The 60,948-nt window shown below is 27.1% G+C and overlaps 2 protein-coding genes across 2 annotated transcripts; one reads left to right on the plus strand and one right to left on the minus strand.

Annotated features, from left to right (window-relative positions):
• Nucleotides 1–11,513: 11,513 nt before the first annotated feature.
• LOC136089808 (uncharacterized) lies at nt 11,514–12,239 on the minus strand. Its single transcript, XM_065815897.1, has 2 exons — nt 12,033–12,239; nt 11,514–11,897 (listed from the first exon to the last, which is right to left on the minus strand). Exons 1-2 carry the CDS (start codon nt 12,237–12,239, stop codon nt 11,514–11,516), a joined length of 591 nt encoding a protein of 196 aa, XP_065671969.1.
• A 38,552-nt stretch (nt 12,240–50,791) lies between these two features.
• Nucleotides 50,792–60,443, plus strand: LOC105845945 (tropomyosin-1). Its single transcript, XM_065816724.1, has 6 exons — nt 50,792–50,931; nt 55,194–55,445; nt 55,584–55,654; nt 56,079–56,217; nt 60,039–60,108; nt 60,237–60,443. The coding sequence occupies exons 1-6, from the start codon at nt 50,818–50,820 to the stop codon at nt 60,317–60,319; spliced, it is 729 nt and encodes a 242-aa protein (XP_065672796.1). The 5' UTR covers nt 50,792–50,817; the 3' UTR covers nt 60,320–60,443.
• Nucleotides 60,444–60,948: the final 505 nt, after the last annotated feature.

Genomic DNA, 60,948 nt, shown 5'->3' on the forward strand with positions numbered 1-60,948 from the left:
ACAGAAAATCAAACACAAACAAACGCAAACTTATTTCTTTTTTCTCATGAAAAGTTTTTGTAACAACTATACAAACCTTTTGATTTGATATTTTGGGGTCACAACAAAACATTGTTTAAAGTAATTAAACTAGATGAATATAAAACTTGGAGCATTCAAGTTTTATATTTATCTAGTTTTATATTTATTTTATTTTAGTTAAAGTTTCAAGTTTTATACTTTTTTATTTTATTTAGCTAACAAGAGTGGAATAAGGTGTTTAAACGGCCCAAGAACATAAGTATAAAGCAGCCCTATTTTTAATACTTATTATTCTTGCGGATTTGTAAATCCAAATGGACCAAACTTTACATAAGTGTTGATGACTGGAATAGATAGAAATGAAATTTCATTCTCAATTGAATTCAAAATAGCAAATACACTAAAAAAAAAGTTTTGAAACTGTTTGGATGAAACAAATTTTCCACCACGTGATACCTCGGCCCAATGTGTATCGCTTAGGCCTCCTGCCTAAGCGATACACAGTGGGCCGGATATTAAAGATATGGTATTTTTTTACCAAAATTTGGATATATAAATGTTTAAAAAAATTTATATATCCAAAGAATCACTTTTTATTAAGATATATTAACTTTTATTATAACTTTTAGTTAGATAGTTGCCAATACTAAAAATTATTTAACAAACTTAAAATCGTGGAACTGAATAACAAACTCTTCTGGTGAAATAAACTTAAAATAAAAATTGATGCAACAAACTTTAAAAATAAAAATGCGCACTTACTTCGGAAAAAATGAAAATTTATTTAGATTTATCACCAGATTAAACTCTATTATCGATATTATTATATAATCGATTTGAAATATATAAATAAATATATAGGAATAAATGAAAAATATAAATAAGTGAATAGATTTCAAACTCTATGATTGATATAATTACATGTTCACGACGTTTTGAATAGATTATTTATTATCTCTATATATAATTATGTATTACTTGTATTTTTAATATATTGGCCGCAGATTCGTGGTGAATTCATGGTGATATTACAACGTTTTTATTATTATAAAGTCTACTGAGTTCTAAAGGTACTATATAAATAATCAACAGGCACTCTTCATACGTCACTACTTTCATTTTAACTTACCTGTTTATAAACACTATATCCTGTAGCACCATTAAAATCAGCCTTGCATATAAACGTTAGTTTAGTTAATTCCTTTGCATTGTGGTTAGCACAGTAGTTTGAATACCACATAGCTTTTTAAGAGTGTGTTCTAAATGATCTTTTAGCGATATTTGTACTGACTAGCCATCTATTTGAATGTTCTTGGAATAGCATTTAGCTTTTGAAGATCTTATACCATTATATAAAGAATACGTGGCATGTTTTTATTTTCAGCACCAATTCTTAGAAGCTGGTATGTTGATTTTGATATACCACCATTAATAGTTAATGATAAAGTTTTATCAGTTGAATATATCTAAGCAGGTTTAATGGGATTTTTATTTCAAATTTCAGAAATTTTTGTGCCAGTTTCGTACTTAAACTCACTTCTTAATTTTAATTTTTTTGCATGAAGTAATTTATGGTTAAATAAAATATTACTAACATTCTTAGGCTTATTCTTTTTGTTCTGTTACAAGCTTCCAAAAGAGCCACATGTTTTCCCAACTTCATTAACTGATGATGAAGCATTTAATGTACCGTAGGTGTATTGAAAATCTTGAGCTAGCCAATTTTCATTACTTTTCTCAAAATGAGTATTATTCATTGTTTGCAGCTATTAACTTTTTACATTATAATTTTATAAAGTTTTTCCCTCAGAATCCTCTAGTTTAATATCTGCAGAAACTATAACAGTTAATTTCAATGAAAAGAATGGTATATCATTAGAATCTAGTTTATTTTGTTGTAAAAGTCCGTAAATGTCACCAATTTATATTTTATTACTAAACAAAAAAACAAAAAAATTATTAAGTAAACAGTGCAATTTGTATTAAATTAAATAACAAACAAAATAACATGAATTTTAGTTTACAAGAAATAAAAGTTGATTTCAAGCAAATGACATAAGTTACAAGTCATTGTTTTAAAATGTTAAAGAAACCCAAAAGGGGAAGTTAGGGGCAATGTATTTAGTTCAAATTGGTTCAAGTATTTAATATAGGTTTTCGTAAGTTCCCTAAATTGTATGACACTTTTTGTACAAAATAAAAGTAATAAATGTTTAAAGTTCACCTCGTTATTTTAAAGCCAGATTATAAAGTTTATTATAAAGACTGATCTTTACTTTAGATTTTTTTTCGAAAAGCGTTACTTTTAAATATTATAAATACATGAACTAATTCCGTAAGCTTATAAAATTTTAAAAGTTACTGTTTATTATAGCTATGTATAAAAAAAATTTCACGCTTTAAAAAAAAAAAAAGTTTTTCATTACACATGAAACCGCAACTAATTTTTGTGGTTTTAAAAGATTCTATTATACTCAAAACAATTTTCAAAACTTTAAATTAGAGTATTAAAAATATGTTTTAATATATGCTTTGGAATATAATAAATATTCATTTTTTAGGTTTTGTCCACCACCACTGTGCGTTGTCGCAAAACTTACCCTGATCAAAAATCTGCGGTGCTCTTTGATAAAAGCGTAAGAACTTCTTGGGATACCTAAATAAAGTAAAAACAAAAAAATTTAACACAATAGCATTGTCATCAATATTTGGTGAAAATCCTTTTTTAGGATTAGCAATTGTCCATTAAAAGTTAAAAATATTTAAAAGATTAGAAACATCCTTTTGATTTGGATAATAGCTTTTTGAAGTCGTACTTTTTCGGCATGTGACTTGAAATTTTAAATTAATTATATATTAAGTTGTTTCATATCATTAGAAAGGGCTTCAGCACAGTATTTTTAAGCTAAAAAAAATGATAAAAATCTAACAAACCTATTATAAGATATGACGTTCAATGTACCAATTTTTAGATATATGAATTTTTTGAAGAAACTGGTCAAAATTTAGTTTTTCTTAATTAAAATTATTATGACTTTGTCAATACTTTTCTTAAAAACTGAAACTTTTATCAAAAAATAAGCATAAATGAGGGCTACATGTTTCCATTGGTCACTAGTCAACGCTGGGAGTTTGAGGGGCACCGAACCAACACCAGATAAACATGGCACTAAAAAAAGTTTAATTTACAAACTTACCTGTAGCTTGTGTAAATGGGACGTGAAATTACAAAGAAAAGGTAATAAAAAAAGATCAGAAACTTTAATAAACCCAATACAGTTTAATGCTATTTATATATTAACCAAATACACTTGCTATTCATAATCACTTCAAAATATTTTTTATATTCATTTCAAAAAATTATAATAGATAAACTTAATATAAATTAAAAAGAACAATACATGCTACTGAACAATATATGTTAGAGGTTGTCCATAAATTAAGTCACGCTCTAGGGGCCGGGAGAGGGATAAGTTAGTGGTTTTGTGACGAATCGTTAGGGACGTGTTATTAAAGAGTTAATATGTTGTGAAGAGGGGGAAAAAAGGGGTCAAAAATGGTCGAAATTGTGTGACGTAATTTATGAACAACTCTTTATGTTAAAATAATACTTTATTATTACTTTTGACATCATTCCTGAAGACATCAACCACTATTGACAGTAGGGACTTTGAAGTATTAAGTTAATACGGATATTGCTAGATATTTATTACTACTAATAATGTGCAATAAAAGTAAAGTTGAAAACCTTTATTATTTAAAAGATGTTGTGAATAAATTTAATAATACTATTGTTGATACTATTATTATTAATAGTTAACATTATTATTATTATTGTTATTATTGTTATTATTATTATTGTTATTATTATCATCATAATTATTATTATCATAATTATTATAACTAGTATTATTATTTTTACTATTATTAAATCTAATAAAATTTTATAACTTGTTTTTATTATCAAAAAACTTTGGTTTATTGGAAGTTGAGCCAATTACAATGTCTTTAATCAAAACAAGTCAATGATTGACTAATTTAGCCAAATAGCATTTTCAATCGACTTTCAATACCCCCCCCCCCCTCACCATTACAGAGTCCGTGAAAAAGATTTTAGGTACCAAAAGTCACATTTTAAGTTATCTGCGTCAAAAAAAAATTTTTTCGAAATTTTGCAGGTGCTTATATAATATGTATAAAGAAATATTTCTATAGTTTGAAAAAAAAAATCATACATCCTTTAACATTAATTTGACAAGAGAAAACAACTAAATTTTTAACATCAATAAAGTCAAATCAAAATGTGTCAACCATACATAAATATCACATAAAAGTTAAACGTAACTTTTGCTTTTTACAAGAAATAATCTATAAAATATATTAAAAAAATAATTTAGGTTTTTATGCATTTCTAAAAAGAAAAACCACAAAAAAAGTTCGATTCCCTAAAATTACTTCCAATTGTAGTTTCATGAATAGTTCCTATGCTAGCGACACATTTTGTTTATTATTTTCAGGGTGTAATTTTTCATACGTAAGTTTAGGAGTTTTTACCTAATAACAATAATGGACTTGAAGGTAAACGAAATGCTAACATTTTAGTTCATAATTATTAAAGTAAATTTTAAATAAATCATCACAACTAATATATCTTGATGGGCAACCAATATTGATATGCGTATTATGGTATTTAAAATATGATTAAACAAATGTTTTATTTAATATAATATTTCTAAAGTTTTTGACTATATGCACACTATCATAAAACAAATACGTCTTCTTTCCACAATTTTGTTTGTGATTTATAAAATATTTTTGTAGAATATGGTGGCCTGCCTTGAGGCTGATAAAACTCTCTCTATTTTTTGTTTTGTTTTTGTTTTTTATTACATGAAAATTTTCATACAAATATATCAAGTTAAAAAGTTTACAATTGAAGATTATGTTAAAATAATGATAGAAATTAAATTTAAAAAAAAAAGGAACGTGGAAACCCAAAGAAGACTTAGAGGTCTTGTCAAGAGAACCGCTAAAGTTTGACGCGTCAATAAAAGTTGATGTAAACTCATACAATGCGACTATCACATAATTCATTGGTAATATAATATTTGAAGTTTTCTTTAAATTATCTTAAAATATGGCAGGTTTTACTAGAATCATTATTCTTTGGATTTTTTTATTTTTTTATTTTATTTTTTTTCTGCATCTTCTTTTCAGAATAGCACAATTTTCTTGACGAATTTTCATTTCTCTTCAAAATTATTTTCTTCAACCGTTGTAAAGCACCTCTGCAAATACATTATTGAATAGATTAAGTTTATCTTTTTTTTTTTAAGTATATCATGATGGTCTTTGTCGAATATTGTTTAGTATATCACGATTGTCTTGTTGAATTTTTAATTACAAGATTTTTAATATCAAATGATGAATATTTTCCACTTGGTAACTTGTAAAAGTTATTCTTTGACCCACGTGCAGCAACTTATACACATAGACATACATACGCACACACATTTATACATATATACATTTACACGTATACGCACACACAGGTGCATACACACATACATATATACACATAAATATACACACTCATACTCAATATATTTTACAAAGTATATTTTACTAAACTATATATAACATTATTCAAGAAAAAATTTACAGAATTAGTACATAATAAGAACACAGTATATGCTTACAATATATAATAACTTTAACAATAAAGTATTTTTCTACACAAAATAAGAAAACCTAAAATCAGAATTTTAAAAAAACATAGATATTTCATCAATTGAATTGAGTTTAAATCCATCTTGATCTCAGATGTGGTTGATTACTTGTAATCATTTTTTTTTTAATATTTCTAACTGATCTTCTTGAAATATTCTTTTTTTGAGAGGACTTTGAGAAGATTTTAAAATGGTAAAGAAGACTTTTTTTTTTGCAAAAGTTAACAAGAATACTAGAAAGAAACAAGTTTTAAAAGCAAATTCAGGATGCATTCATCACCTCTAATTACATATTTATCTTTAAAATCAAGTTCATACAAAAAATCAAATGCTTTATTTAAGCGATTAACAAAACGTATCCAAAGTTGATTTAAATTTTGATCTTTTGAAAAAATGAAAAAATGAAATTTGCTTGTGTTGCTTAAATATCTCGATGTACATTTTTGGTGAAGCACATTTGTTGACCATTTTTATATATAACTTCTTCAAAATTTAGTAAACTCAGAACTAAGAATTAACTTAAAAAATATTATTTTGGTGTTTAAAATGTCAAAAGCGTTCAAACTGGCCTTGAAGATATACGTCTGTGAATATAGTATATTAGGTCATGGTTGTTCCAGAGTTTTTATAATAAATTATCGGTGATGCTTTACCAAGCAATTGAATATTTGGAGAAAGTATTAGGTACAAAATTTGTTTGTGCTGTTTATATGTAAAGTCAGTTAAGTCTTTTCCAAAATAAGTTACTGTAGCCTTTAATCAAACTTAATGAGAAAACTGCTTAGATAATGATAGTTGATGATAGATGATAGACTGTGGATCAAGAGCGGAAAATTCTGTGTATAAAAAATTTACTTATAATTGAGCAATTATTAACTAAATTGCTTTTAATAGGTTTGAGAATCGTATTCATAATGTAATTATGAATATTAAATTCAGTATTTATCTATTGCATTATTTTCATTTACCAACTCGTTAACAACCCGTACATTCTTTTCTCAACAGACATAAATTATGTTTTTTACAACTTGTTATTAGCTCATCTTACAAATTTTTTGGCCAACCATCTTACTCATCTCATCGTCACAACCATTTTTCTAATAATACTTAATAATAAAATATTTTTTGTGCCTACAATCTTGTTATTGATTATCCCAAATCCGTTTCATTAAAGAATGCTCTAAAAAACACAGCAAAGGCATGAAGCAGTTAAAAAATAATAGAAAAGGTTGTGGTTTGAGTGGCATCCTTTTAGAACAAGATTCAATGAATGTGCGTAGCACCAGTTATAAGTTTGATGAAGTGCAACGTCGCTCAACTATATAATAATTATAAACCAATTATAATTATAAACCAATTATAATTACATAATGGCAGCTCTATCGTAGCGTTACGGACGCAATATTTAGTATTTATGTTACTTTCACGGAGTTTTTCTTAGGTTTTTTTTTTAATCTTTACCAGTTGTAATGTCTAGTTTGCAACTTCAGTTGAACATACCTTTTATGTGACATATCTTATGATTATTAAGCATATCTTATAATTATGGAGCATATCTTATGATTATGGAGCCTTATGATTATACCATACCATATATAAGCATACCATATATAAGCATACCTTATGATTATGGGGTATATCTTATGATTATTGTACATTGATTCTTCGCACCTACATTCTGCACTGTATCTAACAGAAAACATTTTTTTTGAATTACAAACAAATTTAACCTTTTCTCTCCCAATGTTGCCATTTGGTAACACAAACTTTAGATTCAAAAATCAAACGCTGTTTTATCTTTTTTTAATTTTAAGTAATGCTTAAGTTTTGCTACTTCCTACTAGATGGCAACATGTGCAAGTTAAAAATAAACGCGCCGGTTCGCGTAATTTTGTTTTGTTTTTTAATTTCATAAATCGGGAAAGAAAGGGTCGATTTCCTCCGAAATAGTTTTTTACATAACTTTTTTAACTGATTTAATGATATAATTTAATGTCGTCTTTTTTTATGTTCTTTTTTACATTTTAAACAACATTCCGTTTTAAAATATAAAGTTTATAAAATAAATTATAAAAATATATTAACAAATATAAGTAAAGATCGTAAAAAAGAAAGAAAAGAACCCGCGGACTGGTATAAAACGGTAATGCCCCGTCGTCGAGAACGGGTAAAATATATGTGATACAATTTCTGGTAGTAAATAAAAATTGTAAAAAATAAAAAAGATAATTACAAAACGTTAAAATGCAAAAACTTTTAAACTTTTATTTTAAGTCAAAGCTTAAGGTGACTATGGCTAAAAAAATAAATTCTGCATTTTAAAAATAAATGTTTCCAAATAACTTTAAATGAAAAGAATCGAGTAAAACTGAGTCAAACCGCACGCCATATCATTCCGTACACAGATCGAAATTGTAAAATAAAAACTAAACGGATATGGCTATGAAAAAAATAAAGATAGATTTAATTACAGAACTATCTCTTCTATATTAAAATTGATAAAATTATATGCCGATTCAACTCCATTTTTTTCTTTTTTTATACAACTTTAACGGGGAGTCAAAACTTATTATATTTTTTTTATCGTTGCCAACAAAATAGCGCTTGAGTCGAAACTGATATAAAAATAATTTTAGCATTATCTGGTTAAAAATTTAATTTTAATTCTGATAGAATAATTTTTTTGCAGCTAGGATAAAAAGTTAAATAAAAAATCAAAAAAGTAAAAAAAAACTCTTTTTTCTGATAAAACAGCACACTCAGCACCAGTGGGCACGGTACGTTTTTAAAACGTTTTTTAAACGTTTTTATAAGGTTTAAACCAAATAAAAACGTCCAAAGAACGTTTTAAAAACGTACTGTGCTCATTGGGAATTAACTTAGTGTTAATTCCGGTTTAATTATGAATGAAATATAATGTTATTTGTTAATATAATAAACTCTTACTAATTAAAAATCAATTATTATATTATTTCTCAATATAATCATCACTCACTCAATTCAATTTAACTTACTCACTTTAACATGTTAACTCAAAAAACAGAAGCCTACAAGGAAGACGATATATTAGCCGCATTAACTGATATAAAAGAAAATAAAACATCACTGAGAAAAGCTGCATTTAAACACGGCGTTTCAGTCTCAACGCTCAAAGATCGCAAAAATAACAACAACAAAGACTTCCATGGCTCAGGTACAACAACGGTACTCTCAAATGAAAAAGAAAGATTGATGGTGCATGCGTTACAATTACTTAGTGATGGGGTTATGGTTTAACCCGAAATGAAATCCTAGAATTTATATATGGCTACCTTAAACTTGGTAAAGACTGGTTATAAGCCTTTATGAAAAGATGGTCAAAAGAAAATTCAACAAGAAAAGCGGATAACTTTGCATCTAAAAGAGCTGCTTCTTTTAACGCATTCAAAATAACTGATTGTTATTTTGAATGCGTTGCCTAGCAATATTAACAGACTGGTATAACTTCTGGGTCGCACATTTGAAATTGTGATGAAACAGGTTTTTTGGGTGATCAAGGAAAAGCAACCGTAGTGTGTCGAAAAGAGACAAGATGTGCATTTAAACATACTGGCAACAATGAAAAAATTCATTATAATGTAAACTATTGGTATGCACTCAATACTTGTTGGAGGGATAATCTTCAATGCATTGAAAAAAGTTTAAAATTAATAAGTAACTACTTTTTCCAGTAGCTTCATAAACCAATATTTCATTTTAAAATGGCTTTGAATTTGTCGTTTTAATTGTGGATTTGTTTTTCGGTTACAAAATGAACTGCTTTTTTGAGTTCATTTTTAAGTGAAATTGGATTTTTGTCTACGCACTTCTTGAATAAACTCTAAGTAATCTGGATTCATTCAGAAAAGCCTGGACAACAAATACAACAGACAAACATTCTAGATTAGAAAAACATCTGTACAAGCTTACAAGATTGCTCTGGCTTTGCTCTTAAAAACGTCTTAACATTGCACTCTTCAATACAATGCAAAGAGTTAAATCTTGTTGTTTCTATCTGTTTACAGGAAACTTGAAAACTGCTTCAGCAGTAAGAAGAGTTGCATTTTGTCGGCAAAAAGCTTCTATTGCCAATTTGACATCGCTGCAAATCAAATGCGGAGATACATTTTAAAATACTTTCCTGATTGATCTTTAACTTTGAGAATTGTTGCATTATCGGCAATAGACTATTCCATCTTGTTTTTTTTTTTTTTTTTTTTTTTTTGTTTAAATTTGTTAATCGTTGTACAGCTTAAAATAAAAAATAGTAAAAATAATAATATAAACTTACAATGATAAAAAAATAACAAATATAAACAAGGTATCTGAAAGAAGATCACAAGGATCTTGTCGTCAGAACATCAAATAAGCATTTAACAAAGATAAGATAAAAAAAAAGTTAATAAACTTTTACAAAACTCCAAGGTAAATAATCTGATCTGAAGAAAGATCAAGATGATCTTGTCATCAGAATTGTATACAAGAGTAAACCAATGTGGAAGTTAAAAAGTAAAAAGTATATGAACAATATTAGTAGGAATTAGTAGGAAAATTAGTAGAAATAAAATTCTATAAACGTAAACATGTATATAAACAATAAAAAAGTAGACCAAAAAATATTTTTAACTTTTACTACTAATAATAACTTAAAATATTTTCTAATGAAAGAATGAGATTTTTCAGTTTTTTTTTAAAAAGGCAAAAAGTAATAGGTACTTCAAAATTAAAATTCGGCAAAACAAGTTTATTCCAAAGGTGTGGCGCTCGATAGGTAATACAAAATTGGTTAAAGTTTGTTTGACAAAAAGGTTCATTTAAAAAGTTATTATTTCTCAAAGTATATTTACTGATTGGTTTTAGAGAAAAAAGATCTTTGAAAACGGCTACGGATAAGTTTGTATATTATTATTGAGAATATCAGTAGTTATAATATTATCTATAAGAGTCGCTGTATTTATTGTAACTCTTGTGGGTCGATTTATTAAAGTAACTGACCCTGTTTCAAAAATTGCGTCATAAAAATTCTTAATTTTATGGTCGTCATTATAGAGAAAACAGTTCATATTTAAGTCTCCGACTATATAGTTTTCTTTTTTATCATTATTTCCTTTTTTTATGATTTGTTGTAAGAACATGCTCAGGTTTTCGCTCACGCCGTCAGGTGGCCGATAACAACAGCTTAGTAAAATGTTTTTAGTTTGATTATTTGTAATTTCAATAGTTACAACTTCTTTATCGCTGTCAGAAACGCTCAAATCATTCCTAAAACAATACTCAAAATTTTCGTGAACATAAATTAATACTCCACCGCCGCGCTTATTCGTTTTTCTCTCCATAGAAATTATATTAAAGTGAGGAATATCAAAATTACTATTTATTTCATCTACTGTGATCCAAGTTTCAGTTAAACAAATAATATTAAAAATGTGTTTAGTTTCTTCTAATAGATCTAAAAGTTTTTCATAATTGCATTTCAAACTTCTTATATTGAGGTGGAGAATTACAATTTGCTTATTACTTTTTTCGCGAGCATTCTTAAAAAGAAACCCTTCTAGTTGGTTCGGAAAATGATAAGAACAATCGGATAAATTACTGCGATCAAAATTATTTTCAGGGTCTAGGTTTTCTTCTGAAGAAAAGAGATTTGTTTCATATAAATTAAAAAAAAGGGATTCATAGTTATTAGTCATAGCCATGATAATAAATAGAAAGAAAAAAAAAAGGATTTCTTTTTAGAAGTGCTAGTTATTTGTTAAGATTGTTTTCAAAATTTTTATTAAGATAAACAATTTTGTCATATCTTACCGATACATTTTCACCATTTAAGCGCCTTTGTTTAACTTCCGCAAATAACTTTTTCCGAAAGACAACGGTCTCACGAGAAAAGTCTTCGTTAATGAAGCAATTTGTGCCTTTAAGTCGATGAGATTCTTTCAAGATTCTTATTTTGTCTTTATATTTCTGCAGGTTAAGAACTATTGTCCTCGGTCGTCCATCTTTCTTCAATCCAGTGCGGTGGGCACGCTCAATTTCGATATTTTTCAGTCCAAGATTTTGCCAGAAGAATGCGTGAACTTTTGCTTCAGAGTCCCCCCATGATTCTTGTCCATTTTCATCAATTCCATCTATCTTCCAGGTTTCGTTGCTTTTCCTTCATATATTTTTCAATATTAGTACGTTCGAATTTTTTATCAAGTTGTTTATTGTTGTTACTTTTTTTTTTTGTCAACTAGTTCTTCGTTCTTCGTTGTAGTTTAGACTAACCTTAATATCTTCCAATTCCTTTGAGAGTTCTTTAATTTTGTTTACATTCACGTTGATATTTACCTCAGCTTTGTCTAATCTGTCGTTAATGATTTTTATATTAGCGCCTATTTTCTCTTGTTTACGAAACATTTCTTCAGTTTCTTTTTTGAATTCTTTAAACATTTCTTTTAACATTGTTTTTATTTCTTTAAGTGTTACTGCCATAGTATATATGTGTGATAAAAATAGAAATAAGTTTTTCTTAAGATTAAACTTGAATATTTTTCCAAATGTAAAGTGCAAATGTAAATGTTTTTTTTTTTTTTTTTTGTTAAATTCTCCTCGTAGTAAAATTGTGTCCGTTCTTGTTGAATGCTATCGTGTATTGCAGTCAAGGATTAGCGAAATTTTTGCAGTCAAGGATTTTGCAGTCAAGGATTAGCGAAAGGATTTTGCAGTCAAGGATTAGCGAAATCTCTTTTCCGTGCTGTTTCTTGAAAAAAAAAAGTTGAAATCTTTATTATTCTGAAAAAAAAGTTGTAATCTTTTTTTTTCTTGAAAAAAAAATTGAAATCTTTTTAATTCCTTTGTAGCATTTGTTATTAATTTGTTTCTTTTGTGCGACCACTGCTATAGTTTGCAGTAACAGTTTGGATACCTATTTGAAAGGCATTCTGATTCATTTATTTGAAAGAGTCCAGCATCATGCAATTTGACAAATACCATCACTCAAAAAAAAAAAGTCAACTAATCGTCTAAAAGCTCTCAACTTGATTATCTTGACAAAAAGGAGACAAAAAAGAGATGATTTCAACTTTTTGAATTCTTTAAAGGTTTCAACGATTTGAAAACAATCAAAAAAATTAGTTTTTAACAAACTTAAACGGGAGGTCACCGCTTTAAATATGTCAAAGAAAACAATTATGCAAGCGTGTCGTGAAAACTTTTTATTGAATAGATCAATTGAATAGAAGCAATAAAGTCGGCAGTCATAGTGTGTAAATACACACACAAATACTAAAAGTTGCAAAAGTTATTCTATCTTTTCTACTTTTTCAAAAATTTTAAAGCGTTATATGTACAATAGGGTATACAATTATCTTGTTTACAATAATTTTTTATGGTTTAAAAAAAAAAAATTCCACAGAACATGCAGTCATCCAATTTGTGCACGAAATCTCAAATTGCTTTCAAATATCCCAATTTACATTAGGTGATTTTTACAGTCTACCATAAAATCCTGCTTGGAAAACTGAAATACTACGGAAATACTACGGAATTACTACGGAAATTGTATGGAAATACTATGGAAATACTACGGAATAAACTATAAAACTATAAAATGGCTTTAAAGTTACTTATCAAACCGCGAACCATGTGTTTTCAATAATTAAGATAACCAAAAGCATCTTCTAAATTTTTCCTGTGGTATTAAGGTTCTATCTTCGGGTCACTTTTATTCTTAATTTGTATAAATGACTTAAATAAAGAATCAAACTTAATGAGTTTATAGGAATAAGTTGATGCCATCGGCAAACTTAATCATGTTTGCCGATGACATCAACTTATTTCTGAATAATAATGGCATATCCAAACTCTTTTCTACAATGAATGGTAAATTTAAAAACATACTTACTTAGTTTAAATGTAACAAATTTACTCTTAACATTATAAAAACCAAATGGATTTTTTTCCATTCGTTCTCTAAAAAACGCTATTTACCCCCAAAATTTGCCCAAAAGATTTATTGATGAAATAAAAATAAAAAGAGATTTTGTGACAAATTTTTTAGGAGATTTTGTTACAAAATTTTAGGTTTATATTTGCTCAAAAATATCTAAAAGTAACGGAGCCTTTTGTAAATCCAGATTATATCTGAACAAAATAAACCTTAAACCAACTTAATCACTCATTTATAGTTGTGAAACTATATAAATTATGCAAACATAGCTTGGGGAAGCACCGAAAAAAGTAAGTTACAATGTAATTATCGCCGTCAGAATTATGAAATCCGCTTGATTTATTTTGCGAATCGTTTTACTTATTCTAAACTATTATTTATAGAGACGAAAATACTTTATATCTACGAACTCAATGCATTGTCATAAGAATGAACTTTTTTTATGACTATGCTCAATGTTTATAACGTTTTATGCTTTATTTACATGTGGAAAAACGATTTAATTTAACCATCTTTAAAAAAATTATTTCTCCAAACCTAATCAATAAATATATTCGTAGAAATAAAAAGTTTTGTAAATGAGCCAATTTGGAGAACAAAGCCTAACAAATTCCGCATCACATCTCCAGCATCACATTTTTGGAATGAAATTGTTGTACCTAATTTTTATATATCCGATACTTTTTTATAAACTTAAAGTTTATTGATTAATTTTATTAAAAATAAACTTAATAGTTGATAGATTGACTATTGATTATTTAAATACTTTTTATAATAACTACTTATTTAGACTATTGTATTTTCTCTTTTCTATTATAAAGAGATGTTATACTGTAAATACTTTGTATATATCCTTTTTATATACTGTAAATACTTAATATATATTAGGGTGGAGCGATTTTGAAAATTTTTGAAATTTGATTTGCCTGAGCAGCAAATCAATATCTTTTGGTGAAAAAAGAACCTTTCTCTTTTTTTTTTTTAGTTTAGATGAGTTCTTGAGGTTCCTCTTTGAATTCTAAATTTTTGATGGGTCCTAATATTGTTTAATTTTTTTTTTTCTAAACTATATCAACTTGATACTTAAAAGAAGCAAAATAATATGCTGATTTTGAAAATAATATTTGTTTTTATTAAAAAATTAAAATTAAAAAAGTAGAGTTGTTTTTTTCATTAAAAACCTCCGTCTTCAACAAACGTGGGTTTTAAGGTATTTTTTGCAAGTATTTTTTTCACTAAAAAATTTTTTTAAAAAAATTATTATTTATGAAACAAGCATTTTTTTTTTCTTTTTTTGAGTCCAAGGTTGATATGGTTTAGAAAAAAAAAATTCAAAAATATAAGGACCTGTCAAGAATTTAAATTCCAAAGAGGACCCTCAAGATCTCATCAAAATCAAAAAATATTTTTTTACTTTTATCTTATAATTAATAGACATTGATTCGTGTCTCAGTAATATTGGTTTTTAAACTCTTTTTTTTTTGCTATGAAAATCGCTCCACCCTAATATATATATATATATATATATATATATATATATATATATATATATATATATATATATATATATATATATATATATATATATATATATATATATATATATATATATATATATATATATATATATATATATATATATATATATATATATATATATATATATATATATATATATATATGTATTGTATTTAGGGGAAAGAGGGCACATTAGAATACTTTTCGAAAAAGACAGCTTTCATACTGTTTGACAAAAAGTTAAACAAGTCCAAGTCAATCTCCTATCACTCTCATAAAATAATAAAAAAAATTAAGATTGTGAATATAAAACAGGTATGTAATTATTATTATTATTATTATTATTATTCAGTGATCAAATACAAATACAATAATCTATTTATAATTGTTATTTATAATTACAATAATCTATTTATGTGTTTGTTAAAATTCAAAATGCTTTTGGGATTTTATCTAATCATCTCAGAAGATAGAACTGGTACAGTGGATTGTAAATTTTTAATAAAAACTTACGACAGCTCATCAGTTTTGATTTTATATAAATTAAATGACTCACTGTTCAGCATAGCAGAAATGCTTTAGCATAACAGAAAAGCACTACAGAATGATCACTAAAATTTGAAATTTTAAAATCTACGCAGCTTTGCTTACTCTTGCTGTTATTACTAGATTGTTTGTTACCTTTGAACACCCAAAATCTTCATCTTTAAATGCATTTTTTGAAAAAGGGAAAATACCATATTTTTTGAACTCTGCTGTAATATTATTTGATGTAAACTAGCTATGATATGCATGGGGTTACTATACTGGCTGAATTGTGAATGGTTATAGTTTTTCCTTGATGATTTAGCAGCCAGTCATTTTGAGATACAGAAATTTTCTGTTTAAAAGGGCCGATTACTGAAATATCAAGAGGTTGAAGCTATGTGTACAATGTGGTGGGAAAATAAGTAAAACAATTCCATTTTCTCTTCAAAAACTGATTGCATTAACCGTGCAATGGTTTTCCTGGTTATCTAGTAATGTAAAAATCTTGTTTGAAAACAAGACTTTTGTAGTAAAGGAACCTTTACTACATTTTGAATGTAACTTTAAATATTTGAGAACTCGAATAAAAAGTGCTCCTGTCATCCATCCACTTCTAGGATTGTTAGCAAATCCAACACAAACGTTAGGTTCTCCTGGAACCATATGTTTGTCAAACCTTGCTTTCATAAAAATAAAAACTGGTGGTATAGAGTTTTCAATTGCATTTATAATAACACACAGTCACAAGTTGTATTCGTTCAGCTGAGACGTTTCGACCAACTTGCTTTTGACCACGCTGAGCTAAGACATTGGGTGCCTGCAAAACAGTCATGACACTTGTTTAGTCTATATTAAATATAAATTCTAGGAGAAATTTAAACTTATAAAATACTCTCTCTAAGTTAATTTGAAATTTATCCACATTTTGACAAATGCCCAATGCTGCCTCAACCCTGATCTCAGGAAACATTCCTTAATTTTTTTACTTATGTTTTATCGTTGAATTTTTTATCTACATCGCAGAACATATCACTTTCACAGAAAGTGTAAAAAAAAATCATTTGGGAGTGTAAGTTTGATTGTAAGATTGTAAATCTCTGGGGAGTGTAAGTTTGAAATCTTTCGAAATTTTTCTAATAAAAAAAATTAGAAAAACTAGAAATAATAAAACTTTTGTAGAGAAGCTCTCTAACCGCCTTCGTGAACTTGTATATTTAACTTGGTTGACGAGTTTGTATTTTTTGAATATTACGCTTTATCTAAAACTATCCCTGTCCTAAACTGCCTCCTTCTCCCCTATATGTTTACGCTTTTATAAGTTTTGATAACAAAATGTAACTTTTTTAAATTATATTTAGAGATCTTCCTTTTATATTTCTAATTTATGATACAATTTATTGCAATTTTTTATTCTTGTTTATGTCTAGATGTAAAAAAGTTTTAAACTTGTAAAAGGTTTAAGTAAAATATTTATTTACATACTCATGTAAAAAACCGTGGCACATCGGTTAAGGGTTCTGGCTTAGAAACAACAGGTCTGAGGTTTAACACCGACTCTTGCTTGGTAGGCGATATTGGTAAGGAAGGAGGCGTGAACTTTCTATTCAAATGATCTTCCAAAAGAACTTCTGGGAGCACCTTAACAAAAAAAAAGATAAAAAAAGAAATGTAAACGTTTTTTGACGATAGGACGATTGTCTGTCACTAGACCTTGAGCATCCGTGTACTTAAATTTGATTTATTTATCACGAATATTTTTTTTTTTACCTGAATATATTATAATTATCGTCACTAAACTTGTTTACTCTTGCACTGTATTGTGGGAAATAAAAACAAAAAACTCCATCATTATTTTAATCATTACTTTGAGAAAATATTTTTGTTTAGTCAAAAAAAAAAAGTTATTTGCTTAAAAGATAATTCAATTTATTTCATTTGTCCTATAAAAATCCGGACTTTAGATTATTAAAATGACCTACAAAATTTGATGAATTTTTTTTAAGAAAACACTTTCATTTGTACTTTGTTAATTTTGGGGTGCGAAATTCAAATTTCTCATTTGATTTAACGTTTAATGTGTAAATTTCAATTACAAGCCGTTTTTCTTTCTTATGATATATTTGCAAATCATATAAATAGTCTTTTTATGATGACATTTCATATTTGAATTGAATACGTATGCGTTATGTAAAGTGCAGTATTGCTATTACATATGTAAAATAGTCATGCCTGTACAATCTCAAAAATGTTTTGAGATTGTACAAGCATGACTATTTTAAAAAAGTACTTGAAAGTTTGAGATTGTACAGGCATAACTATTTTGAAAAAGTACTTGAAAAAGATTGAGAGCAATAAAATTTTTGAAAACTTTGTTTTCAAAAATTTCATTGCTTTCAATCTTTTTCATGGTTGGTAGATAATTTTAAAATTTCATTGCTCTCAATCTTTTTCATGGGTGGTAGCTAAAGTTTCATGGATGGTAGCTAATTGCTAATATGTAACAACACAGCTTTGACACTCGTTCTTGAGGTATCAATAAAAAGAAACCATTCAGTAGAATTGTATTCCTGTTCAAAGAATTTAAATAAACAGTCAATGCCACAGCTATAACAGAGTTCGTTTTCCATTTGAAAAAATGAAATGACATTTTGTAAACATTTACGATAAAGTGGTATTCTAACACCTTTTGTAACAAATTTTTCTCTTTTAATTTTGATTCCAACAGTTCACTATGATCTTTAGTCAGCTTCAGATCTCGGATCACATTACTTAATTCAAGTTGTGAAAACAATTAAGATCAGCCATCATTTAAACTCAATGCTGATGGAAGAAACTCGTTATCTTTATTTACAACACGTAGGTTTCTTTGACGTCTATGTATGTTTCTTCAAGCATGTAATCAGGTTTCTTGGTTACTGAAATTGTAGTAAGATAAAAATTATAGCAGCAAAAATAACAATCATTAAAACTATTTTGTGGCACACGCTAGATCATAGGAATACCAAAGAACATCGGGTAGCCAGTATTTACCCGGGTACTTAGTCACGAAGAACAGTTGACTAAATAATATTGTGATATCCAAGAAGCCACATCTGCTTTTGTATCAAAGTAAGCAGCAAACAGCTTTTAAATATTTTTAGTAATTGTACGTTGCTTCTTTTTTGCAGTATATTCGTCAAATATATAGCAAAACTTGTTTCTCTCATTTTAACAGCAGCGACGAGATGATGTTGCCATTTTATTACAACAAAGAAGGTACACATTAGGCACTTACATGCAATTTTATTTAAATTTAAACTAAAATTTCGTTTAATTAATGGCTAGTTCATTGTTAGAATAATAAAATAAAATAAATTTCAAATAGAAATTACATATCAACTAGGGTGGGGGACGGGGGAAAGGTGAGATAGGGGGAGGGAGTAGGGGGTAACTGGGGATATGAACACTTGGCTCATTACATTGGCATTCATTAAAAAAGAAAAAGCAAGACAGGTGAGTAAGTAGGCAGATATAGATTGCAAATACAAAAAAAAACCTAAAAACAAACACTCAAAAATTTGCAATGTGCATAAAACCACTCGTTCAAAAGATAAAATTAACTGCATTTCCTAAAACGTCATAAATTTTTACGTTTGATACATGCATGACATTGCATTTAAAAAATACTCATGGAAAATGTGATATAAGGCAATGGTTTACACTTACACAATTAATAACAAGGTATGTTATAAGGTGCATATCAATTGTACATTTAGCGAAAAATTATACGGTCAACATTAAAACCGGTTCTTTTTTGTACTCCCAGTTATTAAAATCAAATTTTTTGCTTGTTTTGCGTTTTTATAAATTCGTAAATAGGAATTCCGAATATTCTATTCATCTAGCATTTCATTCAATAAAGTTTCTCTTTAAATTTAAAAAGTTTTGGATAAAACAAAACTCCACATTCTGTTCAATTTTGCGTAGAATTAACAGTTTAGCTTTAATTTCGATCAGCTATATAGCTGATCATGGCAATAGCTATCAACATAATTACCACAGCGCATTATCTTCCGTGCAAACATACATGAGCTAGCCCGTTTAGCTGTTGATGAGCTTACAGAGCACGTTTGTTCCATATAATTTAACTGACTAAGTAACCAACAAATTCAATTTTTGCGTCTCATGTTCTAATAACAACATAAATTTAAAAAAAAAAAATTTTTAATTAAAAAAAAAAACATTATAAAATATGCATAAACTTTTAATAAAATATAGAATATGTATATGATAAAAGAATTTCAATATATATATATATATATATATATATATATATATATATATATATATATATATATATATATATATATATATATATATATATATATATATATATATATATATATATATATATATACATACATACACACATACACATATATATATATACATATATATATATATATATATATATATATATATATATATATATATATATATATATAATATATATATAAACTTTGTTTTGAAAGTAACTGAAAAGTCATTGGTTTTATTTAATTTTTGAAAAAGGTCACCCACCATGACCCTTGATTACACACTGGCTCCCATATATCAGTGAATTTATTTTCTTTAAAAGTTTATCAACCTGGGTCTCAAAAAATCAAAATTTCAGAGAGATTTTAGAAATAATAATGGTTTCAAATAAAAATGAATTAAGTTTTATATACAAAAAACAACAATTTTTAACTAAAAATTGAAAAGGTCGTTTTTAATGACATTTTGTTTGCACTTTTTTTTTTTAATATTTCAGTAGAAAAGATTAAGAATTTTAATCTTTTTTTTTTTTAATCTTTAAAAGAACCAGGATTTGATTGTGTTTTGAACACAATAAAATCCTAGTTCTTTTAAGACCCAGGTTGATATACTTTTGAATAAAAAAAAATTCACTGATATATGGGAGCCAGTGTGTAATCAAGGGTCATTGTGGGTAACCTTTTTCAAAGTTACTTTCAAACCAAATTTCATCTGTTTTTCATATTGGAAACTGGAGGTACCAAAAGTTTATCAAAAAAGTCAACACCCTAATATATACACATACACACATACACAAGCAAATATACATAGTTTTAAAATTTTTATCTGGAACATTCTAAACTAAATAAAGTTTTTTCAAAATTTCTTTATTTCTTGAAATGTATATTATAGCGTTAATTGCCGAATTCAATTGAATCGGAATAAAAGTATAAAGATATATATATTTTACGACAGTTTTTTTTTCCACGCCTAAAGTTGCAACAATAAAATGTAATATAATGTATGGCAGATACACAACCAAAAGCGTTACTGATATTAAAGTAATTGTATTAGTTAGTCGTTTGTCAGTATCAATTTTATACAGTCTGTTACCAGACATTATTTTTGTTCTTTTTTTTGTTTTAACAAGTAAAGAGATGTTCACCATCGTGATTAAAAAAAAGCCAACTAAATCAAAACTGGTCACAAAAAAAGTCAATTTAGTTCGTAGTTCTTCATACATTATAAAATAAGCATAAATAGTACCTAAACTAATACTCGTCACAAAAACTGAAGCAATACTTATAATAGGATAACGTTCGATATAGTTTCTGTTAGTGTACAAAATTGTCATATATCTATCAAAAGCAATAAGGATTATAGTGTACGCCGATGCTTTACTGAGAAACATGAGAAAAAAACTACGAAATGAGTTTAGAATGCATCCAACATTAGCTGATTCTTTTATTACAAAAAGCTCTAAAGGTTGACCTAACAAACCGATAACTAAATCAATTGAGGAAAGCATAATAACATGTTTATCGTTTCTGGTGAAATTTTTTTTTCTTTTGCAAAGATAGATTCCAATAATTAAGTACAAATTAGAGACAGATATAAATAAACAATTAAATCCATACATAAATATCAAAACTTTTTTTATTATTTCTTCAACGTTTTTATAGATAATTGGTTGGCACATATTAAATCTGTTAATTAACTTTGTAATTGTATTAGTTAATATCTATAAAAAAAATTTAAGTACATATAAGTATATATATATATATATATTAGTTAATAAACATTTTCTTAAAATTGCGTTTATCACAACGTGTAGCGAAGAAGCTTATCACCAATAACTAGTCCGATTAACGCCATAGTCACATATGCTTTACCTCAATTTATTTCTTTTCCATGCTGCGTCAGATAAAAATTCACTTCATGTGAAGAAATATTAGGAGTTTAAATCTCGACCAGTAAAAAGAAAAGTTAGATACTAATTTTTTTTTTATTATAAGAATGTTACATAAAACAATATATTTCATCAAGACAAAAAATTCTAATTTTTAAAAAACAAAATGTTGTATATTATTAATGAGTACTTATGTTTTAAACAATGTCAATATTAACATATAAATATAATAAAATAAAGTATTATTATGTTTATAAAAAAAACATTACAAAATTTTAGATTCAGATTTCAAAAGTAGTCCAGCTTTGTCTCTATTAAAAAAACAAAAAAAATAAAAAAAAAATATAAAAAGCCATAAGATTTAAATAATATATTTTTATAAACTGTAGTTAGTTTTGCTGCTTTTAATTTTTAAGTAGTTAATTTTGTTAAATTAAATAAAAAACAAAATTCAAACTTACTTAAGGCATTTTTATCAACTTATCTTAAGCTTTTGATGCGGTTGACCATTTTATCTCTTTTAAAAAACAATTAGGGTAAATATGGCTACTATGAGCACCTTAAGCGATATTTGGAATATTTGCAAAAATAATTATGCTGGATCCAAAATTTTTGCGAACAAACAATTTTTAGAGATCCCTACGCGTGATCCACTTAGATATTTGGGCACCCGGAATTTTTTCTTAAAAACACAGAGGTTTTAAAAAAGTAGCAAAAGTGCTCATATTACCCAGACCACTTGGTAATATGAGCACTTTAAAATAGCTCAAAAATATAACATTAAGTAAAAAAACACCAATCTGAAATTTAGAACTAATTTTTGGAATGTAATTATTTGTTATTAACAAAACTTATCATTAAAACAATACTGAAACAATACTGCTATGTTTTGCGCAAAAAAAAAAAAAAATTAGTTGGTTATTTTTTCAATTTTATCAACTCAAACCTTTCAAAAATAAAAATTTAAATTTTTCAAACTTAAGTTACAGAAAAATATTTAGTATTAATAAAATATTAAAATTTTTTACTATGTTTTTTTTTTAAAAAAAAGCAATTAAAACCACTGGAATTTAACCTAGGTAATTCAATGAAAAACACAGAGTAATTTAAGCATGCTTATATTACACAAAAAATGGCATCTTTAAATAAAGTCAAAACTAAACGTTTCTATGCATTGTTTTTCAAACAAAAATGGATTGGATTTTTAGCTAACATATAATTCTTTATGAAAATTTTTTTTTTAATTTTAGCATCAAAATTTTGCGCCACAGGTTTATTCATGCGTGATGATATTATTTTAACAACGCAAAAAATTTAATAGCGTTTTAATTAGATGATAGCCGTTAATTACTGCATATGAATTTACGCTAATTGTACTAATTCCTGTTATCACCACATAAAGTTGATTCAAAAATTACAAAGCAACTTTAACTTCACTGCTTATATCTAAGTAATAAGTATGTTCATATTACCCTAATCTACCCTACTCTGAATGTTCTAGATCTAATAAAAAGTTACCGAAGCAATCTTGATTAAAAAAATAAAAAACTTTTATTTTTTTTTAGTCAAGATTATTAGATATAAGTGATTGTGGCTAGCTGCCTCTGTTTTTACTCTTTTAGCTCTGCCCTTGACCCTTTTTTTTTTAAATAATTTTAAGCAATTTTAAATTCAAATTTAAATTTTAAATGCAAAATAACTTCAAGCTGGTAGTAAATAATATTTCGTATGATTGATATGATGATAAGTCAAAATAAAAGTTATAACAGACCACTTTATTTTTAGGCAAAAAAATACACTTGAATATTTTTATTAAAGTTTTTTGTAAAAAATAAACTATATATAATATATTATATACATATATATATATATATATATATATATATATATATATATATATATATATATATATATATATATATATATATATATATATATATATATATATATATATATATATATATATATATGTATATATATATATATATATATATATATATACGTACCTATACGTGGCTATTTGGCCATAGTAAATACTATAAGCCAACTAGCTCCGTGAAAATTTTGATACCACAAAAGCCTTTTTTTCAATAAACAGCCAAACGATCTTGAAAAACGGCAATTTATAGGTTCAATATTAGCAGTTATACACATCGCTGGTTAGACCATACTTAAATTTTGCAGTTCCAGTATGGCGTCCAAGTAATAAAAAAATATCAATGACCTGGAAAAAGTTCAAAGGCGAGCAATAAAATTAGCACCTTAACCAGAGCCAACGACACAGGTTTTGAAGTGGAGCGGCACAATTATCAATTTCTGAAAAAAGTCCTTTAGATTCTAAAAATTTATTTTTCCTCCTACCCTCCGGTGTTGTCGGATCTGGAACTAAAACATATAAGTTATAATTAAAGATTGTCAAAGTTGGTACTCACAAAGTAAAAATTTTTTAATTGTCTAAAACACATAAGACATCTTGAGTACAAAAAAAGATTGGAAATTTTGGGTTTGATTACTTTGTAGGCTAGAAGGCTAAGAGGCGACTTGATCCAACAATTCAAAATATTTAAAGATATTGAAATAATTGATATTAAACAAAACCAAACAATGAACTCTATTTACTCATCAGGTCCTGCATCTAACATTAGAGGAGCAAAACATTGAATGAAACCTGAATTGGTCAGAAATTGTTTAAAAAGACAATCATTTTTCAGCAATAGGGTCGTTGATGGGTGGAATAGTCGTTCAATCTACTACAGTTAAAAGCAATAGTTAAACTTGCAATCAGCCAACTTAGGAGCAATAATAACCAAGAGAAAAACCAAGAAAGCTTATTATTAACGTTTTATTATTTAGTAACTGAATTAGTTTGTTCGTTAATTAATTTATACCGGCTGTCATAGATATTACCTGGCGTTTTATCTCAACAACATTAACTATTATATTAATATTATAATTACGCTCAAGGATGTTAGAAAAAATATACAACTACTTTTTATAACTTAAAAATAATTTTAAACCTCATAAAAATTATCATTTTAAGAAATTCTTTCAAGTTTTTTTTCAAAAAAAAATAAAAAAAATATTGCAATTATGCTGATTTGACGTATTATTTTTGCAAAACAAGCATGCAAAAATAGTAGGATAGGGCTAGGCATATCGAGACAGTGAGGCACAACGGGACAGTTGTGCCTGAAGCCTTATATCTCAGCTAAAAAAAATGTTTTTCAAAATTTTTTTTTTGATAAAATAATTTAAATTATTGTGCTTCATTATTGTGAAAAAAAAAACTTTTATTTTAGAAATACCAAAATCCATTAAAAGTACAAAAATGGATCTGCTAGTTTGCGAAAAACAAAATTTGCGTATTTTCTTAAGCGATACAACGGCAAAAGATTTATCTTGAACTATTGCTAATTTGCTTTACTTCTAAAAAATTTATACATTTTAGATAGTATTTTTTATTCTCTTTTAAAATCTGGTTTTAAAAAAACATCTAGAATTGAATATTTTGAATAGTAAAAATTCGGTAAAATGACTTTAGTGGGGCATATCGGGACAACAAGTTATTTATATAATTGACTGTATTACTACCATTTTGTGATGCTGTTTACAGCTTGATCATTTTACTTTTAACCTGAAATATTATTTTCTTTATTTACAAAAGCAATATATGTAGTAAATTTAAAGAAATTCTTATTTTTATAACTTAACTTCCACTATTAATAGTATATAACCTAAACAAAGATGATAAGAAATTATATAAGAAAGATCAATCATCCAAAGTGGGATTAAATGCAGTTTTAGCTGTGAGTAAATAGGAACTTAGAACAAGAAAAGCTGCTGATACATATGGCATATTTAAGTTTGCTTTACATTAGCATATTGCTAATAAGCCAGCTCATCAAAAATGTTGACAAATAGTTTCACGATTTTTTTTGTATGGTTCATGCAATCCATAATATTTTTTGTTTAATTTTAAATTTAGTAGTTGCCAATATATTAATATATAGGTTAAGGTAGAGCAAAGGTATTTTATAATAAAACACAAAAAGTTTTTTTTATTTTAGTTGTTGTTTCTTTTTTGTGGTGTATGGGTGTATGGGCGTGTAGTTTCTTTGGGTATGTTACTTTTTTGAGAGTTTAATGTCTGAACATGTTTATACGATAGATAGCCTTTCTTTTTTATCATTTTTTAAGTTTTACAATTAACCAATAACTGCTGCGTTTTAACTGTCTCGTTTTGCCCCACCCACTTGCAAAATGTAAAAATTTTGCTAGCATAGAGTTTCGTTACTTTGGTTGTCGTAGCTTATTTTTAGAAATATTTTTTTGTGTCTCTTTTTTTTTTATACCTATAATATATATATATATACATATATAAAACAGTATTAATTATGATTAGTTTATCCGCAACTAGTATTTGTTTCTTAAATGTCCTTATATGCCTAACCCACGTGCAAAGATGTATTTATATTTTTAGCGCCCTGGGGCACTAATCCTTTAAACGTCCTCTCTTACAAATAACTGTATACTTTGATATGGGGTGGTTATTAAAAAAACAAAAATATTTTCAATACAAACATATATATTAAACATATTTGTTAAACTCACTTAACATTAAAAATATATATATAATTTCCTACGTGAGTTTTGTTTTGCAAATGTTTTTATAATGTCATTAAAGTTCATATCTGTGGTAAGTGCAGATTCAATAGATAGAATTGCTAACCTATTAAGACAATTACCAGTCATTCCCGACCTCAAATAAAACTTAACCTTCTTTAATGCTGAAAATGATCTCTCGACTGAAAAATTAGACGTTGGGCAGCATAGGTCCATAATGCTATAACAACTAATCGTAGATATAATATTAAGGATAGATATATAGTTGAAGTTTATCAGTTCTGATCATTTTACAAATTTCTATTATAGTTTTAGGTCTTATGTTTTCAGTTAAACTTATTAAATAACTTCTGAGTTGTATACACTCGTTAGCAAATGAAGTCGAAAGATTGTTTTTTATATATAATTTGAAGCATTTCTGCATTTTTGTAAACTTCTGATGGTGATCATTTTATTTGAAACAAAAAGTAAAATTGGCTTCGTCAAAGCACAATATTTTTTCTTTCTAGTTTAGAATAAAGTTTATCAATAATAGCATAATATGTATTAATTCTTAAAGAGTCTCAAATTTCAAAATTTATGTCTCCTTCTCTTTTTTTGTCTGCAGTTAATTTTCTTTTTCTTTTGCGTATTTTTCGATATGTTTTGTATCCCGATTTATAGATTCTTTCTCTTCATAGATATCAAACATACTACTCAGATCTAATGCATATCGAACCAGCGATTTTTATAAACTTACAACTGTCTCTAAATCAGTCTTAACTGACTGCAATTGTTTACTAGTTTTGTTGAATCTTTCTCGTTTATCACCCCATAATGTGGCTATTACAACCTTGTGATTATCATTTTTGATAAAAAACCTTGTGAACTTGTGATTAACTTTTTTGGTTTATCATCTTTGACATAAAACAGTGCATTAATTATTTCATTCCAACTTTTGTTTAAACTAATATTTGCATCAGATCTTACTGACCACCTGGTACCTGATAGTTTTTTTAAGTAATGCGTTTTCTGTTTTAGTTGAATTGTTCTGAAGTATTTTCAATCTATATGTAGAAGCACTGAAATTTTTATAGATATTTTAAACAAAATAAAAAATTCGGAAGTATTTCTACAACAGTCCACTGCGCATTTACCAATAAGATTTAAAGAGTGTGCCAGGCATGGTACAAATGTACCTAAAGGATTAATTTCTTTAATACAAGCTTGAAGTCCTGTATACCTACAAGGCATGTTAGACGCATTATCGTAACCACGATCATTGTTTATTTTTAATCCATGCAATTTTAAAACTAAAAATGTAGCATCTGCTAATTATTCAAATATATGACCAGAGTTAGGTAAAACCCTAAAAATCTTTCTACCGGACTGCCATTCTTTTGAACATACCGAAAAATGAATACAGTTAATCTACATGATTAATATCAGAATTAGAATCGATACTGATGGAAAAAGATTTAGTTTTTTTTTTTTAATTTATTTTGTCATTAAAAAAAAAGAATACAATGCCGTGTTATATAAATAAAATTTACATGACCGGGGCTAAAAGAAGACAATATTTGCCTTATCACTACGCCCCGACGTGCTTTCATCAACAAGCCTGTACAACCATTAAAATGTAAATATAAAATTACTTTGTACCATTTAAAAATTATATACAAATATTTACAAGTATTTTAAGATCAGTTACTAATCTATAATCAAAAGAAAATCGTAAAAAGAACTGCCATTGAACTGCTCATATATATTAAAAGATAGGTACGATCCTCTAAAAAAGAATCAAACTGAGCAACGTGACTTCTTTTTTACCAAATCAACGTTTACGCATGAACAATTCGCGCATAGTTATGTATATTTTGCAAGTGGACTTTGATCGCCTTTTAAATGAATTTTTATAAAAATGTGAATTTTTATAAAAATGAATTTTCAATGGTAACATTTTTGTTTAAAAAAAGATGTGCGCGTGTATACTTGTAGGCAGAAAAGCAAATAATTGGAAATTTTGCCGCAAATGACTTGGAGGTATTTAGTAGGTCTATGAGTCGATCAATGATTTGGACATGATAATAATATAATAATTTTCGTGAAAATGATATAAAATAACTTTTTAACAATTTTCTAAGATTCAATCATTCTGACGGCTAGTACTCTATCAAAAATTGGCGCCTGGGGTCAAAGTCCCTTCCGCTCGTAAAAACGTCTCTGCCTATGTATAGTTTTTGTCAAAAGTGATTTATATCATTATACAGCTTTTTGCTTATTTATTAATATTATGATTGGGTAACAATATCTGATGATATAGTATGTTGGAAATATTTAAGACAAGACGCCATCCGTCCGAGTTCAAAAAAAAGCTCCAAAAAAAACCGAGAAACCGGTCACAAGCGATCAACCAACCGATTTTAATTAATGAAGCGTGACAAAAAGTATATAAATAGTGAAAAAAATGAAATAGACTCATAACGAATGGAATCGAAAAACAAACCGTTACAACAATTTCAAACTCCAACGAATGTGGCAGTAGTTCAACCTTATAAACCTGATCCTCCAATAGATAATGGTGGTACGCACGACTCGCATGCGAACCGTATTCGATATTTTGAAGTGTATTAATAAAGCAAAAATAGTGACAATATTAACACTTTCGAGTTTGTTTATTGTTATTGTAGTGGGAGGATATTTATTTGGAGCGTTATTGGGAGTTTTCATATTACTTGGAACAATGATGGGATTCTGTATTGTAATAAAATAATAAAAAACGAAGTGTAAAATTTTTAGATATTATATATTATAAATATTATTTTCCAATTCTATTAATTCCGTAAGAAATTCCACCAGAGATAGCTCCGCCCAAAACAGCTTTACCAATGGTAGGTAGAAGAGCACTAGTAAAGGAAGGTAAAACGACTTTAGCTAAAAGAGGTCCAAAAAATTTGCCACGCATTCGTCTTGTTCTATGTCTTTTATATTGTCTTTTATAATGTCTTTTTTTATGTCTTCTTTTATACATTTTTTTATCGTGGAATAAGAGATGATAATAAAGTGGGTGCTAAAACTGCAGCTAACAATGGAAGAAATTTACCACGCATGCGTTTTCTTAAATGTCTTCTTAAACGTTTTCTACCTGCGCCTTTGAACAGAGGTAAATAAACTCTTCCTCTTCCTCTTTTTCTATGCATTACGACATGTTTGAGGACGGTTAAAGTAAATTTATATTGTAAAGTCGTGTTTTTTTATTTGTTTCTTTTAAGCTACATACCAAGGGTAAACTTTAAATTTTCTTAAAGTGTTTGCTAAATTTCCTCCTCGTCTTCTTAAGCGCTTTCTACCTGCGCCTTTTAAAGGAGGTAAATAAACTCTTCCCCTCCCTCTTTTTTTACATGAACTTTTTTTTATTTTACAAGCGGTGCAACACAATTTTTTACGCATTGCGTTGCTTTTGAAGATAATCCAAAGCGTAACCTCCTACGTTTGATTTTAGTAGACGTTTAGCAAAATTTTTAACTTTGGTAAAAAATTTTCCTTTCCCTCTATGATGACGAGCTTTATGATGACGACGACGGTGACCGCTTCTTCTTGTACGCCTGCGAGCCATGAACACGAGAAATAAAAAAACAAGATTTATGATTTTTAAGATTTTTTTTAAAAATAAATAGTCGTTTGCTTATAAAATACTAAATACAAATAGGGTTCGTTTAATAAAATTAAAAATGTTTTTTATAACAAATTAAGAGGATTTAAATTTGGTAGGAATATAGTTGAGTTCAGTGTCGTCTCCTGACCCGTTTTCTACAATATGAGCTGGATATTGCAAATACATAGTAAGTATTCCCCTAAATTGATCTGTAAATTGAACATTGATTTGAAACGAATTATTTCCAGCAATGGTAGCAGGAGGTTTATCGTTGATAAAATTATGAAGAAAAATCAATATGTGACGCTCCTCCTCCCTTTAAGGTCGAAGAAGAATGGATTTTTGACGCCCCCCCCCCCCCCCCCCATTTAATTTAAACTATAAATACTATTATGAATAAATTTTGTAAATATTATTATAAATAAATTTTTTTTATTTTTTTAGCAAACTAATACCATCATTGAAAATTCAAATTGTGTGATAAAAAAAATTGTTTTGACAGTTGAAGAAGGACTATTCGTTGTAGAAATGTCTAAAATATATAACATAACCTTCATCGAAGAACTCGATATTTATAATAACTACATCACGATTGGAAAAGAAGTTTACCCAAACATGACGTTTGAGAATTTTGTGAAAGAAAACTACCCTATTTTCAGGGAACAGTTTTGGAAAAGAAGTTTACCCAAACATGACGTTTGAGAATTTTGTGAAAGAAAACTACCCTATTTTCATGGAGCAGTATTGTAATTTTAAATTGTAACAGTTTTTTATATAAAAAAAAATTTTTACACCTTATCCTTTCATTTTTTTTTGCGCATGCGCGTGACGTCGTTCTTTTTTTTTTACTCGGGACCTTTTTTTTTCTCGGATCCTTACGGTTGATCGGTTGATCGGTTGATCAGTTGATCGGTTGATCGCTCGTAACCGGTTTCTCGTTTTTTTAATTTTTTTTTGAACTCGGACGGATGGCGTCTTGTCTTAAATATTTCCAACATACTATATCATCAAATATCATCGTAATCTTTCATTTAGTTTTTGTATATATACCAATTTAACTGGTTTTCTGGATATTTTTTTTAGTTTGAACGTTACGTGAAGTTTTGATACTAATATTATATAAGAAACATAAGCTAAAACATATTTCATAATTGTCTTGTAAAAATTATTGTAGTATTATTTACATTTTTCTATGATTAATGCACAAATGCAAACACAGAGATTTATCTTCGTTGCCACCTAGATGACCAAGATAAATCATGGGCGCCGCATCTAACCTGCACTGCTTGTTTAAATGGGTTACGCGATTGGATGAATAAAAAGAAATCTTCAATGCCGTTTGCCTTACCCATGATATGAAGGGAGCCAAGAAATCGTCATGCAGATTGTTATTTTTGTAGTGTCAAAGTGATTTTCTGTAAAGAACAAACAAAATATTGCTCATCCAGTAATAGATTCAGCACGTAGGTCAGTGAAACATTGTGAAGAATTGCCCATTCTAATTCCTCAGAAAATGGTATAGATTTCCACAAAGATAAAGTGAATAAAGATGAAGATGCAACTGGTGGCGTAGATAGAAATTCAAATATAGAAATTTTGAGCCTAAGCTGTTAACTAAAGGACAATTGAATGAGCTTGTAAAAGTCCTGTCGTTGTCTAAAGGGAATGCAGAGTTTCTTGCCTCGAGGCAATTGGAGAACAGTTTACTAAACAAAAATGTTGGTAAACCAAACTATAAAAAACCGAAAACGAAATATTACTTAGCAACATACTTTACAGTAGATGGCCTTATTTGTTATTTCCATGATATGCATGATCTACTCACAAAAATATCTCAGACAAATGCGGCATCTTTTCATTGTCCTCATTGTTGAAGAAAAGCTTAAAAGCAGTATTTTTTTATAATGGAAATGTCAAGGCATCCATCCCTATTGCCCATTCTATGCATCTAAAAGAGACATGTAACAGTACGTAAATACTCCTTAAGGCAATTAAATGTAGTCATCAATGGTACATTTGTAGACAGTTGTGCCACAACAAAACCCTCCAGCAAACGTGAATGGGCACTAAAGCCTGCATATTTTCCAGACATAAGCAGTGTCAGTATCTCCCTAGTTAATTCATAAAAGATCATTCCACCGCTTCTCCACATTTAACTTGGTTTAATAAAGAATATTTTTTTTTTATATAATGTGATATTTAAGGTGCTCCAATAATTTCTGACGGTCTTATCACAGAGTACCGCGGATAAGCATTTAACTAGGAAGCTAATGCCTCTTTCCTTACCAAAGTCGTTACTGGCCAGAGCCGGTATCGAACCACGAACCTTTTGTTTCACAGCTTTCGCCACTGCACCACGACTGCTTAAATAATTTTGTTAAAGCAATGCGTAAATTTAATTTACAAGTATTCAAACACCTTTTTTTCAAAATTTCCAAAAGTTTGTGCAGCAAAATTGAGAGCAGGAATTTCTATTGGGATACAAATCCATGAGCTTTAATTGGATACTGAATTTGAAAGGAAATTAGTCCACTGAAATTGAAAGCTTAGCAGGCTTTCAAATGGACATGCGCAAACTTTCTGGGTGATAACAAGTCCCATGCATTAAAGGATGGAGTTGCGAAACCTATTGATGCTTTAAAAAAATGGATGGTCCAGTGTCTTTGAAAATGCACTTTCTGCATTCCCATCTAGACTTCTTTCCATATATCATAATATGGAAAGAAGTCTAGATGGCGTTAAGATATATATAAGCTTATATATCTTAACGCTTTTAATTGCTTGAAATGTGTATAGTTGTGTTTTAGCTCACTTTCAATTAAATTAGTTGTGTGCAGGTTATTGCGTAGCACCAAATTAGGGTATGATGTATATTAAGGTGAGCCAACAAACGTTTGATCCACACCACGTCGTTGATATTACTGTAATCAACTTGTTTCTTCGTCAAGGTTTGTGTATTGGAGTTGAGAGATGGTTGTTACAACAATAAAAATAAAAAAATAATTTATGTTTGATCATTGAAAAATAAGGAAGGTTGTTGGGGTCAACAAAAAAATATTTTTAATTGAAATTTTTTTATATCCAGTGTTATTTTATTATACAGAATGTACTTAGAGGTATCGGAAGGCAATTTTTAAATATTTGTATCTATCTGTTAATCTTTATGTTACTTTTCCCAAATAAATAGTTTGCATAAAATGAAATTTAAAAACTATTTGTGCTAGATCAAAACTGTGACTAGTTTTGGATTAAGGATTAAATATACATTTAGAAAAGCTTATTTTTGTTTGTGATGAGAAAAAAAAGTTTTTGATGCGTAATCAAGTATTGTCTCTTTTTTCAACACGTGTGCGTAGACGAGAGTGAGTATGAAAGATCCAGTTTTAAAAAGATATGAAAAAAGTCAATTTTAATTAATTTTTTTAATTTTTTTTTTTTTTAATAATTGCTTTATTGGGTAATATTATAAAATTAAAACAATTTGGATAACAATGCTAATAATCTGTCATACACCTATTTTTAAAAAAGAGAGAAAACAGTTCTTTCATTAATTTTTTTGTTTCAATGTTTTTATTTTAGGATTTATTTCTTTTCAATTTTTTTTTGGAGTATTTGTGATTATAGTGGAGGTCATTTTACGATCCTTAGATTTTAGATTTTTTTTAGGTCCTGATTTTAAAAAAGGCCTTACAATTTTAGGGCTAACCATTTGTTGCTGTGATGTTGATGGCCGTATTAAAAATTCTGACAATGTGATGTTTTTAGCGAAACTATCTGTTTTTGTGGGTTTAATATTTAAGTTTCTTTTCAGGAGCATCTGAAGTACATGGGCAGTGCATTAGTAATATTTCTCATGCTGAAAGCAGCTAAATAAGAATCTCTAGCAAACTGCGCAATCTGATAAATGCTGACTGTTTTTCTAGGATTTAAGAGCATCCATTCATTTGTAGCTACTCTGTATCTTGTTTTAAATCGGCCATACACTATAGCGTCTAAAGGCTGTAACTTTTGGCTACAATGTGGTGGAAAAGTTAAAATTTTTACAAAATTGTCTGGGAAATTCTATCACACGAAGATTAACATCGGAATATGATTATCTGATATTAATAGGTCAGGATTTTTTTCACTTGGTTTAAAATGTTCTATTTCTTTCACAAAATTGTTTTCAGTCATCCAACCTGAAACATGAGCTAAAATGCTCAATGCTCCAGAAGACCTATTGTTCAACATGTGAACCTTATAATTTACTAGAGGAAAAATTATCACAGGAAGTATAGTACCACCTCCAACATTAATGAAAAAAAAAAGTAGTCACGAGCGTACCTCGTTCTGCTGATGTAACCTGTCCTAATTGTTTTGAGCCCTTTGAAGCTATAATCTTTAGAGGAGCTTAAGCGGTATAGCATCCTGTTTCATCCATATTGAAAATAATGCGTGATGGAAATCTATACTTTTTATAAATGCGGGTTAGCTTAACAAAGAATGTGTTAACATGTGTCTTGTTGAAACTTGTTGCTCTGGACAGAGATGTGCTCTCAGGTTTTCTGACTAACAAATCTTTGTGTTTTGCCACGAAGAATTGTTAGTCAGAAAAAGCCAAAAGCCATTTAACAGATGCTATGTATCATTCCTCCATGTTTCTGGACAAGTATTATTCGCCTCTGCATACTGAAAAGCTAGTTCCCTTGTTTGTTTTTTTCATCAAACCGTGGCACATTTTAGATGCAGTTTTAACTACGAAACTTCTAAATCTTCTTGATGTTTAGAAAAAATGCGCTTTTATCTATACTTGAGCAATGCACATACTCAGCCTCAATATTCTTAAACTTTTTAATCACTTTGCTAAATAGACTCTTGGTATTACAAACAATAATGCTATTTTATTGATGGACTGGTTGCCAGCATTCAGTTCCCTTACACCTTCTTCTAGTGCTAAAGTTGTGGGTCTTTGTCACTTTTTAGTAGTTGATATACTTGTATATCAACTACTAAAGAGTGATAGAAATGTTTTTCTTTTAAAGATAAAAAATATTAAATGAGAATGAAAAATGTTAATATACTAATATATGTAGTTGGCTAGCTTAAAAATTTGATTACTTCAAAAAGTTTAACTGCATGATACAAATGATTAATAAGCAGACTGATATACCAAGAGAACAAATTGTTTTGTTTACATTCTGACAACAAATATTCTATATAAATCATAGTGAATATAAGGCATTTCACATATATTAAGTATGCTAGTGATACATGAGTGAATACAGTAATACAAAGTAAGTTTTGACAAAATATTATGAAGTTTGAAACTAATATAAATTTTCAATTAAAAAAAAGAAATGATCTAAACTTTATTTAAGATATTTTTTAAAATTTTTAAGAATTTTAAAAAATATATAGTTTTAAAAATTAAAAATTTTTAGCTTTATGATTTCAGGAAAAGTCGTTAAAACAATTAATTTCAATATGATCACGAAGCATTACGAAAGCGCTATGACCAAGAATAAGATCGTGAAACATTACCAAAATAATGTCGTTAAGCGCAAAACAATTATTTACTTTAAAAAAAGAGCTAAATAGAAAACGCTGGCATATTCATAGCATTCATATGGCTCTTTCAAAAAATTGCATGGTTAAGAAAAAATCTTTTACCTACATAGAGTAAAAAGCCTTTTACAGCTCTTTATATTTTATTTACTGATCATTTAACTTTTTAATATACAATTGTAGAGGATAGCCAGCTCGCACAACAAGTTTCATTTTCGGAATTAAAGCCTGACAAGTGTTTGTCACTATCCCGATGTAAACCAAAAACACTTTTATTTCCCGGGCAGTTTTACTCAAGTTTAACACGAGTTTTTTTAGGTTTAAAAGTCAAATTTAAATGTTGCGTGCTTTTATCACCGGTTTTACATTCCTTACGGAAATTTAGTATAATATAATACTACGTTATTGTAACGATGAAACTATTAATAGAGAGCTTACGATATGAAAACTGCAACGGCAACGGAGATGACAAAGGTCTGGATCGAGCGGTTGCGATTTGCAGTTGCGGTATTTAGATAAAACTAGTTACGAATTTCCGCTTAAGAAAAAAGAAAAGACCTTGAAATAAACAAAAAAAAAAATTAAAAATGGCTCCTTTAAGAAATGTTAGAAACAGTTTATTGCTTGCATTAGAAACTAATATCATAGACGATGAGGAATTTTTACTTCTGTACAAATTAAATTTGTCTAAGAATCCAGATTTACCGTTTTGGAGTTATAAGCAATTTTGTTTAGAAATCATGTCTGATGATGAATGCAAAAGTGAACTTAGATTTCTACGTGGTGATATATATCGCTTAGTCAATGTACTTCAACTACCTCAAGAGTTTGTATGTTATAATGGGTTAAAAGTTACTCCGGTAGAAGCACTATGTATTTTTTTAAAAAGGTTTTTCTACCCATGTAGACTACTCGATATGATACCTCGTTATGGACGACCTGTTCCGCAATTAAGCATGATTTCAAATCAAGTTATGAACTTTCTCTATGAACGTTGGATTCATTTATTTACAACACTTAATCAAAACTGGCTTTCTCCAAATAATCTATAAATATTTGCCGATATTGTGCATCACAAAGGAGCTCCACTTGCAAACTGCTGGGGATTCATAGATGGGACTGTTAGACCAATAACTAGACCAGGAAAAAACCAAAGAGTACTCTACAATGGACATAAAACAGTCTAAAATTTCAATCTGTAGTTGCTCCAAATGGCCTTATAGCTAACTTATTTGGACCAGTTGAGGGAAAGAAACACGATAGTGGAATGTTAGCTGACTCTAATTTATTAAATTTATTAGGACAGCATTCATTTGATACTGCAGGTAATCCCTTATGTATTTATGGTGATCCCGCATATCCTCTTAGAGTGCATTTACAAACAGGCTTTAAAGGTGCAATGTTATCTCCACAAAAGAAAATTTGGAACAAGAGAATGAGTGAAGTCAGAGTGTCAGTTGAATGGTTATTTGGAGATATTTTGAACTACTTTTGAACTTTAAATTTTTAGACTTTAAGAAAAACTTAAAAATTGGCCTAAATGCTGTGGGAAAAATGTATATAGTTTGTGCCTAACTGAATAATGCTCGAAGTTGTTTATATGGTTCACAGACATCTAATTATTTTGGTATTAATCCACCTACACTTGAGGAATATTTGTATAAAAATAAAAGACAATAATAAAAAACTAGATCACTTAATGTTTCAACTTTAAAATCATTTTTTTTATAAATAAGTTTTTTTTTAAAGAAAATATTAGTCACTTTCAAGTGAATTTCATTTATTTCTTGGAAAGTTGTTTTATTAATTCTAACATTGTTGCTTGCTGCTGCGATTGTTGTTGCACTATTTCCTGCATAATTGTTTGTTGTTGTTGAAAGAGTTTCAACATTTCTGATTGATTCTGCAGACTTTGTTTTTTTAATTCTAGCTCTTCCTTTTTTATAGCTCCATCTCTTTCTCCTTTCTCTCGTAGATATACAATAGTTTCAGAACCAATATTTTTTGAACGCTTGCACTTTTTTTGCCCATTTCTTTCTGTTGTTTCTGATAAAGTTTCCATACTACGTTTTCGCATTTCAGTAGCTTTACTTTGATTGTAAACTTCGAGTAATTTTGCATCACTTTGTGATGAATGTGTTTCGTCAGCCTCTTTGAATCTTTCTATTATATCAGCAACAGCTATATCCACCTCTGATTCTACTGGGTCAATACCAGTTGCTTTTTCTTCATCTCTTGTTTTCTTTTTATGGTTTTCAATTAAAACATTCAAGTGGTCTCGCACAGCTCTTGACTTAACTTTAAAAATTGGTTGACTTGCGGAATTAAGTGCATTTGCAATCTTTTCCCAACTTTTTCCTCTTTCTATGGACCCTTTTTTGAATTGGTATGGCTCATGGAGTAATATTTCACGAAGAAAAAAAATGTCATGCTCTTCTGTCCATCTCATTAAACTAAGAAATAAAAAATTAAGAACCTGAATAAATTAATAAACTTAAAATCCATTATTATATATATATATATATATATATATATATATATATATATATATATATATATATATATATATATATATATATATATATATATATATATATATATATATATATAAAGAGTCAGAGAGTTATTATTACTATTTTTATTATTGTATTTGTTATTGTATTATTCAATAATAACTATTGTGTGTGTGTGTGTGTAGATATATATATATATATATATATATATATATATATATATATATATATATATATATATATATATATATATATATATATATATATATATATATATATATATATTCAACGTTTCGACGTTGAGTAAAAAGTTTTAAAACGGCATTTCAGGGAATCCCATCCATTGCGCATGCTTAGTGTCGAATATTTGTCATAAATTGTAGAAGTTGCGGTTGCAGTTTCATATTGTAAGCTCTCTAATATTTTAACGGTTGTTTTTCGTAAGTAGTAATTTCACGGAATGGAAATCATTCTTGACAACAGAAACCAAGCGTAACTTTTTTCTGAGTTGTACCGGCTTTTTCTTTCTTGGTTTCTAATTTATTTATTTGTAATTTATTTATAGTTGACACATATGGTTGTTAAATCGATAGTTCTATTATTGGCTAATTTAAGTAAACTGACACTTATCTTTCAAAAATAAATATCGTTATAAATATCAATTGTAAGATAACCGATAAATACATTAATAACATTATTAAAAAAACCAATTAGAGTGGCAAAAACTCACAAAAAAAGAAAGATTTCATTTTACTTTAGGTTATTAATGTGTTCGACATCTTTAATAAAACCCTGCATAATTTGCATGGGCATTGCTTGGGAATCCAGTTTTTTTATTTTAAGTTTAAATTCCTTCAAAGATGAAGATGTTTTATAATCATTTGGAATTAGTTTCCAAATTTTAGGTTCTAGGTAAGATAGAGATTCCAATCCATATTTTGTTATACAAATATTGCTGGAGTTTGGCTTTTCATATCTCAGATTTGATTCCAGAAATTTAAAAACTTCATTCATATATATTGGGGCAATTTCTAATTTTACTTTGAAAATCTCAGTGACTAAAAACAATGCAGGTTTTTTTGATATATAGTTTAAGTATCGCTGTTTAGTAAGAGAGTTTCAAATGGAGATTTATAGTCTCTGTAGATAATTTTTAAAGTTCTCTCATAGATTCGATTTATGGGCTTATTAAGTATCTTACGGTGAAACATCCGTATAAGTGGGCAGTATGAGAAGTTTGAAGTTATAAATGCAGAAAGTATAAGCTTACGTTGTTTAAAAGATAAATATGATGCAATTCTTTAAAATGCTTTTACTTTTCTGCAAGCATAAAGTGTTTACATGCTCTCTCAACAAAAGTTTGTTGTTGAGTTTTATTCCGATTAATTTAACATTTTCGGATGTTTTAATTGTTTTTTTGTATTGTAATTTGTAATTAAAAATAGTAACTTCAAGGTTACTGTTTTTGCTAATGATAAGGTGATATTTTTAAGGATTTGTCTTCATTCCATTATTTTCGAACCATATTAACAATTTATTTGAGCAGCCGTTGCGTAGTGGTAGTGTACTTGCCTCAGAAACAAAGGATTCGTGGTTCAAACCCCACCTCTGGGCAAGTTTTACGTTTGAACCGTGGTTGAGCATTTAATCGTTTTTGAACTAACGATTAAATGCTCATCCACGGTGTTCTGCGATAAAACCGTAAGGACTTCTGGGGCACCTAAATAAAAGTAAAAAAAAATTTACGCCTTTTTTGAGGTTGGTAGTTACAGAAGTAACGTCTTTTCTTGTGCAGAATGGAATATTGTCATCTGCATATCCAGCAACTTCAACGTCAGGAAGAAAAATAAATAAATCGTATATAAAAACGTTAACTAACAGAGGTCCGAGAATCGAACCTTGCGGAACTCCGTATAGCATATCAGTGTAACAGCTAAATTCATCATTTATTCTTACTCTTTATTTTCTATTTATTAGGTAGGAAGACATAAACATTAAACTGTTTTGACTAAAACCATAGGGATCTAGTTTGGCGATTAGTAACGTTTGGGATATGCAATCGAAGGGTTTAGAGAGATCAGTTAGTAAGTGATAATACACTTGTTAATTCCAAATACGAATCAAATCCTAATATTGTTCTTAAAAATAATGACAATTTTAGTTCTAAAAGTACTGATAATGATTCTGAAAAATACAATTATGTTGATGAAGAAAATGACAGTGATTATTGCGACCACCTATTGAAGAAAATACGATTAATATAGAAATCGATAGAATTGCAAGTTCACATTGGTTCTGTTTTATTTGTAAATGTGTATCTAGTTCGACTCTGTTTATCAAAATAAAAATGAAGGGATATTAGATGTTTTCATAAAACAACTATATTTTTATCTATGTCTCAGTTTCATTTTACAGATAGTAAGTGGATTAAAGATGAATTTTAGATAATATATCACTGGTAAATAAATTTTTAATCTTAAATGAAAGATTGATACAAAATTTATTTAAAAGTTTTTGGTCTAGATATTCGAAAACAGCATTTATATTTGCAAAGTTTAGTGATATAACTAGCGTAACAACTGAAATTTGTATCTAAAATACAGGTTTTACCAAAGATGAATTTCTATAATTGGTAAAACTCTTTTAAACGTTTTACGTCTTTTAAACGTCTTTTAAACGTCTTTTAAACGTTTGAAAGAAAAAACTCTTGAAATTCATCTCTTTTGGTTAAAGATTGGTCTTGATCAAAATTTGGTTGTTTGTTATTTCAAAAAATAATTGCTTTATTTTTTTTTATCAGATAAGAGCCTCGCTTGATTCTAACTATGTTGGTAGGTACGATTGGCAGAGCAGATTGGCTTAGCTGATCGTTTATATGGTACAAACAGTTGAGTGGATTATAAAATCAGCTGAATTCTAATAAATAATCGGCAAAAAATCTAATGTTTAGAAACTTGTGTCTTGTGCACAAATGTTTTTTGTGTAAGGTAGCAAACGCCTTATAAATAAAAAAAATGATCTGTCGCATTCTAATGTGATCTGCATATAATTCGGCAAATCACATGTTACAATTAGATGATAAAATAAATATACCATCAGTAGTATTATATTAATTATTAATAATGTTTTTAATAAATATGTTGTACCTTTGTTGATTCTTTATATTATAAAGTTTCAATATGAAACGCATAATTTTTCATATTACATTTGGCAGATTACAATACAATAATTCTAGTATTTGTTCCATTAAATTATTTTTCAGATTACTTATAAGAATTCAGCTAATTTTATTATCCACTTTACCGCTCGTATCAAATAAATGAGCTGCTCAGCCAATCTGCTTAGCTCTGCCGATTTTACCTACCCTGATTTTTTTGGGTAAAAAACAGGGAGCAAAACCACGATCACAAAAATATTGACTATTAAATAACACAGATATGATCAAAGATTTGTTTGACTTAAAAGACGAACAGCTAGCAATTATAGCCGATGGTACCTGTTTATTTTGTGAAAAAAGTTCAAACAATTCTTTACAACGAAAACTCTACAGAGGTCAAAAAAGAAAGACATTTAGTTAAGCCTATGTTGTATCCATTGCAAATAGTTTTATTATTGATGTTTTTGGACCTTTTGCTGCAACTTTTAATGACGCAACAATATTAAGTGAAATTTTTAAAGCAAAATAGACGTAAGAGAACTAGTTTAGTCCAATGATTTATTTGTTTTAGAGGTTTTAAAGATATCACTTATGAATTGGAAACTACATATAAAGTATTTAAAAAGATGAAAAATTTAAAAAATTTTGTTTGAAAAGTCAGTTAACTAGTTTACAAACTAACCATACTAGGCTTGTTACAAAACGCAAATGGGTTGTTGAGGCTGTTAATGGTATATTTAAATAAATTTGTAAATCTTTGGAAAGTATAAGGAATACAATGGTTCCTCGTATAATGACTGATGCTAAAATAGCCACTTCTTTGATCAACTATTTTCATTTAATATATATATCCGATAAAAAAATTATATCTTAAAATTGCAATTCTAATGAAAAATAAAAAATAAAATAAAAAATGACTTGGAATCATATATTTTGAATACAAAATTAGTAAAACGTAAATTGAACCAATTGATGCATTAGATTTAAATGATTTCTTAGAGTTTTTTATAGATGATATGCAATAATACATCACATTTGGTAGCTATCAGATAAAGCAAAGTTACTGTTATCAAGCAGAACATTCAAATAAAAATGGAAAATATATTGTTTTGATTGATAAAAATATTAAACAAATTCAAAATTATAAATTGATTTTCACTGAAATTCATGGTTATTCTGAATTTCATTTTTGAGTTTCTTTGATTAAAAAACAATAACAATACAAATTTTTACCTTTAAGTAATGATTCGTTTCCGAAATATAGGCTGTTTAGCAAATTCAAAATGGTGGATTCTGAGTTACAAAATCCTATTTCGATAATTCAAAGTTCAGATATCTCAAAAATTAAAAGACATAACAAAATTAACTTTGCAGTATTTTTTCATATTGGAATACATTCTTAAAAATTTCGTGTTTTAAATTTAGTGTACAATACTGTGCAATATCAATTTTCGGTCCTTAAATGGACCTAATTTTCACGTTTTTCAGCAAGAGGGTTTTTTAGGGAGATCTAACATCTATATTTTTGAATCAAATGTTACAAAATTTGTCCGAACTAATACCTACCACTTATATTTTCATTAAGCAGCATATATGTTACATTTCCTGATGCATTCCACCTTTATGCGCTTTATTAGTATTGAAATTTTGTAGATTACTAGCATCATAATAATTTTTTTAAGTGTTTAATACAACTAGTTTTTTTACTTATATGACTTTAAAAATAAAGTGTTTTTGAAAATGACAATAAATTACCCAAATTAATTTTTTTAAAGTGTGATAACTTTAAAATGGTTTGAGATGAGTAAATGTTTTAGTTAATCTATTTTTCATTAAATCTACATGAGGTGTAAATTTCAAGAAAATCTGACATGACGACCCGCAAAGGTTTGGCTCATCTCTTATGGAATAACCCCAAACAAGTTGAAACGAAGTTATTCGTAGAAATCTGAAAATTAATTAAACTTAGTCTTAACTTGGTTAAGAATTACCATGAACTAATCACGGTTGAACTAGTGTATGCTTTTTAATACACACAACAACAAAAAGGGCAGAAAAACTGTATTTGGACAATTTTAACAATAAATCTTGAATTTTGAAAAAATTATTTTTCAAAACATAACTTCATAAACCGTTTCTTTTTTTCTTTAAATTTTGTTTGAATAGATAAGATTTAAAATGTTGGTAATACAGAAAAAAAATAAAATACGCTACCTTAACCCTAACACTTGATTCTTAAAAAGAATCAAGTGTTAGGGTTAAGGGAGCTTATTTTATTTTTTTCTGTATTGCTAACATTAAAGTCCTTGCGACACCCTAAAAATGAGTTCTGCACATAATATTGTTTGCACTTCTACTTTTTATAGCCCTCCAATTTCAATAAGTTGTTTACGCTCATGTATCAACAAAGAAACTTCAACAACTTTCAGCATAAACTGGCCTTAAAAATTTGAAAAATAAACTCACTAATAAAAAACAAGAATTAAATTGTTTTATACGTGTTCTGAATAAAAATATAATTCGGATTTACGTGATTTTGATTATAGACGACGAGCCATTTTATTTATAAAAAAGACATTATGATCAATAAATGGATCATTTTAATACTTTGTTTGTCAAGTTGATAATAGAACCTGTTTTTCAAATCTTTCATTTCCTTCTGGGAAATCCTGTTTGTCCGATGGGACAGTTTATCCGTCCCTCCGTTAAAGAAACTACCACTTACTACATCTGGAGACAAAATCCCACCCTTTTCTATCAACACAAATCTTAATTTTTCTCGTTCCATCTTTTTCTCCATTTGAATCTTTTTTTTTCTTTCTCTTTAAAAACCTTCAAGTATTTTGGACTAACTTATCTGATAAGCTATATATAAAAAAAAATTCGCTAAGGATGTCAACTCACTTTAAGTGAAAATGCAAAGAGTGTATCACTTTTTAATGACTATTAAAATTGCTAGTGCCGAACCTGAACTTGACATACGAGGAGTTGTTTAGTGGGTTAACATGTTTCGATAGGCTGGTGTTAAATTAGAACATTTTTAGTCTAATTTTGCATTTCCAGAAGTGATGTTTTTACGGAATAAATAGCTTACCAACAAAAAAGCTCTAAAAAAAGTTTTAAGTCAGAGATTGAACTAGTTGGTTAATAGAAGGTTTTCAGCAACTAATTTCCGGTCTTACTATTCCATCCAATTTTATTGTGATTTATCCTTCTTTTTAGAAAATTTTTAGAAAAGTGCTATTCTTTAATCTAAATGAAAATACTTAAAGTAAACAAAAAGTATATATCAATACTTATTATCTTAGGAGATATTTTATATCATATACATATGTTTGTATGTATATCTCTTAAATTTAAATTTTTCTTTTGTATTATCTCTCAGCGTTCAAAAATTTCGACCGTTCCCAGCCTCCAATCATCGCAAAGTGGTTTGACTTAATAAAATTGTTTTAAAAATTGCCTCGGATAAAAAGAAAAGGAGTCTAAAATAAAGAGTTAAAGGAAAGCAAACTATCCCCCTGGTTCAATTTCTTTCTGTCACGTGTAATTAAACATTTTTTTTCCTTACTCAAACTTTATTTGTACAAGTAAAAAAAAGTCAAGTTTAAAAGAAACGTTTGACTCAACGTTGGAGTGCTTAAATAAATTCTATTAACTGAGAACAAAATAAGTTGCGCCCAGAAATAGCGTGGGATTCTATCCTTTTTGTAATAAAAAAAATCTTTACATGCTCAGTGAAATTGTATGAAACCAGATTAAAAATTAAAACCATTTTAATAAAAAATTTCAAGCGTTTAGCTTTGAAATTATTTGATTATTAAAGATTTTAAATTCTAAAATGCATATGTGGTTGTTTTATATTTAATTCTTCGATTGTTAAATCATGATCTGTTTTCTGAAAGCTGTTATAGAGACATTTAATATCATTCATTTTTCTTGTTAAAGTATTTAAAAAGCAGACATTTTTGTTTATAAGTGTGTGACGATGATGTGAAATAATTTATTAAAACTTCTAATTTTCATAAATAAAAATATACAAGTTAGTACAAATAAATTAAAACGCTTTTTATAATTTAGTTTTACAATTTTTTGAAAAGTTTTGTTTTCTAAGGGTGTAAAATGTATACGTTTGTAATTGTTTGGAAATGTACGAATAGGTATTTTGTTTTAATATCTTGTTAATTGTATAGGCCTTTTTATTTTTCAAGTCATGTATGGAACTTTTTATAAGGAACGAGGACGTTTATTATGTATTAACTTGTTATAATTGGTAAATTTATAAAAGATTATATAATATATTCAAATTCACATTAAAGTATTGTTATATTGTTATGAAGTTATAAAATGTTAAAAAATGTGATTACAAATTAGCAAGAAACGAGTTTAGGCTAGGATTAATAAGTGTGTGTAAATGATTTATTGTACAGCATTAAAGTAGTGGATCATGAGAAAATAAGAAAGGTTATCTTTTATGTTTACACTGTGTGTTTGCACATGTGTGTGGGTGTGGGTGTGTGCGTTAGCAAAGAAAGTATTTTCACTTTCATTAAGGTAGTTTTTTTCTCTTAAGTTATATATTTTTATTTATACAAGTTTCTCACAAAAAATCCAAAATTGCAATATAAAAATACCTTAGGCACATGGCAATAATATTAATTAAAAGTTAATATTATTGCTACGTGCAATAATATTAACTTTTTTACTAAGAAATTAAAGATTTTTTAAGACATAGAACTTAACATCCATAAACTTGGTTTGCAATCTTTTTCTGATGATTAAATATTTTGAATAGTTTTATAAAGTTAAAAAGAACAGTTATAACCATTTTAAATTTGTGCGGCTTCTTTAAACAGTTGAATGAAGTTATCAGAAGAAATGGACATAGAAAGCAACAAAATCAAAACAGTGTTTGAAAATTTTAATCTGAAATTTTACAGGAATAAGATTCTATATTTTTCAAATTCTAGGCTTACTAAATAAAATTAAGAAATAAGTTGTAAAAGTGAGTTAAAATCACAGCTGTTAATAGTAATTTATTATTAAATAATTCATTGGGTAATTAACTAGAATTGCTTAATCTAATAAAGCCAGTCAATTGTTAACAGCTGATTATTTTTTTTATAAGCTCTTTACATTAATGACTATAAATATCAACTAATTATTGATAATTATAACTAAATGACACTTAACAGTGACCTTAATGGAACCTCTTGTTCAATGAAGCCTCTGAAACTTCAGATGTTCATATTATAAACACTTTAAAAGATTTCTTATTTGTTGTTGTTCGCATTATTTTAGTCATTTCATGTTATGTTATGTTGTGAATTTTTTTCTTCACAGTAGGTTTATTGACTGTACTTATTTTTATATGTACAAACTATGTTAATAAAAATGTTTTTTGTAATGAGCCCATAACATTCAAAATTAGTGTGTGTATAATATAAAATTATCTATCTTTTTAACAAACAAAAGTTTAATATTTTAAGGTTGTGATTAGTTTATCAGTAAATATTAATGTGGTGATAAATGAAAAGTTTGTAGTTTTGAATTTTATATTTATCATTTTTATAATTAATTTAATAAATATAATTAAATGATGTTAATGAAATGATGATGATTAAATGTTTAGAAGGCTGAATTTTTTTAACAAAGCTATAATCAGAGATAATTATTGCTTGCCAGTTTTTTTTACCTAATATAAATGTGTAAACAAAAGAAATTACATTTAGAATTAAAAAAAAAATTTACATATTTATATATTTATTTTCAATAATAAATGTATTTGAGGAGCCCATATGCAAAATGTGTAAAGTCACAAAGAAAAAAAAGTTGAGTATATTCTATTTCCACATTCTATATACTGAAATCTATCATCTCTTTAGAAAGTAGATTTAATTAAGAGTTTTTTTGTTCTAAAAATAAGCAAAGAAAATATTAAATTCTGTTGATTCGCAACTATGAGTAGTTCAGTTATTTACTTTTTTTCGAAATCAGTTTACTTGGACTTAACGTGATTTGCAAATTGGTTCCTCATTTTAGCTACTAGTTTTTTAGTCATTTTTTATCTGTAGTTAATAGAGGCTACACTGATGATATTTAAAAAAAATGCAACTTCAAATTTACTTTAAGTTTACTTCTGATGATGAAAATTTAGAGAACCTTCTTTAATTAGAAGGATCAAATATTCAAAATATGGCTGAATATTTTTTAGTTGTTTTTAGTATGTCATATCTACATATGAATTAGATTGGCAAAAGCAAAGTGTTCTTTTTTTTTTTTTATTTTTTTTTTCTGAAAATTCAGCTATACAATAAAATAAAATATTCCAAATCGGAATATTTTATTGTATAGCTAAATTAAAACTTAAAAACTAAGAAAAAAATATTGAAATAATTTTTTATTTTTTAAGTTGTTGGTGTACTGATCTCTGAAAGCTAATAAACTCCAAAACATGGATTTGCATTATTTTGTTATGGTTACAGAAGAGAAATTTAATTTACATCAAAAATATTGTATTTACTTTCATTTATTTTTTGAAATATAAGTTAATACATTTAGATATAGGCTGTTGATTAAAAAAAAAATTATATATGATTTTTATTCTTAAAATATGATCAATGCTTAAATAAGATTAGGTAGTACAAAGCGTCAATTATTTACCATCTGTGATAAGCTTAAGTGTTTAAGCATAAACAAATGTGTGTGTATAATGCCACTGTGTTAAATATCTTTGTCTTTGTTAAAATCAAACTTTAAAAAAAAAGTGTTTAATATTATACTTAAAAAGTATAATATTTAACATTACGTAGTCAAATATTATTTGATTATTAAAGATTTTAAATTCTAAAATGCATATGTGGTTATTTTATATTTAATTCTTCATTTGTTATAAGTATATGACAATGATTTCTTCGGTTTATAAGTATATGACAATGATTTGAAATAGTATATATACGTGTGTGTGTGTGTGTGTGTGTGTCTATATATATATATATATATATATATATATATATATATATATATATATATATATATATATATATATATATATATATATATATATATATATAGTTTGTTGTCTTTGGGAAGAGCGGAAGGAAAAAAGTGATTCTTACGCCAACACATACGTCACTTTTAATTACTTTTGACTTTCGTCCAACATTTGCGTGTTGGACGAAAGTAAAAACCATTAATTTAATTACAAATAAATCGTTTTTTAAAAAAACCACAAAAACGCAAATTTAATTGACCAGAATGTTTTAAAAACATTCTGAATGTTTTTAACAATATAAACAATGTTTTTATTTTCATTTTTTTTAATAAAATGTTTTTATTTTTAATTTTTTTAATAAAATGTTTTTATTTTTAATTTTTTTAATAAAATGTTTTTATTTTTTTTTACTGTAAATCATGCGCGGAGTGTTGCTACATCGACTATCTTATAGCCTGACTCGCAAGGGAGTGCTGCTACATCGACTGACAAATAGCCTGACTTGCAAGGAAGTGCTGCTACATCGACTGACAAATAGCCTGACCCGCAAGGTAGAGCTGCTACATCTACTATCTTTTAGCCTGACCCGCAAGGGAGTGTTGCTACATCGACTGAGGGTTTGGTTGGGGCAGGCAGTCAATTAATAAAAAAAAAAAATTCCGGTCTTGCATTTTAATTTTTACTTTTTGTCAACAAATTATGGAAAAAACTTTCGGACAACATCTATGGGTTGTATATATATATATATATATATATATATATATATATATATATATATATATATATATATATATATATATATATATATATATATTTGTATGTATGTATATTACAATATTTAACACTGTTGTTAAATATCTCTTTTGTCTTTGTTTAAATCAAACTTATAATACAATATTTAACATAGTGGTGTTAAACAATGTACTTTTTAAGTTTGATATAAACAAAGACAAGGAAGATGAATAAATGATGTGATCAGGAAAGGAGTTCGGGTAAAGCAATTAATGACAATGATTATGCTACCAAATGTTCATGATAATAGTTATTCATGTTCATAATTTTTTACTTTTTCAAGTTTATTTGAAAAAAATTTTATGCAGCTTCACAAAAAATCTAAGATTCTGATTTTTCATAACTATAATGAAAGTAAATGATTCAAAACGCAAAGTATTTTGCAAATGTTGCTGGTGTGGTTTATATAAAATATCTCTATTTATATTTTATATAAAAAGAGATGTTTATCATACAGTATTAATTTGCTATGGTCTACAAACTAATACTGTATGATAAATATCTTTTTTTGTTAAAGCCATTACATTTTCCTTTTTAGTTTTAATTAATTTTTATTTTGTTTATTTATTTATTTTTTTGATTAAATAATCAAATGGGTTGGTATTTAATTAAATCTGTCTTGACTTGCATAAAAAAATATTATACATAAATATACATACATATTTGATATGTATATACAGTGGTGCAGGAAGGAATGTTAAAAAGGAAAAAGTTCCTCAATTTCGTATGATACAGCAAAATAGATAAAAATGATCTATTTATTCAATTATTTATCACATGCAATATGGTTAATCATCTTTTAAATGTAATTAGTCATCTTTTGCAGCCAAACATTCAATATATATATATATATATATATATATATATATATATATATATATATATATATATATATATATATTTATATATATAAACACACACACGATTTAAATATATATAAGTTAATAATCATTGTTTTTTGAAGTCTTTTATAAATATTTTTATTGATGAAAATGATATTTGTGTTTATTTCATAAGTACTTATAGATATAGTTCTTTTTTTAAAGCATTTTATATAACAATATTAAAGTATTAATATTGTAATATTAATATATAAAATAATTTTTAAATTAAAGTATTTTTAATGAAACAAGCGTTGAAATTGATTTGTTCTTTAGCTATCAGATAGTTAACTTTTGTAAACTAATCCATTGATGTTGGACATTTTCCAGAACATTCAAGAATACAACATAATCTCAAAGATTAACTAATTAAATACCATGACAATACATAAATAAATACAACATTATTTTCAACTCATTTATGCTTATAACTTTGTGACGATTGTTTGTTATACTTATGTTGTTTGGATACTTAATTATTTATGAGTAAAAAATAAATATTATATAATTTTAGTAATATAGTGTATTATATTGTGTAATTATTGTATGTTATATAAATATTCATGTCAATTATGATGATTTATATATATATATATATATATATATATATATATATATATATATATATATATATATATATATATATATATATATGTTTTTTTTATTTATTGTTTTTTAATTTTTAAGATAAATTTCCCTATTGTTTATACAAAATAAATATATTCTTTTCTTCTCCTTAGTAAATAATTTTAAAATGGAAGCAATAAGAAAAAAGATGGCCACTCTTCGAAAGAACTTAGAGGATTCAGAAAAGGCTGCACAAGAGGCAGAAGATGAATTAAATTCTGTCAATCTAAGAGCAGATGAAGTAAGAAAAATTATGTTTGTGTTTTAATGCTGAAACAATTTTTTATGTTTCTTATTTTTTTTTTTTTTTTTTTAATTGGGTTAAGACAGAATAATTATTTAATCTAAAAAAGCTTATTTGGTTAAAATAGAGTCACCGAACTTTTTGTTTAACTTTTTTTTTTCAACAGTACTATTATGTCGTAATTAATCAATATAAATATACTTATATATACTCTTTTAAAGATTTTTTAAACATAAAATAGTCAAACCAATAAGAATCAAAAATATTAAAAGCTTAGTTGCTGAGCCATTATGTTTTTAGATCTCAATTATTTGTTTTGTTTTACACCTCTTTTACAATAAATCCTTGAAAATTTTTGATCTTTTTTTTAAATTTAATTAGTTATTATTTAAACATATATTATATTGATAAGTTGTTAAATAAAAATTAAATAGACTTAGCCAGTTTGCTATTTTTAAATTAAGTTAAAACTTTTAAATTAAGTTAAAATTCAAGTTAAAATTTTGTTGTTTTTAGCACACAAAAATGTGAAAAGTTCAATAGAATTAACTTTGTTAACAGAGTTCTTAGATAGAATCAACATAAATTTACAGTATTAAAAAGCCATTGATAAAAAACTCAATGATCCACTTTTGAATAAACTATCATTTTTGAAAATTTTCAAACTCTTATTTTATAAATGAATTTTTTTAATAAATAATATTTTATATGAAGAAAGTTTTTATATAAAGTTTCAACAAATAAAAAATGATTGGTAACTCACACTATTTAAACCATGTAAAGTATGCACAAAATTTTTTAGGAGGTTATTTCTTTCTAAAAATTTAGCTTGATTAAATTAAATAGGTGAAAAATCAATCTTAAATTCAAATATTGTCATTAGACCTCTAAATGAACATAATGCTCTCTTAAAAGAATTTGTTTGGACTTTCCTTTTAGATTTAGCATGAATGTTTATAGCAGGGATGTGGAGTCCCAAAAAGGACTCCGGATTTTAAAGTCACAAAAAGATTACTTTATCCTAGTTTTTGGTATCAAAAAAATATATATATATAAAAAAGTTTATCGACTACTAATAGGATAAAAATTAAGACTTTTAGGTTAGAGGAACAATCGTTTGATTGTTTTTGAGTCCATAGTCTTTAGGTATAATGGCGGCAAGGACTCCAGGACTCCGGGCTTAAAAACAATAAGTTTCAAGTCATTAAATCTCATAAATTTTTCTATTATAGCAGATAATAAGTCAAGAAACATGTCTAGAGCTTCTAGACCCTACAGACTTGGAAAAAGTAGAGATATAAAGCCGGAGTCCTTTTGGGACTCCGCATTCCTTGATTATAGGGTGCTTTTGCTCTAATGATTTTGACTGTTACTTATTTCTTCCTTTTTAAAAAAGATTCTAATAAAGCTGTTTTGACCTGACAAACAAAGGAAAAAAATTTACTTATAACTAACAACTAAAAAAAAAAGGTTTAACTTTTTAAAAAATAAATTTTAAACTTGGTTTAAATTAAAATAATTTTTTTTTTTAGTTTGAGTCAATTTAAAATAATTATGTAATTTATTAGCAGTGAGTGATTTAATTTAAAATAAAATTTAATTAACACATGCATGCTTATAAATCCTTAAAAAGATTACCCAATGGCTGTAGTTCATGAAGATATTAAGAAAAAAAAAATGAACATTTTAACAAATAAAAAGCATGTGAATATTTCTAAAAATCTTTCAAGCTTCATATTATTTTATTAGATTATTATTTTAATAAACAATAGAAAAAGAAACTCTAAATTCTTTCAAATTACAAAAATATTGTTTAAAATTTTTTAAATTAATGCATCAGTACAAGTATTAAATATCATGTTGATTCAACACACTTATCAGTTAAGTTGTATTTTTAAGTAATTTTTGTTTTTAAACAAAAGCTATAAGTTCCTTGTCAATTAAATAAAATGGCAAAACATGACATTGTCACAACATTACATGCCACAAATTGAGATACAAACTTAAAATAATGTGGAACATGTAAATCCCTAGCATTTTTTTTTATGGTTTGGTCTATTTATGGGTTTTTATACACATTAAATGAATCGAAATACCAGCCATTTTATTAATGTATATTTTGTGCAAACAAAACATAAAAACTTTGTTGTTGTTAATTATTTAAGAAAATACGGTCACAATGGTCACAGTGTTTTCAAAGATTTAGAGGAGTATGTCACAAAAAGTCTCTAATCTAATTCATTATGTAATTTTTCCATATTGTTTTAATTATAAAGAATGCGGGAATAATAAAAATTTTAGTCTAGCAATTAATGTGTTAAATAATATTGCTTGAAGAATCTTTGTATTTGTCAAGAATCCAAGTCTTTGAAAAAGTGCAAAAGGTCTTGGTTAATTTTGTTTCAATTTCCAAGATGTGTATTTTTTTATCAGTTTGGACTGCAAAACAATTTAACCAAGAAATTTAATTTAATCAATTTAACCTAAGTTTCCAAAGGGAATAAAAATAGTAAATACTACATTAACTTAAAAAACCTGTTTAAACTTTGTTTTATAGGCTTTTAGACCAAAGTTCACATGTTTAAATCAGTTTAAAAAAAAGTTTTAACTAATTAAAATTATTTTACAACAAATCATGTGACCTAATATGGACAACATTCAATATAAAAGAGCCAACTACTAAAACTTCTAACTGAAATAATGAAATTTTATAAAAAAATTTTACCACTGAAAGTCACTTAAAATCATCATTTTAAAGCTGTATTACAACATATAAGCAGTGAATATTGCAGTTGGTTCCTTTTTGATAAACATGAAATCTTTTGTTGTGAATTTAATGGCTATACTGTTTCGTGATATGAGAAATTGTTGGTTGATTCCTATTTTTTGAATGTTGTCCATATATAGACAAAATATATTTCTGCTAATCACTGTTTAGAAGTATTGATTTGAAATATTAAATTTTTAAGATGATAATGATGATGATGATGATGATGATGATGATGATGATGATGATGATGATGGCGATGGCGATGGCAATGACGATGATGACAATGGTGATGATGATAAGCTTGGCCAGATAGGCGTTCTATTTCACTTCATAATATGACCACGCAAATACTCTGTGATTTAAAAAATTTGACCACAGCTGTTAATATGTTTTGAAAGTTTGTATATATTTTAAAAACGTGCTAAAAAATTATCTTTACTATAAAGAAGCTTAAAATAAATTTATTGTAAAAGAAGCTAACAAATCTTCGTAAAAAAATGATAAAAAATAAAATAAAAATAAATTAACTAAAACTAAATTAAAAAAATAAAACCAAAACTTAAATAAAAAAAAAAACTACAATAAGATCATCTAAGTTATGTTTGGAATAAATAACTTTGAACCGTTTATCTTTACTAATATTTTTATACTATAATATTATGCAAAAAGCTTTTTAAGTAACAACTTAGATCTAACAATTATTTAACAAATGCGCACATTTAAAAGTTAAAAAAAAAATCTTCAAAATTCTTTGCAGTAATGTACACAAAAGAAAAAAATAGTTAAATGGTTTATTTAAAAAGTTGATATAATTTTTTTTTTAAATTAAAGACATAATAAAAAATGCATGCTTATATAAATATAAAAAAATATATATTATTATTCATTAATATTTTTGTAAAAAATCATGAGCAGTGATTTGTTAATTTATTTAAATGCGTTTCAATATAAAAACATAAGTAAAGATCCAAGTTATTTTATTCAAACGGCTTTCAAAAAAGTTTGTCTTTTTTTTTCTTCTCAACAAAATATTTCTACTTTTCGAGTTGATTAACTTTAATAATTCTTATATAAAGTTTATTAAAGAGACTGTCTCTGTTTAAAGTCGTCGCTTAGATTTTTTTAAATAATTTTTACTTTTTTCAATTTACTTATAAAAAAATCTTATATAGTTATATAAATAAAAATTTATACAACTTTCAATTATCCTTTATTAAAATCATTAGCTACTTTATTTAAAAACGTTTTGCTAATTTAAAAATGTTAATAAAGATAAACGTGTTGATGTTATATATTTTCAACGTACTTAAAAACCAATTTTTCAGCGCGTTTGTTAAAAACCGTGGTTAAATTGTCAAAACAAAATGTTATTTGCGTGGTCATATAAGGCCTTGAAATCGCATGTCTTCCTGGCCAAGCCTGTGATGATATAATTTAAATTGCTTCTTGTTTTGTTTCTTTATTGATTAATAGCTTTTATATTATTAAGGTTGAAGAAAAACTTGAAGAATTAATAAAGTTAAAAACTTCCATTGAAGATAAACTTGATGAGGCTGATGAGAGAGAAAAATCATTGAAGCTTAGTCTTGCTGAAGCAGAAAAAAACCAAGATGAGGGTTTAAGAGTCAAAAGGGAATTAGAACATCGTGGTAATGCAGGAAGCAGTCAGTTACAGCGTCTAGAGCGAGAATTAAGCGAGTTACTTGCCAAAAATGAAAAAGTTACAGCAAAATTAGAAAAAGTTAGTTATGACTTTGAATTTATTAGTTTTGCGCATTTTTTGTGAGTAAAATAATTAGGCTGATTTTGGTTCAAACTTGTTTATTTTTAAGACTGATATGGTTTCTCTTTATGGTTCCTTTTACTCGTTGATCTGTAGGTTACTAAAGAAATAGCTGACTTGGAAACAAAACAAGATATCGAAGAAGAAAGATGTGCTGATCTTGATCAGTATGATGTTTTAGAATTGTTAATTTTCTTACTGTTATTAATTATTTGTTAATTAATTTTATTATTATTTAATTTTCTGATTCAATGATTTTTTTTTTCCATTTTCATTGTTGTGGATTTTCAAAATATAGTGCAAATACCTTGTCTATGATTTTGAAGTAACCAGTATTGCAAGATAATGGAAATAAATTTGCATTTATAAAATTTTATAAAGTATTTGCATTATCTATTTTACTTTTTGAAAATTGTGCATGTATTATTATATATGTGTTTTGAAAAGTGTCTATTACCTTTAATATTCTAAAAAATTTATATTGTTTCAGTGTTTCGTAGGCATAATCTTTTTAAAAAATTTTTGAATGCGTCATCTTTGTTTGATGTTTTTGATAAATTCACTTATTAATTGTTTTGTTGTCTTTTAAAGTCGTGTCAGGGAATTAGAACCAGAGATGATTCAAATCGGCAACATGCTGAGGAGTTCAAAAATTAATGAAAGTAAAGCAACAGTTAGAATGGAATCATCAGATGAAAAGTTAGAAAAAATGCATGCAAAACTTGAAGAGGTAAGTTAATTTTATGATTGATATTTAATGGGTCCCATATTCATATTTCAAAAATGTTGTTTTTTGAACCACTTAGTGTCTAGTTATAAATAAGAAGTATGACAAAATAAGTTTAGGACAGATCTAAACTTGTAGATTTTTTTTTCTCTCAAAGGTTGTTTTATTTCTAAAGCTTACATTGATGAGGTTTTAATAAAATGTGTACAGTAAAATAAGAAATAATAGCTTTCTTGAGTAGTGACCATTAGCCATTTCATTTGTAGTCAAGAAAAAGAAATGCAACCTTTTGACAATATGTCATAATCTGGATTTGCAGTGGATTGGGTCAATGGTTTTCATGATAAGTCAGTAGTGAAAGATGTTAAGTAAAAAACTTAAAAGTTTGAGTATTGTTATTCATCAATAGGAATATTGTTTTGCGAAACCCATTACAGAATCTTGTGGTATCCCAGAAATTTCTGGAAACAAAAACAAATTATTAGCCAAGGACAATTTTAACACTGTGCAAAGAAATGTTTATAGAAAAAAAAGTTTTCAGGAGAATTTTTCAAGAAAATTAGGAAATAAAAGCTTCTATGCTTGCCTAAATATAACAGATTACATTAAATGCACATTATTTTTTATGCAGAGAAGTAAAATTTTGAATATAGGTAATACTTGGCACAAGCAATAGTTTAATAAAACTATACAGTTTCATTATTACTTTTAATAAATATAAAGTTGTAGCAAAAGGCTCATTATGTGGCCTCCACAATGTCATTGCTAAAAGCATTAACAACATGACAGTGTCATACTTAGATATTTTAAAGCTATTGATGAAGTCAGTTTTTCTAAGAACTACCAGAGTTCAGCAAATCCTTCAATTACTTGCCTCAGAGCCATTAAATTGAGGTTTAGAGCTGTACCCTACATTAGTACTGTACTAAATTACCTGCTGTACCATATATTATGAGATAACAAAAAGAGTTGCTAAGCCATTAACAAAACAAGTAGATCCAGCTTCATTCTAAGCAGGAAATAATTTAATGCCTTGTTTCCTGCCTAGGACGTATATGTAAATAAGGATAGGCTTCTTTTAGACTAGACTATTTTATCATTTATCTATTTACACTGCTAACATTTGATATTGTTTTGTGTTTATGCTATAGCTTATTACTGTAGAAAGTTCTATACCATCTGTCTTTTCTGACTCTAATGAGTCAGAAAGTACAGAAAAACAAAAGACATTAGACTTGTGTGTCAAAAACTTGACGTTACTGAAGCTGAAATTATTTGGCAGTTTAAAAATGTGGATAGTGGTTTTTCTCTATGTTCAAATAATGACTTAAGCTATGTTTTTACAGCTATGTTTCTGGACAGTGCTATAGCTTCATGATTTCAAATGGATTCAATCAAAACTTTATACAAGTTAAATCATGGCTTAGCTCCGTATTTTAAATCAGTTTTGGTAAAAATTTTAAAATTGTCAGACATCGATGTCTATTCTTTTGATGTGAGTTTAAATGAGGTCACTCAAACTTCTGAAATGGATATTTATATTAGATTCTGGGATGCTAATAGAAATCATGTAAATGTCTTTTTTAAATTTAAAATTTTAGATCAAATTTCTTAGGTCATACAACACACCAAGACTTATTAACTTATTTCATGGATATTGTTAAAATTTGGAAATAAAAAATATATCAATGGATGGTCCAAATATCAATCTAAAATTGGCAGAGAGGCTTTCACAAAATGAAATCTGAAAAAAGTTTTGAATGCCCCCTATTATATTTTACATAATAATCCTGCAAGGAGAGAAGACTATAAGTCTGTTACTGGTTCTTTTGTCTATTCTCTTAACTTCTGATCAACAAGGTAACTACTTCTACTGTACTAGCTCCATTCAAATTATAGTAAGACAGATGACATTTGTTGTGAAACATCTAACTCGCTGACTGATACAAAAGTATTGACAGGAGAACCAATATATCTAGATATGATTTAAAATGTTTCTAAATGGTATTTGATTTTTAAATTAGTTGAAAACAAAAAGGTGCTTAACCTGTTGATGGAAGTGTGGAAAAAATGAAAAATTTATTCTCTTTCTGGAATGCTTTACTAAATGTAAAAACTTTGAAACATTAAAAAAGACACTTCAAGATCACTTAATGCTTCCCAAGTTACATTTCTTTGCTTATATTGCAAATATATTTGAACTTTTTTTGAGCAAATACCAGACAGACTGTTCAATGGTTCCATATTTATATGAAGGGTGCAAGGGGAAAACCAGCAATGTCACATTTTCGGATTATTCGATTTAATCACCCTACTATATAGCAAGTATGTTGCTGCTTTGCAATGTATGTTGCTGCATTGCAATTAAATAAATCAAGTGTGTTGTACAAAACAAGTATGTTGCTGCATTGCAATTAAATAAATCATCAAAAAAAATTAACAGATAATACTGAATTTAAAACCTAAAAAGAAATTATGAAACTAAGCGTAGCTTCTTCAAACTTTCTTTTATTGTTTTCTTAAAATGAAAAAATTGTGACATCACCGGTTTTCCCCTTGCACCCTTCATATAGTTTGATGTAAAGGAAATAATAATAAAGTTGCTTGACGTTATTGCAAAACCAGATGTCCTTAAAAGCAGAAACTGAAAAAGATTAAAAGTTCTGGATCTTTCTTTGACTAATAATCTGTTACCTGATGAAAAGCTTAATGCAGGATTTTCTGTTTCTGAAGAACTACATCATCTGAAAAAGAATAATTTGATAACATTGTCTCAAAGCAAAGAGTTCTTTAAGGTGGCCAAGAAATTTGTTTTTTCAATGGTGAAAAACAAATCTCCATTAAATTATTCATTGATAAGAGCATCCAGTATCTTTGATCCTAATGTCTTGATGGAGATTACAAAACCTTAATTGGTTGATCATTTGAAAACTTTACTTAAGTACTTCATGAGTTTTAGGATTTTATCACCACAGCAATGTGACTTGGTGTTTCTCAGTTTAAAGATTTTATGTATAATGTAGTCAAAACCAAAAAGCAAGAATCTTATAAGTTCTTTCATCCAAAGAATCGTCTTGATAATTTTTATTTTCAACATGCTTAAAAAATGGTTAAGTTAGTTTTTATTAACAAATGACTGTCTTATTTTGTTTCAGTATATCTTATTGTTATTAAGTTTTTTCTCCTTTAAAGTTTTCTGATTTTGTGATTTATTGAGAAATTTTGCAATTTATTAATCTTAACTAAGATAAAAAATGCTTTAAATGGATTTCGACTTCAATAAGAGTTTTTTTGATATAATAACTAGAAAATTGGTTACAAGTATAGCTTACAAGTAGTTCTTTATTTTAAATAGTTATTTGTTAGCTGTCATGAATATTTTGTTTTGTTTTTAGCTTTTTTTAAGTAAATTGTTTAAATTTGTCCTTCAGTCATTGTTATGACTGACTCTTCAGAGTTTCATTAAGTTTAATTAGTTAGTAATTCTGAAATTAGTTAAATTTAAAAAAATGTGTAAAGTCCTTGCTTTTGTTTTATAAGTACAGTGGTTGTCTTTAAGACATCTTTTGTATCAATTCGAAAATATCATTAGTGCTGGAATTTAAGTACTTTTTTAATACTGATGCTGGAAAAGGATATGGGTTTCAGTACCAAAATTCTGGAAAAACATATCCAAATGTATCCAAGTAATAAGCGCTGGAATTTTTTTTAACTTTGAGTGGACTAACTAATAACTAAATAATAGATTTTAATACTTTTAAGTAACAATGTTTATGACCCGATTAATTGGGATTACTTTCTATTTAAAACGTTTTTCATCACAGATAGAAGAAAGGGTTCGAAGAACTGCAGCACGAGAAGAAGACCTCGAATTAAAAATGACTGAGCTAGAAGGTGATTTTGTTTTAACATTTATAATTATATTTATTTTATAATTTATAAACGTTTATGAAATTCATTTATATGTTACTGTAACTATCATTTGTTGTTGTTGTTGTTTATGTAATACCTTTCAATTTTAGGTGTCTTACAAGCTGCTAAAGATGAATACACAAGGGCGAAGGCAGAGTTAGATGCCACCATTCAGGAACTATCCGAACTATAGATACGTTAACTTTAAAACATTCTATTTATGTATGATTAGTAGATGTTAAAATGTAACATAGAATCTTTTTACTTCAATGCTATAAGCTAAGCTCCAAAACACTAGTTTTGATATTTGTGTTGATTGCATTTCAAAATATTTTTTTAGCGAAAAGCAAAAAAAACAAAAAAATATGTTGCCTATTACAAATATTTATTTTTAATATATTACAAATATTTATTTCTAATATATTACAAATATTTATTTCTAATATATTTAAAACTTCTAATTAACCTATTAGCTTAATTTTGTGTTGCTTTAAAAAAGTTTGCGTCTTTGGACTTGATGAATTATAGCACTGAAGTATCGAATAATATATATATAAATTCATTATAATAATTTGTAAATCAAATATTAATATAAAACCTTTTTTTTTTTTTGGATGATTTATTTTTGATTTTTTTTTTTATATATTGAGTATATTGAGGTTAAATCTATTATTTTAGTATAGGAAAATAGCAAGTTTTATATTTATCGAAGTTGTTACTTTTGCGTCAGCGTTTCGATGTTGCTGTTTTTTGATTTTTAATTAAATACATGATTTGCAATTGCGTATTTATAAATTTAATTTAAATCTATAAATTGTGGTG

This window comes from Hydra vulgaris, chromosome 13, assembly GCF_038396675.1.
Source record: "Hydra vulgaris chromosome 13, alternate assembly HydraT2T_AEP".
Taxonomy (NCBI): Eukaryota; Metazoa; Cnidaria; class Hydrozoa; order Anthoathecata; family Hydridae; genus Hydra; species Hydra vulgaris.

Coding starts and splice junctions, on each gene's coding strand:
- LOC136089808 (XM_065815897.1), bottom strand. CDS start 12,239: ATGGCAGTAACACTTAAAGAAATAAAAACAATGTTAAAAGAAATGTTT. Junction 11,898..12,032: donor AGGAATTGGAAGATATTAAG/GTTAGTCTAAAC, acceptor GAAACCTGGAAG/ATAGATGGAATTGATGAAAA.
- LOC105845945 (XM_065816724.1), top strand. CDS start 50,818: ATGGAAGCAATAAGAAAAAAGATGGCCACTCTTCGAAAGAACTTAGAG. Junction 50,932..55,193: donor TCAATCTAAGAGCAGATGAA/GTAAGAAAAATT, acceptor TATATTATTAAG/GTTGAAGAAAAACTTGAAGA. Junction 60,109..60,236: donor AAAAATGACTGAGCTAGAAG/GTGATTTTGTTT, acceptor TTTCAATTTTAG/GTGTCTTACAAGCTGCTAAA.